Source organism: Quercus robur, chromosome 2, assembly GCF_932294415.1.
Source record: "Quercus robur chromosome 2, dhQueRobu3.1, whole genome shotgun sequence".
Lineage (NCBI taxonomy): Eukaryota > Viridiplantae > Streptophyta > Magnoliopsida > Fagales > Fagaceae > Quercus > Quercus robur.
In genome coordinates this window covers 90747425-90819513 of record NC_065535.1, presented here as the reverse complement: position 1 = coordinate 90819513, position 72089 = coordinate 90747425, and the positions used below count along the sequence as shown (strand labels likewise).

At 35.4% G+C, this 72089-nt stretch overlaps 2 protein-coding genes across 2 annotated transcripts in view; both read left to right on the top strand.

The window, feature by feature from the left end:
• The first annotated feature begins 37010 nt into the window (after positions 1-37010).
• LOC126715758 (probable 1-deoxy-D-xylulose-5-phosphate synthase 2, chloroplastic) lies at positions 37011-43588 on the top strand. Its single transcript, XM_050416534.1, has 10 exons — positions 37011-37207; positions 37378-37566; positions 37855-38019; positions 39803-39953; positions 40212-40483; positions 41137-41410; positions 41668-41975; positions 42111-42392; positions 42548-42832; positions 43335-43588. The coding sequence occupies exons 1-10, from the start codon at positions 37106-37108 to the stop codon at positions 43488-43490; spliced, it is 2184 nt and encodes a 727-aa protein (XP_050272491.1). The 5' UTR covers positions 37011-37105; the 3' UTR covers positions 43491-43588.
• Positions 43589-70661: 27073 nt separating this feature from the next.
• The window catches only part of LOC126715757 (probable 1-deoxy-D-xylulose-5-phosphate synthase 2, chloroplastic), a 7406-nt gene continuing 5978 nt past the window's right edge, over positions 70662-72089 (top strand). Inside the window, exons 1-3 of the mRNA XM_050416533.1 lie at positions 70662-70866; positions 71029-71217; positions 71314-71478. Of these exons, the coding sequence (XP_050272490.1) occupies positions 70765-70866; positions 71029-71217; positions 71314-71478 (456 nt within the window). The 5' untranslated portion in view covers positions 70662-70764. The remainder of the gene's footprint in view (positions 70867-71028; positions 71218-71313; positions 71479-72089) is intronic.

The following is a 72089-nucleotide window of genomic DNA, read 5'->3' as shown; positions in this document are numbered from 1 at the left end:
ATAAAGAATCTATAGAACTGAAAGAAGTTTGTCATCTTTAAAGACAGAAATATCACTAGATGATCAATTGACAGAAAAGGACAAAAAAAAATTTAAACAAGATAAAGAGACAGAGATTTGTTCCCCCATTGCTTTTTTACATAAGTACCGACATATAGTCCAAACACCTTGTGAAAAAGAATTTAGGGGAAAAAACAAAGACAAAAAATGATGGAACTATGCTTATAAGTTCTTTTAGTCAATATGCACGGACTGACAGTATGATAGAAGTACCAAACAAAATTATAATAAATAACATATTTACACCCTTTATATTATCCTTAAATACTCTTATAACAGATGTTTTAATAAAAGAAGCCTTGACAGATTCTCCTTTATTGATCATTAAAGAAAATATTAATTGTGGTAATTTCTTGAACAAAGACAGATTTAATTTCTTCACAGCAAAAGTTAATCATAAGCTTTTGACACATTTTTCCTAGACTATTACAGTAGTTGATGAAAGACTTTATGGTGAAACTTTATTTTACATATTCTCGCGGAATGAGATATATAGTAATATATACATGGATAGAATCATGGCAGATATTGAAATTTTTTTGAATTTCACTCACTTTGACAGATTTCATCATGACTACTCTAATACCATTACTACTCAGCTAGAGCACAAAGGTGTACAAAGAAAAGTTTGTTTTACATATGCTTTAAATTTTCTTATAAAATATTTTAAAAAGATTTTACAAAAGGACATTGACAGAAAAAATTTTAAAATAAATTTTACAGAAGCTTTGCAAGAAAATATTTATTTTCAAGATCATATCTCAAGACATAATCATTTTCCCAAAACCCATTTGCAGACTACTATGAGTAAAAGAACCTCCTTGGCAGACATGAAAGGAAAGGGCAAAGCACCAGCGGTGCAACACAAACAAATCTGAAAGACGAGACTTGCCATTAGAACCTTACCCCTTGAAATCCAACATAATATACTAACTCATAAAGCCATAACAAGTTCTTATGATAGATGGATATATCTTTTCAAAGTATTAGTCTCTACAGCATTTATCAGAACAAACGACATGACAGATGACACATGGTTATCTCATAAAGCTACATGGTATGAAAGTTTTGGAGAAGCAGACAGAGTTTATGAAGGAATAGAAGATAGATACAATCCCTATCCAGGATAACTTATCAATACGGAGATAAAAGATCTAGTAATTCATGATCTTTTATGATTATCTGAAATGCTAAAAGCAGGGTTTATCAGCAAATTAATCATAAATTCTGGAATTCAGATTAGTTTATTTCCCAAAATCATCCAAGAACTAGCCGCACATATTGGAGGACTTAATTATATGAGGATTACTATATGAAGTACTCTTCTAGCTTGGGACAATAGTTATCATATTGAAGTTCGGCTAGCACACATTCTGGTCCTTATCCATGATTGGGGTTGTATCCCTGAATACAACTGGTATACAGGAGATACTTATCTATCACTTGATGATCCGGATGCTTTGACTCAAGAATGGTCTAATTTCATGAGTAGCAAGATTTATGAAATATAGAAAAAAATTAGTCAAAGGCTTCCACTTATATAGCTACACTAACAGAATAGCTGTATATGGTCTAAGACCTTTAGCAAGGAGGCTTTTTGGAAGAAGAGGGATTGTTAAGGATCCTAGACTAATGACAGCAAAGGATCACATCCCTATTTATCTTCTTATTTCATACTGCGTTCTATGTAGTAATTATGGAGTAGTTCATGAGCATGAGCAGTATGAGGATAATTTTGATCTGTTAGATTATGATAACTATGTAGATACAGATTAGATGTTCCAAGAAAGATCGAATGCTCTCCCGGACAGACAGCTACGATTGATTACTATTCATCAGCTACAGATCACTATTCATTACAACACTGTCACTATTCACCAGCATGCGTAAATTGCTTCCAGACAGATCCAAAATAGTCCAGACAAATACAGGCAGATTTTTCACCACTGTTTACTAGCATGCGGACAGATTCTCAGATAGACAGAACACTATTCACCTACACGCATCTAACAGACTCCTAGACAGATTTAACAGAAGTTACTTTATAATATTCTACAAGTTTCTACCAACAGTTTAACTTGAGTTAACTTTACTAACTTAGGTTACTTTTGAAGACTTACTATGGTTCACTGCATCTATAAAAGAGATGGACTACGCAGACAGAAGACAGACCTAAAAATAAGCTTCTAAAGTTCCAAGTTTTAGAAAGCCTTTGTAATAGCCTTCCCTCTCCCTCAGAAAGACTTCTCCTCTTGTAATCTTGTAACCTTTCTCTTCAGACAATTTTATTTTGTAATCTTGTGACTCTTTAGATGATTTTATTTTCAAAACTTGTATCAAAGACAGAAGTTTGTTTTCAAGTTTTATCAAAGACAGAAGTTTTTATTCAAGTAAGATTTTACTTGTTTTAGTTTTCATATTCCATATTCTGTTTTTACCTTATTTTGAATATACCTATTTTGCTATTTTCTTCTTCATCATCTATTTTATCATTGTTCATGCTTCCATATTGGCTTCGATACCATTGACTACCCAGGAGAGAGCACAACAGTAATATGGAAGCATAAACAATGATAAAATAGATGATAAAGAAGAAATTAGCAAAATCGATATATTCAAAATAAGGTTAAAACGAAATATGGAATATGAAAACTGAAACAAGTAAAATCTTGAATAAAAACTTCTGTCTTTGATAAAACTTGAAAAAAAAACTTCTGTCTTTGATACAAGCTTTGAAAATAAAACTGTCTAAAGAGTTACAAGATTACAAAATAAAATTGTCTGAAGAGAAAGGTTACAAGATTACAAGAGGAGAAGTCTTTCTGAGGGAGAGGGAAGGCTATTACAAAGGCTTTCTAAAACTTGGAACTTTAGAAGCTTATTTTTAGGCCTGTCTTATGTCTGCGTAGTCCGTCTCTTTTATAGATGTAGTAAACCATGGTAAATGAACCTGAGTAGGTAAAGTTAACTCAAGTTAAACTATCGGTGGAAACTTATTGAATATTACTATTAATGAGTAATAGTTTGTCTGGGAATCTATCAGTCTCTTGTCATGCATAGTAGTGAACAGTAGACACATGTTAGTAAGAACAGTAATGGCCTATGAACCTCTGTCTGTATCTGTTTGGACTGTCTTGGATTTTTCTAGAGGCTAATCATGCATGTTGAACCTTTGTCTGTATCTCGTCTGGACTATCATGGATTTGTCTGGAAGCTAATTACGCATGTTGATAAATAGTAATCTGTCGTTAGTGAATAGTGATCTGATCTGTCTTGTTTAGCATATCTGACTGTCTATTTTGTTGCTCATGGATTCTTCATAGAGTTTATGGAAGCTATTCACACATGTTGGTGAATAGTGATCTGTCATGCTGATGAATAGTAATCTGTCTAAATGTAAATAGTAATCTGTCTAGATTTTCTGGACATTCTGCAAATCACTACTTGAAGGGATATTGTCTCTATTGAGACCTCTTCATGTCCTGTTTGAAATCTTCATTAAGGTTTTCTGTTTTGGCAAAATGTGGTCTATTATTAGCCTTATGATGGCTATTTTGCTTGCCAAGCAATTGACCATTATTTTTAAAATTAACAAATACTACAAGTACGCCTTAGTTGAAGGCCTTCATGCATCTGTCAAAAAAATTCCTTCATGCTTTTGTAGGACAAATTTAGGTAGTGTAGTTTCAAATGCTATAAAGGGAGTTTAATCAAGGGGCTTTTCAAAAGTTTTTTTATTTCTGAGAGGGACAAAAGATTGTAAAAAATCTTTTTGAAAGCAAACTTTAAATAAACTTTTTTGAAAAGAGATAATTGTTTTTGAAAATAATGTGTATATGCATATACTTAAGTGCTACTGGGTAGAGTAGTATCATCTGCCTTTGGATTAGTAGTAATCTCATTTGTAGTAATCCCATCATTGTCTGCTATTGGATTATTAGTATTTATGTCCTTAAATATTGAGATTTCTTTCAGCAAATGTATATCCTTAGGGATTGGAGGTAGGATGAACTCAAAATTTACTTCCGTTTCCAAAATTTTAGTACATATTCCATTCTCTATCATGGAAAAAGGATAAAGTAAAGCCAAAAAAGGATTCCCTAGAATAACTTTAGAGGACAACTTGTCTGTTAAAAAGAAAGGTGTTCTAAAATTGATTCCATTATTATGTATATATGCCCTAGTTAATTTATTACTTATTTTAAGTCTATCACCATTGGCTTGGGTTAATCTGTCTATTGTTGATTCATAATATTTGGAAGGTATTAATCCTTCTTGAATGCAATTCATATCAGCACCAGAATCAATAAGTGCAACAACTGTTAACGAGAATTCTTTATGAATAGCCAAAGTTATTTTAGTATACCATTTATGGAATACCATTCTGTCAATTATATTTTAAAAAATCCGTCTTTATATTCATCTTTATGAAAACTTTTATCCGTATAATTATTTCTGTCAAGAAGAGAGGAGTCTGTCAAGGATTCGTTGCCATATCTAATTCTATCCTTTACACTAATTACTTGTGCGGCTATCTGATCAATCATGTCCTTTAAAATGAAATTTTCTGATTTTAATTCTTTTCTTAGATTATTGACATCTATCTGTAAATCTGTGATTGTTACAAGTTTACTGGGTTTGAATCTATCAGTAATTTTTGCAAAATTATAAGTTGACTTATAATCTTTTAACTCTATTTCGGGTTTGTTAGTTTGAGTTAAAGATTCTTTAAATTTAGATAAATAATCTTTTTTGGATTGTAAATCTAGAAGTTTGTCAATTAAATCCATTATTATATCCTCTTGTTTTGTTAAAACACTTATTTTTAGTTTTCTTTTACAATAACAATTATCAGGATTATTACAATTGCATAATTTAACTTTTCCATTATCTGAAGAAATATATGTTGATGATGAGGTGGTATCACAATTATCTATCTGGTGAAGGAGATGATATCTAATATATTCTTTCAGGCACTTGGCCAAAAAAATATGTCAATAAGATCTAAATATCTAATAATTCAAATTATAGAGCAATATTTATAGATGAAAAAAATTCAAGATTATAATAAAATCATAAATAATTTCATAGTATTTTTATCTACAATACAAAATTTTAAGATAACTTTATTATACAATAAAAAGAAGTCAATAACAAACTAAAACTTTATAACTCTTACTATTCTATAATTATATTAAATATTATCTTTAAATCCATATAAACAACTTTGAGTGAAAATTAAAGCTTCCACGTTCTTAGGCAAAAGATAAGAATTTTACCTCTAGTGCAAAAAGTTGATTTCTTGGTTTATATCTTGTTTAAGTCTTCTTATTTCTTGGCAATGATTTTATTTTATTTTTTCTTTATTCTGTTTATTTTTATACTGTATGAATTTTACCTTATGTATATCTCTTGTTCATATATTTTACAACATAAGTAATTGGATATTATCTGTTTTATGTGTCAAATACTCAAATTTCATTAAGACCTTGGGAAGAAAATTGTCAAAAATTCTGGTAGTCTAATATCACTATCGGGTTCTTTGACTCTCACTTGTTGTAAGCAAAAAAGAAAATTAAAAGGAAGCATTTACTATTTAAAAAATGTTTTTAGCTTCAAAATATGTAAGGAAATGGAAGAAAGTAAAAAGAAAAGAAAAGAAAAAAAGAAAGCATTACTTTTAATCAAATAAAAAAAAAATATATACAAATGAAATTAGCCTTACATTTATATTTTACTATAAAAATGATATAAATATCGAATACATGAAATAACTATTATCAAAGGTAATATGCAGTTAACATCCTGAAATCTGGGTTAATGTCAACTATATTTAAAATTGATCAACTCGGCCTCTAACTACCATGAGAGAGAAGAAAAAAATTAGTAACGATGTAGTGTCCAATTTGAATTTATTATTTATAAACCAAATTGATCAGTTTTAAAAAATCTTGGATTTAACTAGTATTAGCCTAAATATCTTATCTTTATCATAAAACTATGACCATGGACGAATTATGATTTATGTGGCTTCCTGAGATATGAACCTTTTCTTTTGATAAGATATATGAACCTGATATGTCAATTTCCTTCAAATTTTGCGTGTACGTAAAAGGTTGGACAAAGTTTAGGAGGATGGGATACCTCTTTTTTTTGTTGCATGTGGATTATGGACCTCCAAACTAGGGCCAGTTGATCAATCACTACTGATGTAGGAACGCAAAGATTTGACATGAGGTCAATTTCTTAGTACTACGTTAAAGGTCAAAATATTATTTTAGTGACTATATTTTGAGGTGATTGTTAGTTTAGTTCATATATTTTAGTAGAAGTACTTTGGTCCTCATTATTTTAATTTATAATTAATTTTTATTAGTAAGTTAATGGTAGAAATCAAATTAATTATAAGTTGAAAATAATAACTTAATAAGGACTAAATTAACTACTACCAAAATGTAAGAATCAAATTGACAATAAGTCATTTCTAAAAAAAAAAAAAATTGACAATAAGTCAATAACCTTGAAATGTAGGGATCGAAATAATAATTTCATATACACTAAAACACTAGATATATTTTAGGCCAAGTTAAGATATATATATTTTGACCATAGCACGTGTGGGGTAATTTCCCGCACAAGCTGTTTGTCCGCTTTGGGGAGCCAAACCCGCACGGTTAGTAGTGGTACACTCATGCTTGCGCCAAGCGCTTATAAGGCATGAGTGGGGTGCTTCTCTTGCCGATGTGGGACTACACCCAGAGTCTTCCAATACTCGTCCTTGAGAACAAAACCGTGCGAGCTTGGCTCCCCAAAGCAGACAAAAAGAGTGGTAGAGGCGTGCCCTACACAGGAGTAACAAAACCGTGTGGGTGTCGGGTTCGGGACATGGCCAAGCCAATCCCACCCCACCCCAAAGCGGACAATACTCTTGATTGGCATTGCTCTCAAAAGCGCCTTTTTATGGGATAATTTCCCGCACAAGTTGTTTGTCCTCTTTGGGGAGGCAAGCCTGCATGGTTTTGTTCTCAAGGACGAGTATGGGAAGACTCTGGGTGCAGTCCCACATCGGTAAGAGAAGAGCCCCACTCATGCCTTATAAGCGCTTGGTGCCACTACTACACTTGCGCCATGAGTGTACCACTACTACACGTGTAGTAGTAGTAGACTCATGCTTGCACCAAGCACTTATAAGGCATGAGTGGGGCGCTTCTCTTGCCGATGTGGGATTGCACCCAGAGTCTTCCCATACTCGTCCTTGAGAACAAAACCGTGTGGGTTTGGCTCCCCAAAGCGGACAAATAGCTTGCGCGGGAAATTATCCTACAACATGTTTTTACGATAAAATCAAACAAAATTTTTATCATGAAGATTGAAATAAGAGACGTTGGTTTTTATTTAATAGTATGTTTACTTTTCGGAAGGAAAACTAAAGAATATGAGAAAAACACACCACCCAAAAAGAATAACAAATTCTTCAGCTCCTTTTATATGTCATAAAGGAAATTTTATATAAACTAAAGAACAAGATTTAGGTACAGTATTTAGGTATTGTTTTTAAGTTCCCCTTTTAAGATTCTACCATGTGGATTTTTTCTCATGAGATAAAAGTATAGTTTTTAGTTAAGTAACCACATGGTTGAATTTTAAGAGGGGAATCTAAGGAACAGCATCTGAAGTACTGTACTTAAATTTTGTCCTAAACTAAATACCACTTTTGACCAAAGTTTAGATCATTAAATACAGAGAGTTACCCACCAAAAAAAATCCCTTGAAATTTTTCTCATAAAAAAAATCATTAATTTGTAAAATATGTAAAATTTCCCTTATGAAATATATAAACAAACAAAAAAAAAAATCCCTTAAAATTTGTAAGAATATAAAATTAAATACCACGAACTATCACTTGCCCATTGCACTGGTCATCCAATATTACCGCCACTACCACTTTCCTCCTCCTCCGTAACCATCACAATTATGGAGAGTTTTCAATACAATTGAACACTAAAGTAATATTTTTGAATCGCAACAAAAAAAAAAAAATAATAATAATAATACCATTTTCTCATAAATCATTATCTTAGAATACACGGAACAAAATTCAATCTTGATGGGTGTTGTCAATTTATAAGTCTAATTACACATCATTTTGTATTTTTTTTTACAATTATTAAGATAATATATTGTGATTGATGTATAATAAAAATAATGTTAATTATAATTTATATTAAAAAAATTTATAGAAAATGGTGAAATTTATTTTGTAAATGGTTATTTTACTATTCGTCGAGACATTGGCAGCTCTGCTTGGTAGTTATAGTGGTACCATAATTATTATGGGTCACTATCTATATTATATTTTGTAAATACTTATTTTCCTTCTGCTTTCTCAATCGCTATTGTTTGCTGTCTCTTTGGTCACTATCTATATTATATTATTATTAGCTGTCTATTGGTCACTGTCTATCTCTTTCCTTTGGAACATTTTTTTTGGGAGTGTTTTTTACTTTTTTGTAATTATAAACGTGATTTGTATGCCTTAGAAAACAAATATCAAAAAGGCGAAATTCTTTTGGGTATTGAAAATTTGGTAGCAATTAATTTAGTTAATGTTATTTTTAATTTGCAATTAATTTTTGTTAGTGAATTGATGATAGAAACCAAATTACTACAAGTTGAAAATAATATAGACCAAATTAAACACTACCAAAGTATCAAATTGTAGGAGCCAAATTAGTAGTGACCCTAAAATGTAGAGACAAATGGTATTTTTGCTGTCATAAACTCTAGGATCTGAATTCTAAGGTGACATTTTTAATGAATTTTTTTTTTCACCTTATATTTTATTAAGAAATATATAAAATATTTTATATTATGAATTTATCCATTTAAAATGCATTCTTCTCTCTTCATAAGATGCAAATTATTAATAAGTATAATTTTAATATATTCTTCTTACATTTTTGTATTCATTTTTTTAAACATATTCATTTTTTTTTTTTTTGAGATAGAGATATTCTTTTTAATTGATAACATGATTAATTCACCTGATTTTTTTATTGCACGAGAAATTAGGTAGAATTTTACCAATTTTAATTGAAAGTATATTTTAGTAGAAACAATTATAGTATGTGTTGTTAATAAAAAAATTCTATATGCAATACACGTATTTGGAATGCAATCAATTTTTTTTAATAATTTAGTTTGTCAATTATATTATTTTCTTAAATTTATAAAAAATATATATATAAATTTTTGGTTTTAAAAAAATCTAAATCATTAATATGTTTAGTTAACATTTTTGTTATATTTCTTTTATTGCTTGTAACAAAATTTTAAAGAGATTCTATTTGTTTTTTCTAGGATTCAATTAAATTTTCTGTTCCGTTTTTCAAATTTCACATCCATATTAACATTTTCTAGTAGCGTTTATAGTTAAAAATATTTACAAAAAAAAGAAGCACCATTTGCAATTTAAATAGTAATTTGATAGAGTAAAATAAATTCCAATGCTTCGTGTAGGGACACGTTCCGCGACGAACCGCAGTAGAGTTGGATTCGCACGTGAATAGGCCCAAACAATATCATTTGTAGAGAGTGGATTCGAAAGGCTAGGCCTTAGTTACCCAGTGGTGGTTCTGGCGGTGTTCATAGGTGATTTCGGCGTTTTCACCCTTGGGGGCCTCCTCCCTTCTAAACTGGATCTCTCTTTTATATTACTTATTTTTTCTATTATACTAGTCTGCACTCATTTTCCTTCGTCCACGTGTAGGGTTGACATTTCCAAGACTGATACTTGTCTTGTCAATCCCAACCCAAAGTTGTTGGGAGTGGTTCATAAAGTTAATGGATAAGGCTCTGTTAGGCGCAGAGATATGCATGGGGAAGATGGTAAAGACAGCCTTTCCTAGATATTTTAGATTTCCCTTCAAGCATGTCCTTTTACCTTTTTGCCCCTGTTCTTGGTGGATCTTTGGATCAGCCAAGGACTGCACTGTCCTCGGCTGCTTCTCCGGGCCAATTGAGCCTTACTACTCTTGAGTTCGGGCCATGACCTTTTTCGGCTTAGGCCTTTGAACTCTCCATCAGCAAGTGGGCCTGGCCCATCAGTTATTGGACCCCACAATAGCCCCTCAAAACCCTGCTGTCCGACATCATGGTTGGAGAGGGGGGTTTTGGTAATGCCGAGCCTTTATTATGGCTTATTTAATTCATCCCTTGACTGGTGCTGGCGACTCTTCACCTGCCCAGGGAATGTACCGGCCTTCAAGACGTTTCCCTTGATTTGCGCACGACGCGTTTATGCCGTTTGGTTATCTGAAGCATGCCTTTAATGTCTTCCCTTTACGAGGCCTCCCAGATTCAACGGTTTTTTATGGCGTGGGGGAACTAAACGGACGCATTCGTGTTTGCAGATTTCCTTGGAGATCTGAACGTATTATGCTCTCTTTTCCTCGTCCCCTATATAAAGGGAGAAGACAAAAGCTTACTTTCTCATACCTGAGTCCCTCAGATTCCTCCCAGAGTCCACCTCTTCTCTCTGGTTATACCTTATTCGATAGAAAGTTCACCACAGTAGTCAGCCATGAATAAACCACTTCACTCCCAAAAACACCATGTCCCAATAAAGCTCGAGATGGCTCGGTCAGGGCAAGGATGGCGGAGACTCAAGATTCGTCTCCTCTTCCTTTTAGCCAAAATCCGAAGCAGAGACTCATCACATCTCACTTTCGGTGTGACTGAGTCAAAGACATCCATTATCACCACCCTCCACTCTGTCATGAGCATATCTAACATGGCTCCAGTGTGTTAGGAGTTAATATTGGGGTAGGGACTAAGTGCCCCTGCTTCTTCTTCTCTTCGTTCACTGGCGCCTCCTTCTGCCTCTCTTTCTTCTTCTTTCCACCACCAGATCCATCCTGGTGCTTTTCCTTCTCCCTCTTTTGCTCCTTTTTCTTTCTTTTCATTTCTTCCCTCTTCTTCTCCTCCTTCTTTTACTCATGTCCTCCATCTTCCTCATTCATCTCCTCCATCTTCTGCTCATCTCCTCCATCTTCTTCTTCCTTTGCGCTCCTTGATGACAAGAGCTTGCTGAAGTGCTTCCATGTGTTCCAATTCTTCTTCCTTCTCCTTCATCTTTTTCTAAAGAAGGTTCTTCTCCTGATATGAGCAGTACTGAGGCAGAGATTGGAGAGACTTTGAAGGCGAGTTTAAAAGACACCTGACTGTTTACTTATCTGTATTATGGATGCTATTGTTGCTTTGGCAGTTCATCTTTTGTATAGGCTTGTTTAAGCCCTTCTTTGTACGTTGTAATAATTTTTCACATTAATAAAAGTTGCTGTTACCTTATTTCGCATGTTATATTTTTATGTTTTTACAAGTTTACAAACGCTGCTCGGCACCGTAATATAGCATTTGAATCAATGATAACTAAGGCTAAAATGTTTGCTAATAAAAAGGTGTCACCATAACTTTAAATAAATTATTTAACATAGCAAAGCCGACCAGTGAGGAACGAAACTCACCTTAAAATTAGCCAAGATGAGGACTAAGTGCTCGATACGGTGTAAGAAGTAACTATCCGAGGACATGTCACTCGCCAAATGGACAGTTTCCTTAAGTTAATAAAAGTTGGGTCGTTTCGCCATCTTCTTAACACACTGGCTTTAACCTTTTACAGTATTTGAGCCGAGAACTTTCCCGTCCGAATACTTGGTTTCCTCATAGGTTTGAGTCCGAGGACTTCGCACAGCCTGGGTTTTGTTTAGGACTTATGCTTTTTTCTTCTTTTATGTTCCTGGTTTCCCCCATAGGCTTGGGTCCGAGGACCATGCAAGTCCTAGGTTCTGTCCAAGACTTATGTTTTTTCTCAGTACTTGGTTTCCCCATAGGCTTGAGTCCGAGGACCATGCAAGTCCTAGGTTCTGTCCAAGACTCTTTGAGTTCAAATTCTCCCTTTCATCGGGCATTTCCCGAGGTGCCGAGCAGGAAGTTGTCCTCGGCAACGGTTATTCCTCGGTGTGGGCCATTGCCCCAGGGCCCCCATGCAGAACAGGCCTGGGCTGCGAATTCACTTGGCCCACAACTTAAAGGGTATTTATGTAGTTTTTGGTTACGTAGTACTTTTTGGCGTCCCAATGTTCGAGGTGCACCTTCCAGAGACTCCTTTAATCCCCTGGTTGCAGGTGGCGTTGGAGATTGAGCCTACGCCATCTTGTCTGTAGCGTTCCTTGGGACGCTGCGTGAATTAAATGCCACCACCTTATCTCTTTAAATAAATAGGAGAGAAAGTTACTTCATCATCGCATTAATTCTTTAATTTTCTCCCAAATCACAGCTCCTATACTCAGTGCTGTCCTCCCTTAGCACAATATGTCTGAGGCGAGGGTTGGGAAGAAGGAAATCTCTCCGCCACGGAAGCGCCGTGCCCTTATGAAACTAAAAATGGTGAGGTATGGGCACAGGAAGCATAAGTTCAAGAGAGTATTCCATTTCAATCGAGGGGAAAGGATGTCTCTCCCTCTTTTAGTCAAAATCCGAAGCAGGTTCTGTTCATGCCAGAACTTTGGTGTGTCAGAAGAAAGATTCTCCGCCATCAGCGCCTCTGCCTTGTGGCGGGCGAATATTTAGAGAAAGCCCCTCAACTTCCAACTCCTTGCACCTTTCCTTCAGCGGTGTCAGGCTCAAGTTGGGTCTCTTTTGCTGTTTGAGTTGTGGGCAAGTGAAAGCATTGAGGAAGAACAAGGTCTTGGAGCTGTAGCCAACCTCTCCTCTGATCTACTTCCTCGGCTTTACTTTATTCTCTTGTATCTTCCTTTCTTTTTGGTTATGTAGTGAGCTTTGACACAAACTGATTCTAGTTTTTCATTGTACGCTGTACTATTTCTTTGCTTTAGTAAAAAATGGAGATTTCTTTACTCGTTTTGAATGCTGTTCCTTTGACAACACTACTTTGTGAGTGGGTGTGCTCCATGTGTGTGTTTCTCCTCGGCAGTATTTAAAGCAAGAACTCTTGAAACACAATCCAACTAATTCTAATCTACCGACACTATCAGGCATAATAATAATAACTCATAGTAAGTTAAACTTAGGAAACTAACCGAGATAACGGTTGAACGTTCTGTAATAAGCGCGAGAATATTGTCTGAGGACGACAAATTCTAAATAATTCATCCGAGGGAGTGACCGAGCATTGCATGACTTCGATTATGCTTTTGGAAACACGTTACTCCATTCCATACTGGTCCCTTTAGTGTTGAGGATCCGAGGGCAAACTAGAGAATCCATGTAACACACTTTTTCCTTTTAAGTAGTTGGTTCCCCCAGAGGCTTGGGTCCGAGGACCATACAAGGCCTCGGTTCTGTCCAAAACTTGTATCGTCTTTTTGTAAGTAGTTGGTTTCCCCAGAGGCTTGGGTCCGAGGACCATACAAGGCCTTGGTTCTGTCCAAAACTTGTATCATCTTTTTAAGTAGTTGGTTTCCCCAGAGACTTGGGTCCGAGGACCATACAAGGCCTTGGTTCTGTCCAAAACTTTTATTCTCTTTGTAAGTAGTTGGTTTCCCCAGAGGCTTGGGTCCGAGGACCATACAAGGCCTTGGTTCTGTCCAAAACTTTTATTCTCTTTGTAAGTAGTTGGTTTCCCCAGAGGCTTGGGTCCGAGGACCATACAAGGCCTTGGTTCTGTCCAAAACTTGTATCGTCTTTTTAAGTAGTTGGTTTCCCCAGAGGCTTGGGTCCGAGGACCATACAAGGTCTTGGTTCTGTCCAAAAGAGGCTTGGGTCCGAGGACCATACAAGGCCTTGGTTCTGTCCAAAACTTTTATTCTCTTTGTAAGTAGTTGGTTTCCCCAGAGGCTTGGGTCCGAGGACCATACAAGGCCTTGGTTCTGTCCAAAACTTGTATCGTCTTTTTAAGTAGTTGGTTTCCCCAGAGGCTTGGGTCCGAGGACCATACAAGGCCTTGGTTCTGTCCAAAACTTTTATTCTCTTTGTAAGTAGTTGGTTTCCCCAGAGGCTTGGGTCCGAGGACCATACAAGGCCTTGGTTCTGTCCAAAACTTTTATTCTCTTTGTAAGTAGTTGGTTTCCCTAGAGGCTTGGGTCCGAGGACCATACAAGGTCTTGGTTCTGTCCAAAACTTTTATTCTCTTTGTAAGTAGTTGGTTTCCCCAGAGGCTTGGGTCCGAGGACCATACAAGGCCTTGGTTCTGTCCAAAACTTGTATTCTTCTTTATTTATTTATCTTCCGAAGGTTTAGCTCCTCGAACAAGGTGGGGGGAAGCTAGCCTGATGTTTGAAGCCCCTAGACTTGCCCATGTCATTGACACCGTGGAACGTAGCCCCTAGTGGGAACTTATGTTGGAATAGCAACAATGTGTCGTCGGTGATAAAGGCATCCTCGTAGTCCCTTGTTCGACAGAAGCTCAACTTCACCACCGCTCGAGCTAACGTGCAAGCCTTCCCCACAGACGGCGCCAATTGTAGGGACACGTTCCGTGACGAACCGCAGTAGAGTTGGGTTCGCACGTGAATAGGCCCAAACAATATCATTTGTAGAGAGTGGATTCGAAAGGCTAGGCCTTAGTTACCCAGTGGTGGTTCTGGCGGTGTTCATAGGTGATTTCGGCGTTTTCACCCTTGGGGGCCTTCTCCCTTCTAAACTGGATCTCTCTTTTATATTACTTATTTTTTCTATTATACTAGTTTGCACTCATTTTCCTTCGTCCATGTGTAGGGTCGACATTTCCAAGACTGATACTTGTCTTGTCAATCCCAACCCAAAGTTGTTGGGAGTGGTTCATAAAGTTAATGGATAAGACTCTGTTAGGCGCAGAGATATGCATGGGGAAGATGGTAAAGGCAGCATTTCCTAGATATTTTAGATTTCCCTTCAAGCATGTCCCTTTACATTTTTGCCCCTGTTCTTGGTGGATCTTTGGATCAGCCGAGGACTGCACTGTCCTCGGCTGCTTCTCCAGGCCAATTGGGCCTTACTACTCTTGAGCTCGGGCCATGACCTTTTTCGGCTTAGGCCTTTGAACTCTCCATCAGCAAGTGGGCCTGGCCCATCAGTTATTGGACCCCACACTTCGATTTAACAAGATTTATCAAAGTCACTATTTCCGTTTTACTTAAAATAAAATTACCAATAACCTTAATCTTCAAATGCAACAATAGATTATGTAAGGTCCAGCTTTGAGTTTCTAGCCCAACGAATGTATGGACTTCAGCCCAAAACAATAAATTTGTAGAGAGCGGGTTGGGAAACTGGGCTCGCGTGAACCAGGTAACGGAAAAACAGATTTTAATGCTAAAAAGAGAAAAATAACAGAAGCTTGTTAAGGAATAATGCTCTCAGATTGGTCCGAGGACTTTGATTCTTAAATATATTATGCTTAAAGCTCTATTACAGATTTGTTTACAATCTTTTCCCTCCCTTTTCATGGAGGGTCTTTCACGTTATATAGCCCCCCTAGACCATCTTGATCCTACACTTGTCGTTCATCCGAGCCCTTACTTGAGTACTTGTCCCATCAGACACTCTCTTTGACTTTCTATGAGTTGTGTTTGTCAAGGTAACACTGTTCAGAGGTCTTCTCCATATAAATGGGCTAGAAAAGTAGTTGTAGTGCATTTAATGCGATGGTAGCAGCTTTCCCTTAGATATTTTTGAGTTTCCTTCCTTCTTGCACGTTCATGAGACACGTTCCTATTGCGGGAGCTTCTTGGAGGGTTGTCTAAGTTGCTGGAATATGTGCTTGAGCTGTCTTTATCAAATCCGAGAAGGAGCCTCTCCTCAGATCATATTCTGTTTGTCCTTCATTTGTATGTTTCTCAATGGGAAATCCTGATAATGCCTTTCTTCTCCTTGGACAATTCAGTTGTTTCGGACAAAGGCCCAAGGCCCAACATGTCATTCTGGGCCTTTATCCCTACAGATTAACTAAAATTAGACTAATAATAAAATTTTCATATTTATTGTACATAAAACATAGTATATAAAATAAATAAACTTATTTCTCTAGCAATACTTGAGAATAAGCCAAGGGGTAACACACAGAGAGTGGAAAGACCACTTTCCCAAATAAAAATATCAATGAGTACGAGATATTCTCAAGCACTAAAGACCTGATTAGCGTGTTTCATGAGAAAAGGAAAAATCTGGAACTAATGACCATGGTGATGTGGATGATTTGGCATCGACGCAACCAGCTACGTGTCAGCTCTAATGATTTTCCACGATCACAGGTCATCCAACAAGCTACTTAGGCGTTGTCTACCTTCCAACAAAGCCAACAGTCCCTCAGTTAACCTTCAGCAATGCAGCGACCCCAGACCCGTACACAGTGGTGCCCACCTCCACCGAATTGCTTTAAACTGAATTTTGATGGAGCCTCTTTTCCGGAGTTGGGCAAGGCTAGACTGGGTGTGGTCGTGCATGATAGTCAAGGAAGTATGATTGCCTCGCTATCTAAACAAGCTCCTTTGCCATTCTCATTGGATATCGTGGAAGCAATGGCAGCAGCAAGGAAGTTGGTCTTTGCACAAGAACTGAGGATAACATAATTTGTACTGGAAGGAGATTCAGAAGTAGTGGTTAACTCCCTCCGAAGCAAAGAAACCTCCTTTTCTTCATTTGGCCACTTGTTGGAGTCAGCAAAATCTTTGCTCGGTCCAAGTACTTGCATCAGCTTCTCCCATGTACGTAGATGTGGTAATAGAATAGCCCATAACCTAGCTAAACATGTAAGAAATGTCAGAGGTTTATCGGTGTGGGTGGAGGATGTCCCACCACACTTAGTTGATGTACTTTTTGCCAAACCTGGCTGATTTTTATAATAGCAGTAGTCTTCGTTCTCAAAAAAAAAAAAAAAAAGAAAAGAGTACGAGATATTTATAACATTATTTTTTTAGAAGTTATTTTTAGTTTAGATTTCTATATTTATAGTGTTGAATGATATTAGGGATACATGAGTTTTAGTTAGCTTAACTAGTAAAATATCTTGTTGTTGAATAAGAGATTTAGGAGTTCAAAATTCAAACTCCACCTACACCAAAAATCAATTTTTGTTTTGGCCTAATAATAAAGAGCAACCATTAACTTATTACTATATAGCAGACGTCATAAGTTGAAATTCTATTGTGTCTATTTATAATATAAAAAAAAAAAAAAAAAAAATTCTAGGGAAACTACAAATTTGAATTACTTTATATACAATTAATTTATGATTACAACTACTTTTGCCACAACTTGTTGAAGTGGTCGACTTGTAAGTTGTAAGTGGTAGACAATCACTTTCAAGTGAATTTAGCCATAACTTTTTTTTTTTTACTATTTACAATCGACAATTTTAAAGTTGTAGTACAAAAATTGTGTCTCTTAACTTTTTATTTTTATTTTTATTTTTAATCATAGTTAGTAATGTACGGGATGAAATATGTCTAGTATGAAATACTCACCTGTTTCATTCCGCTCAAGATTAAAAAAAAAATGTTTGTAAATATAAATAAATGTACTTACAAGTATATTACGAATTTAAACAAAAAAAATTGAGACTAAAAATACAGTTATTAGGTATTTCTTTTATTGTATTTTAATTTAGTAACATAATTATGTTTTTTTTAGAGAGTTTTAACTTATGACATCCGCTCCTGATAATAACTCTTTATCATCAGATCAAAACACCAATCGATTTTTGGTGTAGGCAGGGATTAAATCTCAGATCTCTTATTAATATACTTATATTATCTTAATATAATGTTATAAGATGTTATAAAAATTCAACTAATTAAGAATTTAATTATGTTGTATATACTTTTATTCTAATTTTAGTTGTGACAAATTAATGAAGGAGATGATATTTAATATATCCTTTCAGGCACTTACTTAGCCTAAAAAAGAAAAAGAGTTATTATTGTCTCGTTTTATTATAATTTCAAATAATTTATTTTGTTTATTTTAAATCCAATATATAGATTATATATGGCAATAAGATCTAAATATCTAATAATTCAAATTATAGAGCAATATTTATAGATGAAAAAAAATTCAAGATTATAATAAAATCATAAAAATGTTGATGTTTAATATAAATAATAAAACAGGTATGCATGTATGGTTAATAAAACATGTATGTTCAAAGTATTTTTGAATTATAAGGTAAATAGAAGCTACATTTAATATTGATGGTAATATAAGGTATAGTATGCATATTTTACTAACTATGCCTTTTATTTTATGGATGAAAATGTGAAAATTACATTGGATATGTTGAAGGAGTCAAATTTATATCGGAGACTATTTTAGTTTGGCCAATTAAGTGAAATATTTCAATACCAGGTAATAGCTATGAATCATTTCAAGGTTAACAGTATATATATTTTATTTATTTATTTATGTATTTATATAGGTTTATAAACATATAATTTAAAATTCACATATTTTATATGTCTAAATATTAGCCTAAATACATTAGTCTTTACTAGTCCTTAAAACACTAGGAAAATCCCTGTAACAATTTGTATAAGTTAATACAATTTGATATTTAATTCAGTACATTTTAGAAAAGTATCTGTAGGGTCTCAATTCGGGGCCTGGGCCCAACAGTTATGGGGTTCTGGCCCAAAGAGCCTTAGACAATGAATTTGTAGAGAGTAGATTACAGAACTAGTCCCTAACGAAGTGCGTGTTAGTTAACTTTGGGCCATACAACAATCAAAAATAAGAAAATCTCCTTCATGTCCATTAGATATACGGTCCGAGGAGACATATGGGGTGTATCCCTGTCTTTGATCAAAGGCTATGGCTCTTCTCTTCTTCTTCTGTTCTAAGTTCCCCTCTTTTTCCGGTCCTCTTCTTCATGGGGACTCCCTTCTCTTATATAGCCCCTTCGAGGTCATCAGAACCTTACACTTGTTGACCATCTGGACCTTCACTTGAGTGCCTGTCCCATCAGACATCTCCCCCATATTTCTGTGAGTTGTAGTAGCCAAGATAACACTGTTCGCAAGTCCTCTCCACATTAATGCGGCCAGAAAAGTAGCTGCCATGCATTTAATGTGGCAGCTGTAGTCCCTCCATTGACATCCTACATTTTCTTCCCTCTTACGGGCTTGTGGGATTCGTCCCTACTACTAACACTCGTTGGGGTGAATCTTTATTGCTGGCAGGGGGCGTGTTTGAGCCATATTTGGCACGTCCGAGGAGACATTTCTCCTCGGACCGCCTTTTAGACAAGTTTGGGCCCATAAGAATTGGGTCGGGACCCCTTTTGGTACCCACACCTTCTCCTCGGACGTGGTTGAATTCTATATGGGCCCAAGGGCTATTGTATGTTCTGGGGACTTTACCCCTACAATAGCCCCTCAAAATTCTGGTTATTTCCCTCTTATCCGAGGAGAAAAGGCGGGATTTTGACACTTATGGAATCATTTATTGTAAATCCTTGCTTTACGCGTGTGGAGGTACAGTCCCACGTGCCTCATTACTGCTACTAGCGTTTTGTAACCCACGAGGCGCTAATTATTGTGCTAGGCGGCTTTATGTCCTTTGAATCTAACGGTGGGGCGCTTGATCAACGGTTGATATTCTCCCAATTCTCTGGGCGGGAGTAAGCCCGTTCAGTTGCTCCCCGTTATATAAGATTTCCAAGGGAACTTACTTCCATTTTTTGAAAAAGCACTCAAGCGTCCTAGAGCACTCCAGCACTTTCTTTTGCAAAGCATTCAAAACTCCACAGGCACTCCCTTGAAGATTCCCAACGAGTTCTTCATAAGCTCAAAAGGTTTAAGATCTTCGCTCCTGTAAGTGATCATTTCCCTTCTGTTGCCTTTCCCGGCTTTCTTCCTTAAGTAAACCTTCTTCGCGTCGCCTAGGGTTAGTGGGATGGGTAAGCTTGAGAAACTGGTACACTCTCCGGCCAGTATGGAAGGCTTTAAGGCCAAATACCGTATCCCGCCGGGAGTAGGTCTAGAATATTGCTCCTTGGACGAGGTCTTAACCAAGAGAAAGACGGGGCAGGTCGCCATTCCAATGATAGCCTTCATAGAGGGAGGAATGACGATCCCTATGGGGAGAATAATTAGGAATTATTTGCGTGGTCATAGGCTGGCCCCCCACCAGTGCGCTGCGAACATGTTCCGAATCCTGAGGTGCGTAGATGCTCTGAACGAACAGATGAACTTCGGCCTCTCATGGCACGATGTAGTTCACCTATATGAATGTCATTGCCTCAACGAGTCATATTACCTGAAATCTAGGTCCGACGAGGTGAGGCTGATATCCTGCCTTCCCAAGTCCAATAAAGGCTTGAAAGACGACCTTTTGATCGTTTCCGGAGCATAGCACGACGGTCTTCACTGCCCAGTTAGGGCGGGAACACTAGGTGGGGCACTGTAGGGTCAGATCCCTTGGAGGGGATCTTAGTCTCGAGTCTTCTCTTCCTTATTTCAGTTTTTACTTTGATTATTTGCCTCCTCGGACTAACGTAACCCTTCCTTTGGGTTTTTGCAGACAAAGAACAAACAACTCCGCGGCTAAGTTTGGTCAACGTTCAGGCCCTTAACTTCCTCTTAAGGTCCGAAATCTTTGTGAGTGAGGACGGGCAACTGCGTGTCGATCCTCTCATCTTGGATTATGAGCCCCTTTCACGCGCTTTAGTGGACGCCGGTCAAGCCATCAGGGCTGGAAGTCCCCGATTAGCTCGCATCGACGTTTCTATACCAGGCTTTCTTGCTCGGAGAGACCTACCTCCCGTCCAATTACCAGTTCAGCGCACTCTTCTAGAGGTAGTTGTCCCAAGAGAAGGAGCTGATTCTTCGCACTCATCTCTCGAGGCTCAAATTGACCAATTCCGCTTCGCCGAGGAGGGAGAGGTACCAGCTAGGCTTGTAGAGCTCTCAGACTCCGGCTCAAATATAGACCGGTCCTCGGCGGCTCCCACCCTTGGCTTGGTGATTGCTCAGGTTGATAGTAGCCAAGAGGTCGAAGAAGAAGACATGGATTTGAAGCCAGGGTCTGGTCTCTGGGGCCTCTTATCCAACAGAAACAAGGGGTAGTCTTCCAGGCATGCCCCCAAAGAGCAGGCTACGTCCAAACTTCCTCTTCCCCCCACAATTGATCCAGGACTACAACCTCTTCCCAATTTGAGGCGGAAGAGACCAGTGGAAGAGTTAGAAGAGGGTGAGGTCGGCCCTGAAAACGCTAAACAACAGAAGAAGGGCAAAGAGCCCAAGGAAAAAAGAACAAGATCTCTTGATAGCCGAGACGAGGCGGCTCTGATGAGCGAGCAGCGAACCTGGTCCCCACGCCTTGAATTGGATGGCGCCCCTATCTCATGGGACGCGACTCTGTGGGAGTCCCAACGAGGATAGGCATCTTATCTGGTTGAGGCCTTGCAGCAGCCCCTTTTCTTGCCTCATGACATGGAGGGGCTCCGGGCTACTCAGCAACCGAATCTCTTCATGTCGCTGAAGAGAGACATGGCCATGGTAAACGAAGACTCTTCCTTATTCAGTTTCTTTATTCCGTACCTGTCTATTTGTTATTTTCTTCTAATCAACCTTCCATTACTCCCGCGCAGGTCACTCAACAAATTTTGTAGCTGAAGAGTGGACCAAGAAGGCTCGCGAAGATCTGAACACTGAGGTTTAGTCCCGCCTCGCTGCGGAGAAGGCTACTGGCGTCCTCAGGCTAGAAAAGGATCGCTTAAATAAGGAAATAAAGGAGGCGCTGAAGGCCCGCGACAGTGCCGAGGCCAGACTTAAGACCACCACTAAGCAGGCTAAGGACATGTGCCAACAGCTTCATCTGTTCGAAATAAACCTCGTGACCGAGAAGCAAATGGTTTCAGACCTCAAGGTTGAGCTATCAAAGGCAAAAAAGGCGGCTCGCCTGGCCAGGGAGGCAGCTGAGGCTGCGGTGGCAGCCTCCTACGAACGTGGAGTGGCGGTTACCGAGGCCAAACTGACCGAGGAGGTGGCTACAGTATGCAGGGACTACATTACTATGTCCTGAGGGGTGGCCTTGGATCAGGCGGCAGTTCCTGCGGACTCCGACCTCAGGAAGATTGAGAATATCTTCTTTCTTGAAGATATTCGTGAGATTCCGGGTCCGGTTCCTCCTGAGGAGCCCCTCTCTGCTAAGGTCCCTACTTCGGATTCCTTCATACCTGAAGCTAAGGAAGTGCAGCCACTTGCAAAGGACAAGTCACCTGAGGACACCCTCACAATAAGGGATGTTGTCGCGCAAGCTAAGGAGGCCGTTCCCAAGCCCAAGGCAGGAGGTGATCAACCTGAGGCAGAGGTCCCTGCAAAGAGTTCTGCCTAGGATAAAGCCTAGGACATTAGTGTAGGACTTTACTTGTATTTATCTCCTTTTTTTTGTCTTTTATCTCATTATTTTACCAACGTTTGTAAGAGAAAGCATTTTGGAGCCCTATGAATGATATTATTTCTCCTTTGAATCTTGTTTCACTGCTTCTTTTTCTGCCTTTATTATGAATGAGTTTTTGTTATGTTACTAACTGCTGAGAGCCAAACGTTACTCGAAATTTAAGCAACACGGTTAAGCATGAATGAATGTATGAGACAAATGATAGTTAACACTTAGATAAAACTGCATCGAGATTAATTTCCCCCAAGACTGTGGCCCGAGGGGCCACATAGGAGTTTGGGTTCTATTTAACACTTAGAAGAAATTGCATTCTGGTTAATTTCCCCCAAACCTGTGGTCCGAGGAGCCAGGGAGGACTTAGGCTCCGTTTAACACTTAGAAGAAAATGCATTCTGGTTAATTTCCCCCAAACTTGTGGTCCGTGGAGCCAGGCAGGAAAATGCATTCTAGTTAATTTCCCCCAAGCCTGTGGTCCGTGGAGCCAGGCGAGAGATGTGGTTGATGCTACGGTCTAGTAGCGGAATCCGGGAAGCTAGAAAAGAAAAAGGTTCGGCGCAACCTCGTTGGAGCAAGAAGCTTGGAGGGCTTAGGTGCACTGGGTAGATTAGGCTTGGAGGGTCTATTGCTGTCCTTGTATCCCAACTGTATTTTCTAGTGGATTGATTACCGCTTGGAGGGCGGCGGAGAGGTTTTTCGCCGAGGACTTCGGTTTCCTCTTCGATAACACATCGCGTGTTGTCTATGTGTTTGCATCTTCCTTCCTCTCTATCTTTGCCTTTATTTTATCTGCTGTGGTTTTATTTTGTTATGGCTTAGATAGTTGTTTAACCAATTTCATATTATAGCATGTGTTAAGTTTCCGCACACTAGCTGTTTGAAATATTGCTTGATTTGGTTAAGTTGTATTTTGGGGGTCTAAACGTTCAAAGGTGTTTTGTACACGTTTTTGAACTTTCAAGGCAGGACTTAGGTTCTGTTTAACAGTTAGAAGAAAATGCATTCTGGTTAATTTCCCCTAAGCCTGTGGTCCGTGGAGTCAAGCAGGACTTAGGTTTTGTTTAACACTTAGAAGAAATTGCATTCTGGTTAATTTCCCCCAAGCCTGTGATTCGAGGAGCCAGGCAGGACTTAGGTTCTGTTTAACACTTAGAAGAAATGTACACTGGTTAATTTCCCCCAAGCCTGTGGTCTAAGCAGTCAGGCAGGACTTAGGTTCTATTTAACACTTAGAAGAAATTGCATTCTGGTTAATTTCCCCCAAGCTTGTGGTCCGTGGAGCCAGGCAGGACTTAGGTTCTGTTTAACACTTAGAAGAAATGTACACTGGTTAATTTCCCCCAAGCCTGTGATCCGAGGAGCCAGGCAGGACTTAGATTCTGTTTAACACTTAGAAGAAATTGCATTCTGGTTAATTTCCCCCAAGCCTGTGGTACGAGGAGCCAGGCAGGACTTAGGTTCTGTTTAACACTTAGAAGAAAATGCATTCTGGTTAATTTCCCCCAAGCCTGTGGTCCGTGGAGCCAAGCAGGACTTAGGTTTTGTTTAACACTTAGAAGAAATTGCATTCTGGTTAATTTCCCCCAAGCCTGTGATTCGAGGAGCCAGGCAGGACTTAGGTTCTGTTTAACACTTAGAAGAAATGTACACTGGTTAATTTCCCCCAAGCCTGTGGTCTGAGCAGTCAGGCAGGACTTAGGTTCTGTTTAACACTTAGAAGAAATGTACACTGGTTAATTTCCCCCAAGCCTGTGGTCCGAGGAGCCAGGCAGGACTTAGATTCTGTTTAACACTTAGAAGAAATTGCATTCTGGTTAATTTCCCCCAAGCCTGTGGTCCGTAGAGCCAGGCAGGACTTAGGTTCTGTTTAATACTTAGAAGAAAATGCATTCTGGTTAATTTGCCCCAAGCCTGTGGTCCGTGGAGCCAGGCAGGACTTAGATTCTGTTTAACACTTAGAAGAAATGTACACTGGTTAATTTCTCCCAAGCCTGTGGTCCGAGGAGCCAGGTAGGACTTAGGTTCTGTTTAACACTTAGAAGAAATGTACACTGGTTAATTTCCCCCAAACCTGTGGTCCGAGGAGCCAGGCAGGATTTAGGTTCTGTTTAACACTTAGAAGAAATTGCACAATGGTATGGCACCAAGAATTACAACTTTCATTAATAATAATACATTTTCAGGTTATTTACATTCCAAGGGCGTGACACTACATGTTCATCAAAATCTTTTAAAAAGTAGGCCCTTATGCCAGCCACCGAGGTGATACAATATGGGCCTTCCCAATTTGGTCCGAGTTTTCCCCACGCGGGATTTCTTGTGGTGCCCAGGACCTTCCTCAATACCAGATCCCCGGGTGCCAGGGGCCTTAGCTTCACCTTGGTATCGTAACCTCTCTTAAGCTTTTGCTGGTAGTAGGCAAGTTGGACCATTGCACTCTCCCTTCTTTCCTCGATGAGGTCCAAGCTTTTTTCCAGTAGTCCGTTATTAGCGTTGGGGCAGAATGTGCTGGTCTTTTGCGTTGGGAAATTTATCTCTAGAGGAATAACAGCCTCAGCTCTATAAGTCATTGAGAAGAGGGTTTCCCCTGTGGATCTGCGTGGAATGGTGCGGTACGTCCACAAAACATGGGGCAGGTCTTCTACCCACCTTCCTTTCGCATCATCTAATCTTTTTTTCAACCCATTTACTATGGTTTTATTGATGGCTTCAGCCTGCCCATTCCCTTGTGGGTAAGCCGGTGTGGAGTACCTATTGGCAATTCTCAACTCGCTACAATATCTTCTGAAAGCTTTACTATCAAATTGGAGACTGTTGTCCGAGATTAGGGTGTGAGGGATTCCGAACCTGGTGACGATATTTTTCCAAACAAATTTCTTGGCATCAACGTCTCTAATGTTTGCCAGCGGCTCAGTTTCGACCCACTTTGTGAAATAATCCGTGCCGACAAGAAGAAACCTTTTGTTCCCCACTGCTTTAGGAAATGGCCCTAGGATGTCCAGGCCCCATTGCGCGAATGGCTAAAGGCTGGATAACGGGTTAAGGGTTCCGCCTAGTTGATGTATATTCGGGGCGAACCTTTGGCTTTGGTCGCATTTTTTTACGTATTCCTGCGCCTCTCTCTGCATGCTCGGCCACCAATAACCTTGCGTTATGGCTCTATGGGACAGGTACCTACCCCCCGTATGACTCCCACAAATTCCTTCGTGCAATTCCTCCAGGATAAGTTCAGTGGCATCTGGGTGTACCCACAACAAGTACGGTCCTAAGAATGAGCGCCTATACAGTTTGGAGTCCTCGGACAGCCAGAATCGAGAAGCCTTTCTTCTGATCTTCTCAGCCTCGTTTTTATCTTCTGGTAAGGTGTCGTTCTTCAAGAATAGTACTAGAGGATCCATCCAGCTAGGCCCTGCCCTGACGCTGTGGACTCGTACCAAGTCGGTTCTCGCCATTGTTGGGCTGTATCGATCTTCTATGAGTATGACCCAAGGAAGTGGTTGAGCCGAGGAGGTGGCGAGCGTTGCAAGGGAGTCAGCGTGGGTGTTCCCGCTCCTGGACACGTGCACTAGATTGGAGTGATTGAAATGCACCTGACTTGGACTAGGTACTCTTGCATTCTTTCATCCTTCGCCTCCAATTCCCCATTTACTTGTCCCACGACAAGTCTTGAGTCCAAGAACATGTTTATGGATTTCCCACCCAGTTTCTGGATCATTGACATTCTTTTCAATAATGCCTCATACTCTGCTTCGTTATTCGTGGCAGAGAAGCCCAGCCTTAACGATTTTTCAATGGTAATCCCCTCGGGGGAAACCAGGACGAGCCCCACACTTGAGCTCCTTTGGTTGGCCGCGCCGTCAACGTGTGCTTTCCAACAAAGGGGCTCTTGCCGAGAGACTGTGTCGACCAGTTTTTCGTCTGGGTTTAGTGGCCCTCCTCCTCCTTCTGGCGTGGGTTCAGCAAACTCAACTACCAGATCCGGAAGAACCTGACCCTTCACAGCGGTGCGAGGCATGTACCTGATGTCGAATGCGCCTAGAATCGTCCCCCACTTTGCTATTATGCCTGTGTAGTCGACACTCCGGAGTATCGATCTGAGTGGAAGTTAGGTCAGTACAACAACGGTATGTGCCTGGAAATAGTGGGGGAGCTTTCGCATGGCTTGCACGATTGCCTGGACGGCCTTTTCGAGGGGGAGGTAGCGGATCTCTACCTCGTGCAACGATTTGCTTACGTAGTAGACGGGTCGTTGTATGCCGTTGTCTTCCTAGATCAGCACTAAACTCACTGCGTGAGGGACTACCGCAATATAGGCGAATAGCACCTCGTCGGCTTCTGGACTGGACATGATCGGTGGCCGAGCCAAGTATTCCTTAAGCTGCTGGAAGGCTAAGGAGCACTCTTCCGTCCACTCGAAGCCTTTCCACTTGTTTAATAAGAGGAAGAAAGGCCCGCACCTGTCCGCCGAGCGGGAGATGAAACGGTTTAAGGCGGCAATCATGCTAGTGAGTTTTTGGACTTCTTTGGGGTTCCGAGGAGGCTGCAGGCTATGGATAGCTCTAATTTGGTTGGGGCTGACTTCAATGCCTCTATGGGTCACCATGTAACCTAAGAATTTCCCTGACCCCACTCCGAATGAACACTTGGACGCGTTCAGGCGCAGCCTGTACTTTCTCAGGATTCCAAAGACATCGCCGAAGTCTCTGACGTGGTTGGGTACTAACTTGCTCTTCACCACCATGTCGTCTATATAGACTTCGATGCTCTTACCCATCTGTAGTTCAAACATCCTGGTCATCATCCTCTGGTAGGTCGACCCGGCATTCTTCAAGCTAAAGGGCATTACCTTGTAGTGGTAGTTCCAACGGGGGTGACAAAAGCCGTTTTTTCTTGGTCCTCGGCAGCCAGGCATATCTGATGGTAACCTTGGAAGGCGTCCAAGAAACTCATTCGAGGGTGTCCCACGGTCGAATCCACCAATCGGTCTATTCGTGGCATAGGGAAAGGATCCTTCGGGCAGGCCTTATTCAGGTCTATGAAGTCCACGCAGACCCGCCATTTCCCATTCATCTTCTTCATCACAACTGTGTTGGCCAGCCATTCGAGGTAGAATACCTCCTTGATAGCCCCTGCTTTCTTCAATTTTATAACCTTCTCTCTCACCGCATCTGCATGCTCTTTCGACGGTCGCCGAGGAGGTTTCTTCTTAGGTGTTACGGCCGGGCTAACATTAAGGTGGTGGCTAATGAAATCTGGATCGACCCCCGGAGCCTCGTAGGCGTCCCATGCAAACACGTCCACATTCTGTCTAAGAAAGTCAATTAGTGTTTCCTTCTCTTGGGGCGGTAGTTCTGAGTCGACCTGAAAAAATCTTTCCGGGTCGGAGCCCACAAGAACTTTTTCCAAATCCTCACAACTCGCTTCCTCGGTAGGTCCCGCACTACCCGAGGCCAGGGCCGGAGTCGTTAATTGCTATAAGCCGCTCTCGGCTGAGGTGGAGGGCTCAGTATTTGGTCTTCGCGAGATGGCTGACACCATACATTGCCGGGTCATGGCTTGGTTCCCTATTACTTCTTTCACTCGACCTTCCGACAGATACTTCACCTTTTAGTGTTAGGTTGATGACACAGCCCCTAGGGCGTGAAGCCACGGTCTAGCTACGATGGCGATGTAGGGGGAGTATGCGTCTACCACTATGAAGTCCACTTCCACCACGTCCGAGTCTGTTTGTATAGGCAGTCTAATCATGCCTTTCGGAGTGACGGTTTTTCCCTCGAAACTCACTAAAGGGAAGTCGTATGCTGTCAGGTCCTCTAGTTTCAGTTCCAACCCCTTGTACAAGTCGGGATACATTACTTCCATGACGCTGCCCTGATCGACTAGCACCCTTTTCACGTCATATCCCCCAATCCTGAGCGTGACGACTAGGGCATCGTTGTGGGGTTGGAGGGTTCCCAGTTTGTCCTCATCCGAGAATCCGATTAGGGGTATGGCCATCCCTCTAGCCCTCTTGGACTCCCGGTCATTAGCTTCAGCGGGGAGCCGGCCCACTGACATTACTCTGAAAGGATGGGAGCCGGTCCTTCCTGGTGCGGCGAGAATGACATTTATCGTGCTAACGGGTGGTCTTAATGTGCTTTGCCTGGTCTCGATGTTCGACTGCTCCTGCCATCTGACAGGGTGTTGCAGTAGATGTCTCAACTTTCCCTCTCGGACCAGCCGGTCCAAGTGGTTTTTCAGATTCCTGCAATCATCGGTGGTGTGACCCGGCTCTTGGTGATACGCGCAATACAGATTCTGGTTACATTTCGCGGGGTCGCCTGCCATATGGCTTGGCCATTAGAAGAACGGTTCGTTCTTCACTTTCTCTAGGATCTTATGTAATGGTTCTCGGAACACAGCATGGACTGCCTGTGCCCCTGTGGATCCAGACTGCTTCGAGTAATCCCTTCTTGGCCGATTACTGTTGTTAAAGCGATCCGACTTGAAGTCTCTCCTCTCTTGAAGGATAACCTTCGCTTTGCCTTTTCCCGTCTGTTAGTTTTCTTCGACTCTCTTGTACTTGTCGATTCTGTCCATGAGTTAGCACACGCTAATGACTGGTTTCCCAGTCAGGGACTTTCTTAAACCATGCTCTGTCGGTAGGCCCCTCTTGAATGTGCTAATGGCGACGTCATTGTAGTTTCCTTTTATCTCATTATACATTTCCCAATATCTGTCTGAGTAGGCCTTCAGGGTCTCTCCTTGTCGCATGGACAAGGATAGAAGGGAATTTAGGGGCCGAGGGACTCTGTTGCTAGTTATGAAGCGAGAACCAAAAGCCTGTGTCAGCTGCTTAAAAGAGTTTATGGAGTTTGGCTTGAGGCCATCGAACCATCTCATCGCCATGGGTCCCGAGCTGAACGGAAACATTTTGCACATCAACGCCTCGTCCCTGGAATGGATGGCCATCCTCTGGTTAAACTGGCTTACGTGCTCTACTGGGTCTGTCCGACCATTATATATAGCAAAAGCGGGTTGGTGGAACCGCCGAGGAAGCTCAGTTCCCTCTATCCTACTCGTGAAGGGCAACTGGGAGATGTGGTCCAAGGCCTTACTCATGACGTCGTTTGCTAGGCCCTGGTAAGATGGGCTTTTATGGCCGCGTTTGCGAGGTTGCTCTTCCTCGTAGGAAAAGGTTTCACTTGGCGGGGTTCTCGATCTCCGCCTGTACTCATTGTCCTCCTCATCGCTAGTGTCCGAGTCGGGGGAAAGACGCTTTCGCTGCGCTCGGGGTAACTTCTTCTTTAAGTCGTCGATTTCTTGCTGTAGAGCCCTATGATCGTTTCGCTTATGGGATGCGCAACCTTTCCCTCTTGAGCGACTTCTGCTCGTGTGGGAGGTGTTTACACTACCCTCTCGTTGCTTATCTTGATCTCTTTCCCGTTCGAGGTTCAAGAAGTTGTCTTGCCGTTGGGAGTCTGCGTGTCTCGTTTGGCGCGGACCTGATCCTTCTATTTCTAACGGTTTCACTTGTTGAGGCACGAGTTCTCCCCACAGACGGTGCCAATTGTAGGGTCTCAATTCGGGGCATAGGCCCAACAGTTATGGGGTTCTGGCCCAAAGAGCCCTAGACAATGAATTTGTAGAGAGTGAGTTACAGAACTAGTCCCTAATGAAGTGCGTGCTAGTTAACTTTGGACCATACAACAATCAAAAATAAGAAAATCTCCTTCATGTCCATTAGATATATGGTCCGAGGAGACGTATGGGGTGTATCCCTGTCTTTGATCAAAGGCTATGGCTCTTCTCTTTTTCTTCTGTTCTAAGTTCCCCTCTTTTTTCGGTCCTCTTCTTCATCGGGACTCCCCTCTCTTATATAGTCCCTTCGAGGTCATCAGAACCTTACACTTGTTGACCATTTAGACCTTCACTTGAGTGTCTGTCCCATCGGACATCTCCCCCATATTTCTGTGAGTTGTAGTAGCCAAGATAACACTGTTCGCAAGTCCTCTCCACATTAATGCGGCCAGAAAAGTAGCTGTCATGCATTTAATGTGGCAGCTGTAGTCCCTCCATTGACATCCTACACTTTCTTCCCTCTTACGAGCTTGTGGGATTCGTCCCTGCTACTAACACTCGTTGGGGTGAATCTTTATTAACAGTATATATATTTTCTTTATTTATGTATTTATATATTTATGTATTTATATAGGTTTATAAACATATAAATTAAAATTCACATATTTTATATGTCTAAATATTAGCCTAAATACATCAGTCTTTACTAGTCCTTAAAACACTAAAAAATCCCTGTAACAACTGGTATAAGTTAACACAATTCGATATTTAATTCGAAAAGTATCGATTCAGCAAAAAAGAAAAGAAAAGAAAAGTATCGATGCCAATTTAAAAGTTAGTACGGTATATATATATTATCAGTACGACCGATACGGTACTGACTAACTTGAGATATGCACAGGAAAAGATCTACGCACCTGATAAGATATGGACAAGAAAAGATCTGCGCACCTATATAATTTACAATGCATTTGCTCTATTACACAAGTAGATACTCATGTTCAATATTCTCCAACGGTTGGAGGATGAAGACTGACTGCAAAAGTATTCTAAATTAGTACTGTAACTTTTTCTTTACCTAGTGTCCAGTGATTTTTTTAAGAAGTTAAAGTACATCAATCTATTGATTGGAGTACGGAAAGATGTTGAAATAGAAATAAAAGTCTCTCTTTCTCTCCACGTGTTAATTAAGTTTTACGTGTTTTTTTTGGCAATTATTAGATCATCGTGAGACTGTTCATGAAGTCTTTTTTTTTACCTCTTAATTAATAAAATATTATTATTTATGTAAATGTCACATTATTTGATATTTTTTAATTTTTTTATTTCTTGTTTTGATTAAAAAGTTCACACATACATTTACATATATAACATTACTTCATTGGTCAGGGAGGATCACGTTAACAGTCTTTTATGTGTAAATAATAATTTATCGTGTTTTTGATATTTCTTGAACCACTAGATTAGCCTTAGTAACGGATAGTGTTATCGTTCTAGATAAGAAGAGTAATTCTTACATGCTCCAAGAGCATTGCTAGAGCACCTAAGTTTTTTTCCAGACAAGAACCACTCAAATTTAATAAAATTTTTAATGAGTGAAGCTCGTTAGTTCCACTTCCACATCCCAGGGATATTTTCACACCATTTTCAATTACGACCCATTAGCTGTAACTGTAAGAAAACGCCTAGGAGGCTTTGAACCCAATCGTGTATGAGTGCTTGAGAGTTAATTTAACATAAATAAAGAAAAAAGACACATTATCCTCCATGAGTAAAATGTTATAAATAAGAGAAATGCTATATTAAGAGTATTTTTATAACAATTTAATAACGAAAGGAGCATAATATTATTATTATTATTATTTAAAGAAGAAAGTCGTCTAATTATTATTAGCGAGTTGGAAAATCAGCCGCAACAACCAAATCTAAGTCTAGAGGAACAAATTCCATCCAAATAAGTATTGTAAATGGAAGTCTTGCTCTCTGGGTTAAGGCATGCGCATGTGCATTACCTTGTCTTACAGTATGAGAGAAAGAGAAACTCCTTAAAGAGCTAACGGAAGCTAAAACATCTTTGATTAGGTGACCGAAAGAAGACAACAACTTACCTCCCTTTATAATGGAAGATCATTTTTTATAACGGAAGATTATTATTGATGTGTAAAAAAGTTATGTTAGTAGTAGGATTAGATTAAAACCAATAATAGCTAGGTCACCTATTATTTGTTGTGAAACTATTATGGATAGGGGTGAAGGCCCTAGCTTTTCCAAAAATGTCTCTCCCCTCTATTTTATTGTTAAAAATTCAAAAATAAATAAATAAAATTTATATAATAGATCCCCTTCATTAAAAAAAAAAAGGTATAAATTCTCTTTAATTTATTGTTGTTTCATTTATTTTCCTTTTAATATTGGCTCTTTGTAAGGAGCATTTGAAGCATAGGTTTATAAAAATATATAAATAAATCTCTTTAGCTTTTTTTTTTTTCCCCTAAAATAAAGTCATATACATTTATATGGAAAGAATTAAGGATATCGGAATACAATGATATATTTAGCTTGGCTCTTCTTGAGAAAAAATTCTAGTCTACCACTAGCTGTGGACGTAGTGTTACTCTATAAACAATGCCTTAAAAATTCATTCTAATTATCGTTTCACCTAACAGAATGAAAAATTCCTATATCTATGGCATTTGAGAGAGAGAGAGAGAGAGAGAGAGAGAGAGAGAGAGAGAGAGAGAGAGAGAGAGAGAGAGAGAGAGAGAGAGGTTCTTGATACTTAGTCGATACCAAGAATTTCATTGACCCCCATCCATCAATGGAAGAAGTTCTTATATTTTCATTCAAATTAATTATTGGTCTTTACAATTTTTTGGCAAAAATTACACTTTACTCTCTAAATTATACCACATTTTACACTTATGCTCCTAAATTATGGGATGCACACTTTACCCCCCCCCACAACAAAAAAAAAAAAACTATTACATGCGTAACCAGGGACGGAGCTATAGCATGGCTTGGGGGGGCCATGGCCCCTCCAAAATTTTAAAAAATTATTTTATATTATGTATAAGTATTAAAAATTTAAATATTTAGTTACAAAAATAAAAGTTGGCCCCCCCAAATGTTTGAGTTAGTCCAATAATGCTCTTAAAAACCAATAGAATTTGTCAATTGGCCTAATAGTTATAGAGACAAGGTAGTTTTTGTTTTCTCTAATTCGTTTTTTGTAAATGTTTAATATCAAACTAGACAACTTTTGTATACTCATTGGAGTTTAAAAGATGATAAGTTTCCCTAAAAAATTATCTTGCGAATATATATATTTGAAAGTTGTTAATTTTATATATAATATATTTATAAATTATGAGCTACTCTAGTATCAAAATATTAATGTTTATACTAGTGTATGTAAATTTACGCATGTGTAGGATGGTTTATCTTGACTCAAAACTAATATATTAATACCAAAATTCGGTCCCCCCAACAAAAAATCCTAACTCCGCCCCTGCGTAACACTTGCCCTCCTAAACTATTAGAGTGCACACTTACCTCCCTAAACTATTACTCATGTGACACTTATCCCCTCTAAACTATTACTCATATAACACTTCTCACCCCATTCTATGAGTAATAGTTTAGGGAAGTAAATGTGTATTTTCATAGTTTAGGGGGATAAGTGTAAAAGGGGTCATAGTTTAGGAAGGTGAGTGTAAAAGGGGTTATAGTTTAGGAGGGCTAAAGTGTGCATTCTCATAGTTTAGGGGGATAAGTGTAAAAAGGGGTATAGTTTAGGGGGTAAAACATGCATTCGTATAGTTTAGGAGGGTAAGAGTAAAATGAAGTCTTTTGGCTGAATATTGCAGAAAATCGAGTTTATTTGTGATATGGGTACTATTCGAAGTTATTTGGGAAGTTGAGGAAAGAGAGTGAATTTCGACAACAGTATTGCTGAAATTCTAAAAAAAAGTATGAGAGAAAAGTTTGAATGTAATCTCATTACCGAAATTCTTGTTGCCTGAAATTATTGCCCAGCTACCAGGTGAAGTGCCCGAAAGAGGAATGGCTGAAAGGAAACCAATTGTGACAACCAAGTTGCCGAAATTGTAGGGGAGTGAGGAGAGAGAAAATAGGACTTGTGGCAACCAAGTTGCCGAAAATGGGAGAAAAAAAAAAGAAGAAAGAAAAAAGAGAGAATTGTGGCAACCAAGTTGGCGAAAACTTGGAGAGAAATTTAATATGCATATTAGTTTATGCAAACTTGTAAGTATCCAAACCATTTCCCTAGAAACCAACATTCTGTCACTTATGGTTATTGCAATGGACATCAAGCTGCAATTTAATAATCTTGTTACTCTTGTAGCTTGTAAAAAGTTCTGTTCTTGCCTATTTTGAACCAGTTTTTCTTTGCTTTTTGTTAAATTGATTTTCTCAGTAATTTTCATTGATTATTTAAATATTTTCCTCTGAATTTTTTTGTCTTGTTATACTTGATAGTGTGTGTGCCTTGGGGAAGTAATTTTCTAGTAATGTTTTTTGTCTTGTGTCTACGAAGGTTGTCTTGATAATTTTTTGGGGAAGTAACTTTTTGTTTGTTATGTAGAGAAGTATTTGTTTTGGCATTGTATGTTTGTTAATTGTGCTCCATTTGATTTTACTGATGCCACTTTCCATCCTGATGCAAATGTAGTATCACTTGTGTACCAAGTTCTCAGCAACTTGGTTGCCACAATTCCTATTTTCTCTCTCCTCACTCCCCTACAATTTCGGCAACTTGGTTGCCACAATTGGTTTCTTTTCAGCCAATTTCGGGCAACAAGAATTTCGGTAATGAGATTATCGAAATTCAAACTTTTCTCTCTCATACTTTTTGTTAGAATTTCAGCAACGCTATTGCCGAAATTCACTCTCTTTCATCAATTTCCCAAATAACTTTGAACAGTACCATATCACAAATAAACTTGATTTTCTGCAATATTCAACCAAAAGACTTGAGTAAAATGGGTCATAGTTTAGGGGGGTAAAGTGTCATTTTCCCAATTAATAAAAAAATACAATAACTCATCTAGAATATTAATATCTCAATTTTGTTTCCAAATATTCACCTGTTTGCCATGAATAGCTCATTAAATTTAGGTGTATTTAAAACATATTGGAAAAAGCTAGAGACACAAATGTTTTTACAAAAAATTTTACAAACTGCTGATGTGGCGAGTATTTATTACAAAATGAAAAAGTGATGTTAGTGGTAGATCCAAATAAAAACTAGTAAAATGTTGGCCACAATAATAGTTTGTAAAAATGTTGTAAAATATTTTATCCTTATAGCATTACTCAAACATATTTTCATAAAATCATATAAGTATATTAATGCCCTTTTCTTAAAAAAAAAAAAAAAAAAAAAGAAAAAGAAAAGTACAAATAGAACATTAAAGTCTCAACAATTTTTTTTTTTTTTTTAAAGAAACAAGACGACCAGTTTTATTAATAAAAGCCGGCTACATTAGCCTGAATTATAGAAAAAAGCTTTCCATATATAATTTATTTTATTTTAAGAGTATTTAGAGCGTATCATCAGGAAAATATATAACAAAGTAAATCTCTTTACTAATGGTTGTTTTTATCCCAAATACAAACTATTTTTCTTCTTCTTTTTTTATCACCTCTCTTTTTCATTTTGCATTTAAAGTTTGGGATATATGAAATGAAAGCATAATTTTTTTTTTTTTTTTTTTTTTTTTTTTGGTTATAACAAAAGATGCTATAATTTTTATGGTTAAAAATTTAGACATGCTCTACCATTGTCGTTAATTTTTTTTCTTTTTCTTTTTTAAGTTATTCATATAGTTTTTGTTATTATTATATTTATCTTATATTACATGAACATCATATATGTTAAGGTATATTAAAGTGGCATATAGCTTGGTCCCCTTGGAATTATTTCTTACTTTTGGCTTTGCTATTGACACTATCTCTATGGTTTTGTATTGAGGTCAGCATACATTTTTATATATATATATATATATATATATATCATTTTTTTAATAGATAGATATATAGTGAAGAAGGGAGAAGGTGGGTTCGAATCACATACATCGTTAAGGATGGCAACTGAATGGAATGAGGTCGAATTAGGAGTAGCGTCTCAATCTCCGCCTTGCCCCTTGTTTGAGATGATGAAAATCTATATGGAAAAAGTTTTTGGTTTGGAGGAAATTTCCTCCAATTCATTAGATGGCAGTTAAAAAGTTCATCTACATGTACTTTAAGTCATATAACTTGTTTAAATAATATACGCAAATAATTTTATAAATTGTTATGTAGTGGGTTAAAGAAGATCTCCAAAACTGGTTCGGAGAAAATCCTAGTTTAATTCACATGGGGTAGAAGTGGCCAGTTGGGTTTAGGAAGGGTATTTTTAAACTATTTTGCCATTCCAGAATATAATGCACCACAAAGTGTACCACTAACTCGAAATCCAAAACAAAACATTAAAACTTAAAAGTCCATAAAATCTCTTTATATAATTAAAGTTTTTTGTTAATGAATTCTCTAAAGGGTAATAATAAAGATGCATTTAATGTTTTATTAAATTATATTTTTATACAAATTTCAAAGAATAAAGTCAAATTGTGTACAAATATCCAAAAAACTGAACACACCAAAAATAAATTTATCCCCCCCCGGTAAGCTAACAAATTTTTTAGCATACTGTACCATAATTGAGCATTCATGACATTTATCAACCGACGTTTTATATGTCCTTGTCGTAACCCGGGAAAAAAGACTACGCAAGGGACACCAAAGGAATCAATGGGAAATGCAAACCCCAACAAACTAAATTATGTAATCATCAGGAAATTAAATGTGCGTAAATTGGCGAAGATTACAACAGCAAAATTGTCTCTTTTCCAGGCATTTCCACGATCCAACAATGGACTTCTTACACTATAAAAAGCCCCTCAGCTCAACCTTTTGCCTACAACCACAAGTTCACAACAAGATCTCTACTACTACTGCTGCTTCTTATAATCTTATTCAACGCTTTTATACTAGTCTCTCTATTTTTCAAAGTCCTTCTTAAAGAGAAACAATGGCTTCTTCTACTCTTAGAACCAGTTTTCTTCCACTTTTCCATTCTCAAGACCCCCTTTCTTTTCCAAGCTCAGTGAATTTAACCACTCCGGAATTGAAGGTCTCTCTCTCTCTCTCTCTCTCTCTCTCTCTCTCTCTCTCTCTCTCTCTCAGAGTACATAATTTTAACTCCTAAAAAAAGAGCAGTGTTTAAAGAAAGTTAAAGAAATGATATGTTTTCGCATAAGAGGTAGAGCATGTTTTAGAAGTCTAATATGTTTCAATTTTCAGTACAAAAGAGTGATAGCTGCTCAGGAAAACAATGCAAGTGAGGAAGTGAGAACCATGGTGAAAAGAGGCCACAAAACAAAGCAGAATGGAGGGATCACAAAGTACCTCAACTTCTCAGGAGAGAAACCCTCAACTCCAATTCTGGACACCATAAACTACCCTATTCACATGAAAAATCTATCCACTGAGGTAAATCATTTTGAAGTCACGATTCTTTTTGGTTCCTTTTAGAAAAACCAAATTTAAAAAGCAAGGAAAAGATTAATCATTACTGAAACCCAACGAGAAAATATTGTTTCACACTCGTTTAACATATTACTGATCAGTATACACACAATGTTCATATTTTTTAAGAATGTCCACGTTTAACACATGAGACTGGTGATGTGTGCGGATATTGATATTAGCAAGTGTTAGATAATTAATGACCTTTTTCCAGCTTTGATACTGAGGTTTGAGTAATTGTTATCTTATTAGGAACTTGAAGAGTTAGCCAATGAGCTTAGAGAAGAGATTGTTTACACGGTTTCGAGGACAGGAGGGCACCTAAGTTCAAGCCTTGGAGTGGCTGAGTTGACAGTCGCACTTCACCATGTTTTTGACTGTCCCGATGATAAGATTATTTGGGACGTGGGGCATCAGGTAATTCATTTGGTGTAGTACGTGTTTATTACACTCCCTTTTACACAACCGTACACTCTACACACGCAAAATTTGGACTTGGAGTCATTATTTTGAGTTCAAATTTCGTGTATGCATACAGGTAAAAGAGTGTGTAACAGCTTTTTTTTTTTTTTTTCGTCTTCACGCAGGCCCATATGTATATAATACCTCTCATACTTTTTTTTTTTTGCCGTCGTCGTTGTCATCATGCAGGCCCATCTGTATATAATACCTCTTGTACTTACATATTTTTTTTATAGGGTTAGAAGGAGGTGGGACTCAAGATTTTAAGCCAGTGGAGCCGAAGTATATAAAGAAAAAAAAAAAAAAACTGTAAATGGGTATCTATATAATATCAAAAAATTATAAATACACAGTATTATTGTTTAAAAATACATTAAGATACAATCATTTATCAAGAAAGACAAAAACAAAAAACAAAAAAAAATTAATACTAGGGGTCTGTTTGGATGGAACTTATTTTGTTGAAACTGAAAACTGAAAATAATGTAGCAAAATAATTTTTAAATGTGTGAATAGTGCTGTGGGACCCATTTTTAATGAAAAAGTTGATAAAAAATGGAGTTTGTGGGACCCGTGAACAGTGCACAAGTGCACTGTTCACAGCAGACCGGGACAACAGTTGCGGCTAGGGAGAATAAAAAAAAAAAAAAAAAAAAAAAAACACAAAAGAGGAAACGTAGACGGGCAAAACGCCCTATCCAAACTGCACCTAGGTTAGCTAGGATTTTTTTTTTTTTTTTTTGTTGAAATTAGAGCATTCACTGTGGTGTTGCTAAAAATTTTAGCTTTTAGCATATCAAAAAGCTACTTAATTTATTTTACCACCTCACTTTACAATACACGTAATATCAAATGTTCTATTTTTTTTATCACTTCATTTAAAATAATATAAAAAATAATTAAAATAATAAAGGAAGAGAGAAAATTTGAGTTTTTTAATTGAAAGAAGAGATATAATCTTAATAAAATATTTTATTTTATTTTATTTTTAACAATTTACTACAGTCAATTGGTATTTATAACAGTTTACTGTAGTTGCAAAAAATTTAGTTTTGGTTTCTCTAATAACATATGATTTTTTGATTCTTTGGTGGTAAAATATATATTTTTTTCTAAAATACAATCATTAGTGTGAATGTTTTTATTATTTTTGTTAAGTTTTTGGGTTAGATAGTTGTTATTTGGGTAAGACTAACTAGGCTTATTGAGGATAAAGAGGGGATCTATAGTTTTGGAAGGGAGAACCAACTACAAAAATTAAATATATAATAACTTTAAAAAAAAAAAAAAAATTGGACCAGGGCTTGGGCCCCCACCAGGGTTCGTCCTTGGTTAGAAGTAATAACCAATGTTTGAGCCACCTCATACTGCATATAAATCCATGTAGACAAAGTTGAAATTTAAGACCACCTATTCTAATATTATAATAAATAGGTTTTGTTAATATGTACCTTAAGACATTTGTTAATAAATTATTTTAAGAAAATTTTATTAAATTTTTATTGAAAATATTAAAAGTTTTCCTATAAAAAATTTTAGTTTTTTATTTTTTATTTTATTATAAAAAATTTCTTAACTCAATGTTTCAAGGCATTCGTTAACTTTTCCTATATAAATTTCCATTGTCCTTAGAACTGAAGCCATTCGAGAATCGTAAATTTAATAATTATTTTGACAGTTATTTATGGTCTAAGCACTGGATAGTATGTTAATTATCGCCTATTGTGGGGATTTGCAGGCCTACCCTCATAAAATTCTAACCGGCAGGAGATCAAGAATGCATACAATTCGACAGACTTGTGGACTCGCAGGTTTCCCAAAGAGGGAAGAGAGTGTATATGATGCCTTTGGTGCAGGCCATAGTTCTACTAGCATTTCAGCTGGCTTAGGTACAGCAAATTTTATGGTGTTTCCATTTTCTGAGTGTAGCATCAAGTTATAAAAAATCCTGTCCATAAAAAAGTGAAGCCTGTGTACTAAATTCTATAAATGGCATGGGTTAACACATCAATTAGCGGGATGGTCACTGTCAAATTTAATACTGCTTAATCTTAGTTTCAACTTGCAAGAAGACATATAGGTGGTGTTTAGCATAGCTACTTATAATAATTCGATTATTAACTTGTCAATGTAACAATGCTTTTCAGGAATGGCAGTTGGTAGAGACTTGCTAGGGAAAAAGAACCATGTAGTTTCAGTCATAGGCGATGGGGCCATGACAGCTGGACAGGCATATGAGGCAATGAACAATGCAGGTTATCTTGACACAAATCTTATCATAATTTTGAACGACAACGAGCAAGTCTCCTTGCCTACCGCCACTGTGGATGGTCCTGCTCCCCCTGTTGGAGCTCTAAGTAAAGCCTTAACAAGGCTGCAATCAAGTAGAAAGTTTCACCAGCTACGTGAAGTTGCAAAGGTAAAAACTTTTGGGCTTCATAGTGTCATAATTATCTCAAGCCTCATAAAATATAGGCTAGTATGTCTGAATCTCAAATAGTATGAAATTCGCAAACTATAAAATGGAGAATACATGTATCAAATGCGTAAGATAACTATTGCCTCTTACGAGCAGAAAAAATTTCTCATGAAAAAAAAAAAAAATCTTTGGGCCCTTGGAGTTCAAATGCCTGATATCCATTAACACAACTATGGTAAATATGATTATCCAAATTATGGGTATGGGATATGAAACCCATTTTGGAAGTGAAGTTGGCCCAAGCCCAACCATTTTGGCTGTTTGTAATTTAATTCTAGAGAAAAAATTTAGGTACAATTTCCTAGGTATTATAACTTAAGTTTCTTAATTAAATTCAATCATATAGTTGCATTAAACAATAAATTATATGATTGGATTTAATTCCTAGAAAGATAATATTGTTTATGTTGCGTTGGTCAATCTAAGCATATAGCTGAATTCAATTGAGAAATATAATGTAATACACATAACATAAGTATTGTCCTAAATGCTTAATTAAGTTCTCCAATGGAAGATGCACGCAATTCATTCCTCCTTTATCTTGAGCATTATTACAACAAGCTAATAACTTTTTTATCCAATTAATTAAAAAGGACATCACAAAGACGTTTGGAGAACAAGCACACGAAATTGCTGCTAAAGTTGATTCCTGCATAAGAGGGATGGTGGGTGGTGCTCGAGCAAGTTTGTTCGAAGAACTTGGACTATTCTATATTGGTCCAGTAGATGGCCACAAAGTGGAAGACCTTGTCTATATTTTGAAAAAAGTCAAGGACCTACCATCTCTAGGACCTGTGCTCATCCATGTTATCACTGAGAAAGGAAAAGGCTATGCTCCAGCTGAAGTTGCACCTGATAAAATGCATGGTACATATCATTCCTAAATCATACATTCAAAGTAATTTCCTTTTAAGATTTAAGGTAACTTGTAGATTTCAGGTAGTTCAACTATTAAAATTCCATTTTTCGAATTCCGTCCACACAAGAAAAATATGAAAATTAGTGTCTTAACACAATAATAATGACCATTTATCAAGGAGCTGAGGACATGAATTTCAAGTCCTATAGTATCTATTAAAAAAAATGTTTGCATTTGGTTTAATGGATTTTGATTTTATTTTTAGGTGTGGTAAAATTTGATCCCAAGTCAGGGAAACAGCAAAAATCAAAATCGAGTACTCAATCCTACACCAAGTACTTCGCAGAGTCATTGATTGCTGAAGCACAGAGAGATGATAGAATTGTAGCCATTCATGCTGCAATGGGAGGGGGTACTGGACTTAATTTATTCCAGAAGCAATTCCCAGATAGATGTTTTGATGTTGGGATAGCTGAGCAACATGCTGTTACCTTCGCTGCTGGCCTAGCTGCTGAAGGACTTAAGCCCTTTTGTGCTATCTACTCTTCTTTTCTACAAAGGGGTTATGATCAGGTCAATAAATCTATTTCTCAAATTTTTGCTTTTGGTTTTCTTTGGCCACAAAATTTTTATTCAAGTTCTCGCAAGATATTTTGGAAACATCAATTATTGAAATCTAGTTTGGTGTTGTCGCTGGTGATAATGCAGGTTGCTCATGATGTAGACCTACAAAGGCTTCCAGTGAGATTTGCTATAGACAGGGCTGGCCTTGTTGGTGCAGATGGTCCAACCCATTGTGGCGCCTTTGACACAACTTTCTTGGCTTGTTTACCTAACATGGTGGTCATGGCTCCTTCAAACGAAACCGAACTCATGCACATGGTGGCTACAGCTGCTGCCATTGATGACCGGCCTAGTTGCTTTAGATACCCAAGGGGAAGTGGCATTGGTTCCATTCTTCCACCAAATAACAAGGGGGCTCCTTTGGAGGTACTTAATTTTATCAGTCTCCTCAATGTTTTATCAATAAGTGTAATGACACAATAAATTTCACAATACTTGTTTATAACTACCAAGGTGGTAGATTGTAATTGGTGTACAATTATTTTTGTGTATGTTGTACTAACTCAAACTTTGGAACATAGGTTGGTAAGGGAGTTGTGCTAAGGGAGGGAAGAAGGGTGGCTATTTTGGGTTATGGGGCAATAGTACAAAGCTGTATTGCAGCAGCAGAGCTGCTTCAAGTTCTTGGCATCTCAATAACTGTGGCCAATGCACGATTCTGCAAGCCTCTAGATGGAGATTTGATCCGACGCCTAGCTCAAGAACATGAGTTCCTCATCACTGCTGAAGAGGGATCTGTCGGAGGATTTAGCTCTCATGTTTCCCACTTCTTGGGGCTGACTGGATTACTTGATGGAAATCTCAAGGTAACAATCTTATACTGTTTAATTGATCCATTAATAAATCCTTAGTTACATCACTCTACTTATCCAAAAACAACTGCTTACTGATCCTAATATGATTGGTGCATAATATAAATGATGTTTGTGGTAAACCTAAGGGAAAGCAGTATTGCTCCAATCGATCACAACCAACAAAGCATGTCAATAATAGTGGAAAAGTAATATGCTTTACATCACTCTCATCAATTATGTTAGAAACAATGAAGACAGAATTATTCTTGACAGGGGCATGGAAGACGCATCCAAACCCCTAAAATGGCTAATATTGATAAACCCTGCTATGTCAATAGTAATTTTTATTATTGAAACGATGATCACAAAGGACAAAGTCTCTAATTTTTTCTATGATTAATATTTTTATTTTTTTGGAGAAGTTTTCTTTGATTAACATATATGCTCTAGTTGTTGACTATTGAAAACACTAGTGGTAAAAAAAATTCATTTTTTATTTTTTCTGTGATTGTAGTGGAGGACAATGATGCTGCCTGATAGATATATTGACCACGGAGCTCAAACAAACCAAATGGAAGAAGCAGGGCTTAGTTCAAAGCATATTGCAGCTACTGTTTTATCACTGATAGGACACCAACGGATAGATAGCGTTCACTTTCTCAACATGTAGAGGAATTTCTTCCAGAGATTGCAAACTGCAAGAGTTGTAGCTTGTTTTGTGACTTTTACAGTTCCTTGGAAGTTGGCCTCAAAAGTGATAATTTTTTACTATGCGTACATATTTTACTAAATGTTCCCATTAAGCCCAAATTAATGAATTATATATTGACAAACCAGAGACAAGTGTCGTCATAGCCAGTTCCAAACAAAATAGGCTTCCCCGTTTAATGTACAAAAGAAAAATGGGCAACATGCATTAAGGTATTTAAAGATCATAATGGATCCAGCAAATTCACAAAAGTACGGGGCATTTAGACTTTTTTTTTTTTTTTTTAAACTTGAATGGATAAAGTTAAAATTTGGCGACAATTTTTATAGATTTGCTTTTGGAGACGATATGATGAAATTATTCTATAATCTATATTATATATTAAGGAGGAAGTTCAATCAAGAATCTAAATTAGATTCTAATTGCATTTCAATTGTGTGTCAAGTGTCCGTCTAATTACATTCTAATTTGATGCTAATTGACATCAATTTTAAATGCATTATAATTTTATGATAAGTGTTTTAATTATACTCTAATTTGTGTCAAATGTCTTTACAGGTAAAGTAGCCTCTCTCTCTCTCTCTCTCATCATTTCTACTTAATAAGCAATAAACTATATAAAGTATTACATAGAGGTATAATAAATTTGAATTTAGATCTTTTATATTTAGATACATGAATTGGTGTGTAAATAAATTGACATATAATTAGAATGTAATTGAAATGACATTTGGCATGAAATTGAAATGTACTTTAAATTGGTACAAACTTAGAGTGCAATTAAAATTTGTCAAATTGTGAGTTATGCCACTCCAGATCAAAACCAATTGGTGATAAGGAATACACACTACAATTTTTAATGACATTCAACATCGCACCCCGCAAGCCTATTTTTAGAGCCATTGTAAGGAGTCAAATTATGGTCCTCCAACAATTCCTCCCTCACAATGACACTCCCACGACTTGAACCCATGACCTTGACACTAATATCATTTGTTGGACCATAAGTTGTGTCACTCCACCTCAAAACTAATTGGTGATGAGGAACACACTCAAATTTTTTATAGCATTCAACATTGTGCCATACAAACTTATTTTTAGAGCGGTTGTAGGGAGTCAAATTGCGGTCCCCAACAAAATTTAATTTAATTTTCTTTTTGAATCAATCTAATTTATATTTTTTTATTGAATTTCTCTCAACTTCTACTTTATATACTATATAAGTTTATATATCTCAGATAGAAAAATATAGAAGACTAAATTAGAATTTATTGTAAATGTAATACTATGGATATCTATTTCTTATTAAAAAGAAACATTTCATATATATGTATAGAGTGTCACTTCTATGTAATATGTTGCAACTTGCAATTTATCATACGGCAGGAATAAATTTCATCTCTCTCCTTCTCTTAATTTATTAGTAAATTACCCATGCAATGCACGAAAAACGTTTTAATGTTTTATGTAAAATGGTTTTGGAGAATGATGTATTTGTATTATAGCATAATTGTTATAGAACATTATTAGTGATGAGTTCATCATAAAAATCAACAATTAAAAATTGCAAACACATATCCATTATAATTATTCAATTGAAATGTGAAATAAAATAAATAAAAAACAACTTTGGATGAATATTATAGAATAAAAGTTGATGTAAAATGTGTCATTCTTTTTCTCCTTAATTCTAAAACAAAATACACATCCCAAACATCTACAATAAATCACATCATTTAAAAAACCTACAAATCCACAACGTTCGACTATAACATCAAAATCACAATTGCCGTTGTCACTCAATATAAAATTGTTAGGTTCTAAGACTTTAAGAACTAAATGTCTTAGAATTTTAATTTGTAATGTGTTAGCAAACCATGATCAAAACTTAGAGTCTAGATTTAAGTTGCTCAAAGTGTGTTTATGTGTAAAGTTGGAATCGAGTGATTGCAAAATGTATTGGACTAAATCTACAAGGCTCGATCGATCGAAAATTAGACTCGATCAATCGAACCTCGTGCATATTGTTTTTTCTGCAGAATTTTCAACTCAGCTCAAGCCCATATGACGTGTGGGGTTTTATGTTTTGCTTCAAATATAAAAGGAAAAACCCTAACTACGTTTTAAAGTCTTTTGTTATGCTGTGTGTGTGAATCTTCTGTGAGATTTAGAGGTGTTTACCTTCATACACACTTAAGGTTATCAAGATTAAAATTGATGTCAAAAGCTTGGTGATCTCTTCAGTTGCTGTTTCAAGAGCTTAAAGAAAAAACACAAGTAATCACTTGGTTATTACTTGTGGTTGCTGTGGATCAAGGAAAGAAGTAGTCTGTGGACTCGGAGCTATACGTGGTCGTGATAGTAAGTTTTCTACACGAGGTAGTAATAGGATATTAGTGGTTTAAGTCTTATTGTACAAATTTCAATTCTTTCATAGTGGATATGTTTTATTTTAAGGATAGTTAGGTTAAATCCTTTTTAGATTTTTTACTGATTTGGTTTCTTTGGGTTACCATATCATTGTGTTATTTACTTTTCCGCATTATTTACATGATATGATTTGATTATGTTAACCTAGATCTGAATAATTTATCTAAGTAATCACTTGGTTAAATAACTAGATTAAACAACTTGTATTTTAAAGGGTCTAAAAACGTACAAAAATGCAAGCCTTGCTTCCTTGGTTGTAGCTAACTCATACGGGTTAGCATTAGGTGAAACAGCAATATGTTAAAGCTAAGCAAGTGTTGTTGAAAGATTGAAGGTAAATGAAGTCGTTTTTGGTCTATGTATATTTGACATAAGATGACATGAAGGACTTTGGTGGGTATATATAAAGGGGTAGAACTGCAAGAGGTGAAAATTGTGAATTAAAATGTAAAAAGTTTTATGTGTATGTGTGAAGGATGAAAAGTTTTGAAATATTGAACTAGAGGATAAAAAAAATAATAATAATAATTAATTAATTAGAAAAGTCTTGACATATTGAACCAAATAAAACAAAAAATCAATATTTAATTTGTTCTTATCTCCCACTTGAGAATATTTCAATTCTCTTTGCATAAAATGTGTCACTTGGCAAAATCTCATGTTTTCTCACATGAGGTATCTACTTATATATATATATGTTGGGTACGTTTTAAAATTATTAGGTGAATTTAAAACTTAAGCCCATGAACTTTGGTTGGAAAGCCCAAGCCCAAGCTCTAGAATATTCCTACCTGTGTGTGAGTTGCTGGCAGCAAACAAAATCCAAAATTTTCTTCTCTTTTCTTAGCAATAGGTCAGCCAGCACCCTCCCCATTTTGGCAAAAAGTACACACTAGTTGCGGCATCAATGGGAAACAAAAACCTCCCTTAATTTTGTCTTTCTCTTTTCACCCCTTTTCCCTTGATTCTTCCTTTTTAAGAGCCCTAAGACTATCAAAATCTATATATATGAGATTAGTTGAAAACAATCAAAATAGATATTACTTTGATACTTTTCTCCTCTATCTTTTACTAAAAACTTTCTCTTGAGCATTTGAGATAAGTTCAAACTCTGTTTGTGAGTGCACATTAACAGAGTTGTCGTTTTATCCTAAAGAGCGACCGCCTGAGTCATTTGCACCAATGGATTCATTCCAGTGGGGGCGAAATTGTTTCTTAAAAACAGCGGATTTAGTTCCGTGCACTGGCGATAAATTTTACTTAATCCTTAATTTTATACGCTTTTGCTCTTGTCAATTTTGTTTATAAATTAATCTGAGCATATCTTGTTTTATTGATATATTATTGATCTTAATTTGTAATTTAGTTAATCAATTTGAGCAATTTTCCACACTATATTTTTCCAACAATATATATATATATATATATATATATATATATACATACATACATATATTGATTAATTGATTTGATTAAAAAAAAGTACAAAAGGTATATCAAATAGGCAAACGACTACTTTTAAAAAAAATTATTCAGAAAAAAAAAAAATTTAAGTTCTAAATTGGATATATCAATTTATTTTTGATCAAAGTGGTTAGTTCAATTTATTCGTGGGTTCAAATTATATTGGCTGAAAAGTAAAGAACAAACGTAGAAGATTAGAATTGTTGAGCTTAATTTAGGTCTATATCTAATTAAACGAGACAAAAAGTTGGTCAGTATATGAAGCAACCAAACATAAACAGAACAGGTTCTCATGGCTCGGCCAAAATGAGAAGGATTCTTCCAAAAAACCTTACATTCGATGTAGTTATCCGAGGCTTCCGAGCCACAAATTAAAATATTGGCCTAAAAAGTTCTCCTCTGTGTTTTGTACGGCTTGACTTTAAACGAGGATGCTTGATTGACCAATGGTTTAAACAACCCCAGTCTTGTTTTGGAATGACGTTTGTGTTTACTATCCACCAAAACTGGAGTTGTAATTGTGTAGTTCAGAAACATCGCCCACTCCTCTCACATGGGTTTAATCTGTGGAGCCTACTCCCCCAAGAACCCAATCATTTTTTCTAAAATCTACGTGTCTTTGATGTACTCACCAACGAGACAAATACCTCGTACCCATCTCAACAGTAGAAATAAATCCTTCTTATGAAAGGAATAGTTATAGAAAAAATTTTATCCGAAATTAGAAAAAAGTTGTCAAAAAAGTTTGACAACTTACTCTTTTTTTTTTTTTTTTTTTTTTAATTCTCGATAATTTTTTTAAAAATAAATTGTTAATGTATGTGTAAGAACCAAGTACAAGAACTCTGGGCCTTAGATCCCTTGGGCTCACAATTTATTTGTAGTGGGTTTAAGGATTTCCTACAATGGGTCGTTCTCGGCAGAGAGACTCAAAGCAACAATCAGCTGAAAAGCTCTCTCTTTCACTCCTTTTCTCTCAATTTTTCTGAACCCCTTCTTCTCCCAACTTTCCTCTATTTATAGCCAAGGTTAGTGGGGAGACCATGATTATGTTCATCGTTAGTGCTATTGAAGGTCCAGTATTATCTGGTTAAAGTGGCTGTTTTAGGTGAGAGGGCGGTGCAGCATTTATGATCTTGGAACTTGGCTCCATTTTCACCGATTATGTTCGGCGACTCACGTTCCCGTGCATATCATGACCTTCCCGGGTATTGACTCATGCGCTCTACCGAGAAATGTTAACCGGTCAACCCCGGGAGCTTAATAACCAAAACTTGTTTTTGGCCCTAAGGCAGTTTTAAGAAGGGCATAAGGTAACGGGAACTATCTGTTGGGCCTGCGCCCAAGGCTGGTATGGGCTTGGGCCCGGGGCCTAGATGGGTCTGGGCCCAAGGTCTGTATGGGCTTTGGGAGCTCGGTGCCGTACAGTATGCACTAATTGGTTTTTTTTTTTTTAAATGTTAATGAGTGCTCTTAGAGCATTAATTAACAATCCATTTTAAGAAATTTTTTACATCACTTTAATGGAAAATGAAAAAAACTATTACAACATTAATTACTTTTTTTTTTCTTTTCCCATAAAAATTTTCTTTAATTAGATTGTTAACTAATACCTTAAGAACACTCGTTAGCATGACTTATTTTTTGACTGAATATGGGAGAAGGGTCGAGTAAATAATTTATCACCTACTCTATCATTTCCAAAACCAGTGAGTAACTCTAGGATCACACCATTTGTTACACCATCTTTTACAACTATCTTATATGAAAGTTTATGGTTCGCTGTTTGTCAATTACATATGGTCTAATCATTTTTTCTTTACTACTTACAATTTGTCACATTAAAATTATGAAAAAGTCTTGGTACAAATGAGTGTGGTTCTAAATTTTTTCCAAAACTAAGAGATATGAACCTCTCAATTTCCTCTTGCTTTTGCACATATTTAAACGCTGGACAAAGTTTAGGAGAATGGGACAATTTAGTACCTCGTTCTGATGAAGTGTGGACTATGGTCCCCCAAACTAGGGCGTGTGGATGTAAAGGTGCATGTTAATTGCTTCCTGAGATTACACATGAAGTCCATTTCCTAGGACAACATTAAAACATTGGATATATTTTAGGCCAAGTTAATATATAGATTTCGATTGGGTGTCTATATTTTCAGGTGATATTTATGTTAATTTGAGAAATCTAATTGCTAATTAAGATTTATAATTTATTCATGCTTGTTGAGATGATAGATTGTTATTGATGTGTAATAAAAATGTTTTTTTTTAATATATATAAATAAAATACTATTTTGGTCTCTAAATTTTGTCAAAAGTTTTTTTTTATTCCAAAACTTTAAAAAGGTTCTTTTTTCATCTCTAAAATTTGTAAATAATTTTTTTAATATTTTAAAAACAAAAATAGGGATAAAAAATAACTTTTTTTTTCAATAATTTAATGATAAAAAATAAACTTTTGGTAAAGTTTAAGGACATAAATAAAATATTTTTAATTGTTTAGAGACAAAAGATGAACTTTTTTTTAATAGTTTAAGAACGAAATATAAACTTTTTAAAATTTAAGAATGAAAACTAAATGTTTAGTAAAGTTTAAGGAGTAAAATAGTATTTTATCCTTTTTTTTTAGGAACAATAAATAAAAGTGATTTTAAATTGTTAATAATAACTCAGGCAAAAGTTACTACTTTACACTAACAACTATTCATAATATCATTTTCTTACTTACTAATAACTACTTATCATATATATAGTTGGTAAAACATTTAGTAGCTAATAACTACTAACTACTTATTAACTAATAACTACTTATTACACATATACATACATATATATATATATATATATATATATATATATATAGTTACTAATAACAACATTTTCAATGCAACAAACATAGCAAATCCGATGCTCGGTAGGTGGTACGATAGTAGGTGAACCAAATTCATTGTCCTTTCGCTTTCGCTTTCGCCATTCAATTAAAAAAATTCCTGCTCATCACACCAGTCACCATCTCTTTCGATTGAGACATTTTTGTTTTTGTTTTTGTTTTTATTATTATTATTATTATTTTTGTAAGCGAGGCTTGCCTAACCATATAAAATATATGCGCTTATTATAGTTTTACTCTAGGATTTAAGATGACAATTCTAATGAAGTTACTTAATTCTTACATTTAAATATATATATATATATATACTAATTATATTCAATATTTAATATTATGAATTTATCTATTTAAAATTCATTCTTCTGATGCTTTGATTTGAGATGCAAAGTCATTAACTAAAATTTTGTATTTAAGTTTTTTAATATATTATTTTCAATTGATAATATGAATATTAATCCCCTTAATATTTTTTGTTGCATGGGATCTTAGGTAGAATTTTATTAATTTTGATTTTAAAAATATTCTTTCTATAGAAGCAGCTATAATATGTATTGTTGATAAAATTTTGTACGCACATGCATCTTGAAAATAATCTATTTGTTTTGTATTATTTAGTTTGTAAGATTTTCCTTGTATTTGTAAAAAGAAAATTATAAAACTTTTTGTTTTGAAATTTAAACAATTAAACTAAATCTTCAATATGTTCACCTAAATATTTTGTTATATTTTGTTTATTGCTATTTGCTAATAACAAAATTTTCAAAAGATCTTGTTTTAAGATTCAATTAAATTTCTTTATTCCTTTTTTCAATTTGTCATATTCATATTAATATTTTATAGTAGCTACTTATAATTAAAAAATATTTACAATTAAAACAAACATCATCTACAATATAAAATAATAAAATGATAGGATAAAATAAATATTGATGCGTGGATATAACATGATTTATCAAAGTTACTCTAAGGACACGATTCGTAACGACCCGTAACAACATTGGGTTCGCCCGTAAAAAGGCCCAAACAATATCATTTGTAGAGCGTGGGTTTGAAAGGTTAGGCCTTAATCACCAGGCGGTGAGTCTTTCATGGTGTTCATACATGGTTAAGTCATTTTCGCCCTAGGAGTCTTTCTCCAGGAGGCGAGCTGGGAGGCTCTGGTTTTTGGCCATTTTTCCTAGCCTCTTCTATAAACTGCTTACTTTTCCTTTTATACTAGCCTGTATTTTTTACCCTTCGTCCACGTGTAGGATCGACATTCCAAGACTGATACTTGTCCCATCAGCCCATACTCAGAGTGGTTGGGAGTAGTTGTAAAAGTTGGAGAGTATGGCTCTGTTAGGTGCAGAGTATTGAATGGCAGTAAGGGCAGCTTTCCCTGGTCATTACACTTTCCAGCATATCCCTTTTTATTGGCACCGATATTTTAGATTTTTTCCAAAGCTGTTTCTATACCATTTTTGCCCTTTCTTCTCGTGAGACCTTAGTTATGCCGAGGAGTGAATCGTCCTCGGCTGTATCCCAAGGCTACTTCGTATTTGCATTGCTGAGCCTGGGCCATCACCTTCCTCGGCTTGGGCCTTTGGACCCCAACAAGTAAATGGGCCTGGCCCACGGATCATTGGGCCCCACAATAGCCCCTCAAAACCCGGCTGTCCAACCTCTTGGTTGGAGAGGAGGGTTTTGGTAATACCAAGCCTTTATTATAGCTCATTCAACTCAGCTTTTTATTAATATTGGCGTTTCTTTATCTGCCCAAGAAACGTACCGGTTTACGAGACATTCCTCTGAATTCATTAACAACGCGTTCCTGTCGTTTGGTTATCCAAAAACGCGCCTTTTAATGACTTACATTTACGAGACCATTTAATTTCGCTGGTTTATTGACGATGTGGGGAAGTGGAACGGGTACATTCTCGTTTACAGATCTTCTTGGAAATCTGGTCGGATTAAATACCGTCTGCTCCACCCTCCGTATAGGAAGGAGGGCAAGAGGATATTTCTTCTGTACAGAGACCCTTTCAATCCTTCTGAAGTCTGAAACCTTTAGCTTCCTCCAAAGCTTACTTTATTCACTAGTTGTATCCTAGCTCGTGATACACTCGAGATAAGAGTAAATAATGAAAGAACCATACCCCTCCCAGAAACTCCACATTCTTACAAAGCTTAAAATGGCTCGGTCAGGGTAAGGATGGCGGAGACTCAAAATCCTTTTTACCCTCCTCTCAGCCAAAATCCGAAGCAGGGGCTCGTCACGTCAAACATTCGGCGTGACTGAGCTGGGGTCACCCATTATCAGTACCAGCCGCTCTCTCATGAGCATAGCTAACATGGCACCAGCGTGTTAGGAGTCAGGACTGAGGCAGGGACTAAGTGCCCCTGCTTCTTCCTCTCTTCGTTCACTAGTGTCTCCTTTTGCCTCTCTTTCTTCTTCTTTCCACCACCAAATCCATCCTGGTGTTTTTCCTTCTCCCTCTTTTGCTCCTCTTTCTTTCTTTTCTTCTCCTCCCTCTTCTTCTCCTCCTTCTTTCTATTCATCTCCTTCTTTCTATTCATCTCCTCCATCTTCTTCTGAAGAAGGTCCTTCTCTTAATATGGGCGCTACTGGGGTAGAGTTTGGAAGGACTTTGGATTTTTTTTTATTGTTTTGGCAATCCACCTTTTGTATAGGCTTGTTTAAGCCCCTCTTTGTACGTTGTAATACATCTTTATATTAATAAAAATTGTTATTACTTTACTTCACATTTTCTATCTCTATATTTCCGAAATGATAACGCGGTGAATAGACGTACAATCCTGTAAATTCTTTTTATTTTCAAACTTTGACCGACGTCCAGGACCAAAATCTTAGTTAATAAAAAGATCTTGCTCTGTGTTTATAGAAACTATCCGACTTAATAATACTGAATCGAACAAGTAATACTTAGGGCTGAAACCCCTATGAGGTAGAAAAAGAAAGGACATTATGTTGAGCTTACTGAGTCGGCCTGGCACAATACCGCCGACCTTTAGAGCACAATACTTAGGGCCGTAGTCCCTTATCAAAGAAAAAGGCGCTATTATGAACTTACGAGTGCTATTCGGCACAATAATATAGCATTGAATTAATGACACCTAGAGTCAAAATATTTGTTGAGGAAAAGATATTATCATAACTTTAATAAAGTTGTTTGGCACAACAATGCCGACCTGTGAAAACAACACTTACCCCGAAACAGCCAAAATGGCAACTGAATGCTCGGTACGGTGTAGGAAGTAACCATCTGAAGACATACATCTCGCAAAATGAACAGCCCCTCCAGGTTGCTGCATAGTAGGGCGTTCCACCATCTTCTTAACACTTTTAATAACTTTAAATTTTTATGGTATTTGAGCCGAGGACTGAGTAACTTAGAACTTTTATCAAGTAGCCGACCTTATGAAACTCAGTTTTTCTTCCTAAACTCGGTTTTCCCCATAGGTTTGAGTCCGAGGACCATACAATACCTTGGTTCTGTCCAAAACTCAGTTTTCTCATCCAAGTAGTTGGTTTCCCCATAGGTTTGAGTCCAAGGACCATACAATACCTTGGTTCTGTCCAAAACTCAATTTTCTCATCCAAGTAGTTGGTTTCCCCATAGGTTTGAGTCCGAGGACCATACAATACCTTGGTTCTGTCCAAAACTCAATTTTCTCATCCAAGTAGTTGGTTTCCCCATAGGTTTGAGTCCGAGGACCATACAATACCTTGGTTCTGTCCAAAACTCAGTTTTCTCATCCAAGTAGTTGGTTTCCCCATAGGTTTGAGTCCGAGGACCATACAATACCTTGGTTCTGTCCCAAAACTCAGTTTTCTCATCCAAGTAGTTGGTTTCCCCATAGGTTTGAGTCCGAGGACCATACAATACCTTGGTTCTGTCCCAAACTCAGTTTTCTTATCCAAGTAGTTGGTTTCTCCATAGGTTTGAGTCCGAGGACCATACAATACCTTGGTTCTGTCCAAAACTCAGTTTTCTCGCGTGGGACCTTAGCTTTAGGGGAGTCAGCTCCTCGGCCAAGCCCCTAGAACCACCCATGCGAGTGACGCTACCAAGCGTAGCCCCTAATCAAGAATCATAGCCCCTAGCAGAACTTTACACTAGAACTCTATAACCAGTTGCTAGAAATGACAAAGGAACTCTCTCGACCTACCGCCTATGCCAACACACAAGCCTTTCCCACAGACGGCGCCAATTGTAAGGACACGATTCGTAACGACCCGTAACAACGTTGGGTTCGCCCGTAAAAAGGCTCAAACAATATCATTTGTAGAGCGTGGGTTTGAAAGGCTAGACCTTAGTCACCAGGCGGTGAGTCTTTCGTGGTGTTCATACATGGTTAAGTCATTTTCACCCTAGGAGTCTTTCTCCAGGAGGCGGGCTGGGAGGCTCTGGTTTTTGGCCATTTTTCCCAGCCTCTTCTATGAACTGCTTACTTTTCCTTTTATACTAGCCTGTATTTTTTACCCTTCGTCCATGTGTAGGATCGACATTCCAAGACTGATACTTGTCCCATCAGCCCATACTCAGAGTGGTTGGGGGTGGTTGTAAAAGTTGGAGAGTATGGCTCTGTCAGGTGCAGAGTATTGAATGGCAGTAAGGGCAGCTTTCCCTGGTCATTACACTTTCCAACATATCCCTTTTTATTGGCACCGATATTTTAGATTTTTTCCAAAGCTGTTTCTATACCATTTTTGCCCTTTCTTCTCGTGAGACCTTAGTTATGCCGAGAAGTGAATCGTCCTCGGCTGTGTCCCAAGGCTACTTCGTATTTGCATTGCCGAGCCTGGGCCATCACCTTCCTCGGCTTGGGCCTTTGGACCCCAACAAGTAAATGGGCCTGGCCCACGGATCATTGGGCCCCACAGTTACTATTGCAGGTTCAGTTACAAATTAAATTACCAATAGCTAGTGGCGGCTCCATGAATGTTTTTTGGGTGATTACTAAGAAATTTAAATTATAAAATTTTTTATAAAGAGATAACTTGAATTAATCAACATCACAAAAAAATACGAAAATACATGAAGTATTAAAAAAAAAAATCTACTCACAAAGAGAAAAAGAAAAAATTGACTAATAAGAGATAAAATGGAAACTGAGAATGCTGAGATGGAAGTAATAAAATAAAAGAACTGAAATGATAATAGAAAATAGAAATAAAAGCGGATGATATTGCTGCAACTGCGAGCTGAGTTGCTAAGGAGAGTAAAATTATTACGACTGCAAAGCCAAAAAAAGCACAACTACTAGCACTGCCAAGGAAAACTCATGACTACAATATTTTTCTTAAGTCTTTTTTTCAAGGAAAAATGAAATTATGGATTATTTTTATGTAATAAGTTGAAAGAGTTACAAATTTGAATGATTATTTTTATTTTTCTTTTTGAATAGGCTTTTTGTTGAATAATTTGTTCACTCATTGTTGTTTGGTCTAGTCTTGTTTTTGTTTGGGTTATTTTTGTTGTCATTTGGGCTTTTTGGTTTTTGTTATTTAAGAGGGTTTTTTTTGGGTTTAGGGTTTAAAGATTATGTTTGAGGGGACATAATTATTTTTGGAGTAAAAGTGATGTCAATATTGGACCAAAATTAGAATTACTAACCATTTTTCTCTTTCCACTTATTATATAAGATTTATTGTGAAATTATTGTAAATATAGCATTACTCTTATTTTTATTGAACCGAAATTCTTGTAATTCTCAAGTCAGGGTTGTCAAAATAGGTTAATTTAGTGTCTTTATATATATATATATATATATATATATATATATATATATGCAAGTATAGATATACATTTGTTGGCAAGTCAAGGTGGTCCTGTGACCACCCTAAGTTACACATAACGCTGCCCTGGCCAATAGTCTTAATCTTCACACTCAAAGATAGATTAAATTGAAATCAAATTAATAATAAAAATTTTCACATGACATATCCCAAATAAGGCAATCTACTATGAAAGGAGTTTACAATTTAGAACAAAACTTTTATTAACTAAACTTTAAAATCCCAGTAGATAAACTCATTTTCATTTTTGATCCACTACATTTTTAGAATGTATGAACTTCTTCTGCATGAATACTCTCATGAAAGACATGTTTGTGTTAATTTATGACAAGAGCCTCTGGCAAACCCTAATGCACCTCCTCAAAGATTTGATACCACATTGAATTTTATTTGGTCGTGGTTTCAAGCTCTTTGATCACACTGTATGATACAACTCAAAGGATATAACTTTATCTTTGAAAGAAGCGAGGAAGGAAATCAGATGCACTTGTCATTCTGAGCTCATAGCTAGGCATCACCGAATGGGAGCTACAATAACCTCGATCTATATTTAGTGCTATATTTGTTTCTGCCTCTCCAACTTATATGGAAGTCGTGCTTTATAAGTTATTTTATAAATATAGCAAGTAGGGTTAAGCACTGACTTCAATTAAAACACATGAGCAAATTGAGTCTGCGATTTTTTATCTGTCAAAATCCTTCTTTTGATCTTTCTCAATCTCGATCAATCGAGAGTTGATCAAATGACAGTCAAAATCTTAACAAAATATTTTTTTGAGTTGCTTCAATACACTCTGATCTTGAATACTCCTCTAATAGTTACAAACTCAAACAATTATTACATTGTCACAGAATTCGTCAATCTAAAACCTAAAACAAAGATGATTTCTATGTAACTTTTTGATTTTGTACATTGGAAAAGCAATTGCTATGAAATTTAGTACATAATTAGTCATAGATCATTTTAGTATTTAAAAATATATTGAATTCTATTTTAATAAATCATAAATGAATGAGTGAAAATGTATTGAAAAAAATTATTTATTTTTATTTATATTTTTTATTAGTAATACTAAATATATATATATATATATATATATATATATGAGTTTTATTTTTCATATATTAATTTTTTTTTTAATTTTAACATATTTCTTATTCTTGAATGGTTGAAATTCTTTACTTCATAATCCCCCTCTCAAAAGATAACATCTTGAGTAGTTCTACGAGTACTACAAGTTTTACTACATTGAGCTTACAAACTGATGTATCACCAATCATAAAAAGACAATTCAAATATTCATTTATGATGAGCTGATTGAATCTCACTAATTATATTCATTATCACATCAATTTGTAAGTTTTATATAATAAAACATGTACTACCTTTAGTATTTTTCCTAAAAATCTTGGTTTCGTCCATAGGAGTAAGTAACTATTTCTCAGGAATAAGTGTAATTGAAATACTGAATATTTATTTAACAAGAATAGCTATTCCATTTAAATAATCTTATTTTATGTACCAAACAACTCCATGATAATTTCTCTTTCCAGGTCAAAACTCGAATTGTTTTTTGGTGTTGGCGGGGTTCAAACCCTTGATAATACTATTTATAATACTATTTTGATAATAATATTTTTTTTATTTGATAATAAAAATATTTATTTTATTATTAAAATTTAAATTGAATAGTGTCAAGTATTTCTTGGCGAGCTCTAATATGATCATATTTATAAGTAAGCATCTCATTAATTAAAAAAAATTAAAATATATAAAACTAAAAAAAAAATTCTTAATATTTTGTAATCTTAATTATTCGACATCTTTTTCAACTTCTTCAATTATATATATTATATATACACACACACGCGCCAATGGTGGTTCAAAGATTTCTTTTTAGGAAGTTCATTAAGAAACTTAAGTTAAACAAAATTTAATAAAAAAAAGAACTTAAATATATCAAATTATTGACAAATAAAAAAAATGAAGTTTTACAATTTCCTTTTACAAGTTTTTATATTTTGAAATCCTTACATAATAATTCACTATGAGTTGTCATTATCTATCGTCAATGTAGATAGGCGTAATCATTTTATTTTGTTAAGTTTGTATAACATTTTTATTTTTATGTAATTTTCATTGTTTTTATAAAAAATATTTTAAACTGAATGACAAAACTCAACCTGCAGGCATTGAATTAATTATTAACCCAAAGAGCTACACCCATCCATACATATATAAATAATACACTATATGTTTACTTAACCAATCAAATGCTTGAACAATCACTAAGTTTTATTATCTTTCATTTTTAAATCACTAACTTTATAACAAAATGTAATTATAGCTTGATAACAATATATACACATATGTAAAAAAAACCCTTTATATTTAATAATTATTAAATTATATAAATTTATATTATACAAGCACACATTCACATAAATAATATTATAAAAATAAATACATAAATAAATAATGCATACAATCAGTATCAGATACACACTCACACAAATAATATATAAATTTATAATAAAAAAGAGAACTTACGAACACTCACTTTTTACTCTTAGAGTTAGAGATATTGATAGTCAAATAGGAGGGAAAGAGAGACAGGGAGAGATTTGTGATCTAAGTATTGGTTGGTTTTGGGATGGGCTAATTTGTATTGTTGTTTGGTTTTGGGCTAGACTGATCTGTGTTAGAGTGTACAAGATTTAAGTCAGGATATGCAAAACTATTTTAAAGGTAAATTAAACTAAAAAAAAAAATGTTTTATATATAATTTTTTTATCAAGTCAAGGGAACCCTTGAAGAACACTTGAACCCCCTTGAGAACAAGTAACGCCGCTAGCATGCATGGTGTATGTATGGGTGAAGCTACGTACATGGGTGGGGGGGCCGCAGCCCCCCAAAATTTTGAAAAATATGTTAGGGTCATATTTTATTGTAATTGGCTAATCCTTTGACAAAATGCACTTTATTTGTAATTAGGTAAATCTAAGATGGGTTTAGTACTTCAAGAAACATGTTGTTCAACTCAAGTATTAAAGACATGAAAATTGGTCCAAGAAACAAGTGAAGAAATGCTATTCATTAAGTCTCGACAGAAGCGTACTATCAAGACTTAATGTGAAGCTCGATAGATAGTTCGACAACAGCTTGATCTATCGAGATTTACGATTTTTAGTTTTCCAGATCAGAATTTCGGCCCAAGCTTTTGTATTTGTTTAGGATTTCTTTTCTCACAACCTTAGACATATATAAGACTTATTTTAAGAGCCGTCATACACAGATACAAAGACCAAGACACTTATTTTCTCCATGTGAATCTATTGCGTTTGTACACCATAGGGTTTTGTAACCAAGTACTTCCTGATCTTCATTGTTGATAAAGTGAAGAATTTTGCAATCAACAACATCTGTTCAAGTTGCTGAAATTAGTCACGTACTGGAATCTATGCAAAGTGCTAGTCACAAATTGGAGGTTTGTGCATTAAAAGGAAAGAAGGGTACTACAAGATCAAGTTCAATTGGGTATTGAAGCAAAAGTTCAACTGTATGTTGGTATTTCAGGATAAGCCAGGATAGTTGGTAAGATTCCTTATACTTATAACCGCTTGATTGTTGATTAGTGGATTTTTGGGAGTGGTGATCTTAAAATTACCCGGTGGAGTTTTTGCCTTGCAAGGTTTTTCCCATTTGTCAACAAATCACCGTGTCTAATTTATTTTCCATTGCGCTTAGTATTTTTGGTGATTTGTTGATGCCTTTACGATTTGCATGCAATTGAACCTAATTAATTAACTTGGGTAATTGAATTAATTAACCGGAGTCAAGTTATCTTAACCCAACAAAATTCATATTATATATAAAATTATTTTAATATTTTGAAAATTTAGCTTACAAAAATAGGAGTTGGCTCCCCAAATATTTGAGTTTGTCTAATGATGCTCTTAAAAAAAGTAATTGGTCTAATTGTTATAGAGACAATACTTTATTTTTCTCAATTTAATTTTTTTTTAATTGTAAAATGTACTATTGTATCTGTTAAATTTTTTATAGAATTTAACATCAAATATATTTGAATCTATCTTTTTCAACTCATTAGTGGTGGCTCCAAGAATTTTTGCTTGTGTGGTCATTAAGAAACTTAAATTATACAAAATCTAATAAAAAGAGAAATTCATATATTGATTCAAAAAAAAAAAAATCAAATACATAAAATCTGACAATTTCCTTCTAAGATTTTTTTTTTTTTTTTTTTTGAAATTGTTGCATAATAGTTTATTATTATCAATGCTGCAAACTACATTTCTTTCAAAAAATTTCTTGAGCTTTTTCTTTTTTTCTGATCTAATATATTGTTAGGGGAGCAAAAGTTTAAGGACAAATTTTGGTTACAAACTTAATTAGTTGTAACATAAGGCTACAACTCTCACTAAAAAAATTAACATGGTAACATATTTTGAAAATCTAACCATTGAATTGCATATTTTTTATGTTCTTAAAACACATGTAAATTTTATATTAATCGGATGTTATTTACTATTCGATATATAAACTTATTTTTTATGTATAATTTGAAATTACAAAAACTCGAAATTTAAACATTTGATTTATAACATAATTATTGATCTTTGATTTTCTTAAAATTTTGCAAGTATAGAGGATATAAGAATAAAAATGTAATCTAATAGTGAATTTGTTAAAATTCACATCCAATAAAAAATATTTAGTGAAGTTGTAACCTTAGTCTACAAGACTATAATCAAGTTTGTTGCCAAATTTTGTCCAAAGTTTAATTATGTTGGGCCTAAAAAAAATTTTGACCAAAATCATAAAATTTTTAAAATTTATATATGATAATTATTGATAAAAAAATTAAGATATATAAAACTAAAATAGAATTTATAATCTTTTCTAACCTTAATTATTCAATTCTTTTTCAATATATATATATATAAACAAAAGTGGTTGTGCCTTTATATATGTTCTTAATAAATACTAATTAAACAAGAGGTAAGGTTCCTAATAGAAGATAAATACTTTACTCATTATCTTCTACTAGTCGCAAACCCGTGCGATGCACGGGATAGTTTTAAATCAAATGTTAACACGTTCAAATTTAAATATCTCTCTAATTTCAATTATTGAAAGCTAAATTGACTCTGATATAAGATGAAACATATAATATTATGAAGTAATATTAAAAATGAGATAAATACGGATATTATGAAATAATATATTACAATAATCATAATATACTTTTACATTTGGTTTAATAAGTATTATAAAAGAACATCGCACGAGAATGCTACTAATTTTTTAAATTAAAAATAAATAAAAATTATATCCATAATAGAAGGACATAAAATATCATTATTGTCCCAAAAGATGACAGCTTCTCCCAACAGTTTTTAATTTGTACATAAGTCCCAATACCATGTATTTTTGCTATGGCTTTTTTTTTTTTTTTTTCAATTTCATTTATTTCCTGACTTCCACTAAATATTCATTGTATTCATAATATTTAAAAAATGTTGAAGTAGAGCTGTATCCTTAAATAACTAAATAAAAGAGTTTAATTCCTCTCTGTTTCAATTTAAAACCAAATTGTGCATAAAAGCAAAAAAATTTCCTTTGTTCCACTGTCTTTAGTACCAAAATCACAAATCCATTAAAACCAAATTGTGCATATAAAATCTTAGAGATTGAAAGACAACTTTAAAGTGTTTTTTGTAACAAAAGCAAATCGGATCCTAAGTCATAATTCTGACATCAAATTGATTGAAAGCAAGCATAAATGCAGAACAACCATAGACTACCACTAAACAAATTCAAACCCATAGCTCAGTTTCCACACAAAAAAAAATCAAATTGATTATCGTCAAAACACAGTACTAAACTCAGTTATAGAGTTCCAAACCCAAACTCAATCAATTACAGATACAAAGAGAAATGCAACTAAAACTACAATTTAATCAACCCTAGAATACAAAAAAGAAATCAATGAAGCTGGGGTAAAAAATCTCAGAAAGGCTAAGAAAAAAAAACTAAACTAAAAGCTAAGAAATCCAAACTAAACAAATACCATACCTTTAACCCTACTGCAAAAACTAAAATTAACAACAATTTATAGCATAATAACATATTACCACTAAATTTTATTTATTTCAATCAACCTAAACAAATAAAGACCAATAAAATTATGGTATATAACACCAATAACCTAGAGGCCAGAGGCCAGAGGTCAGTTCATGTTTTGTGTTTTTCAGGGAAAAGATGGAAGGTTGAGAAAGAGTTGAAGAAGAAGCAGATATCTTCGATTTTGCACGGATTCAACATTAATCAAAACCAATTATCCAAATACCTAAATTAAAGAAAATCAAACCAAATCCAAATACCTAAATCTAAGATAACAAAAATTAAAATACCTGCACTGGTAGCGGCTTTGGCGGTATATGACGGCGAAGGGAGGCTGGCACTTTTTGCCAAAATACAAATTTGATATATAATAAATGGCAGAAGGATAAGGAAAATGAAAAATAAAAATGTTTTTATGTTAAAAGTAGAAAAACAATTTTAAAATAGCCCTAAATCCTAATCACAAAACTTTAACTCCAAAAACTCCCAAAAGATCAAAGAAGATTTCTCAAAACTCCAGGACATTATCACTTGCAAAATTAATTTTATAAACTCTATAGCAAATGAGACTCTAATGCTGAAACAGGGTGCAATTGCTTCTATTTCTAATATTCCTTGTTTTCTCCATTAGAGAACAGGGTTACTATAAGTCTATAAATAAAATCTGGTAAGTGATGTAATGAAGGATCATACTTTAGAGATAGATGATGGCCATGAGTCTCTCTTAAAATGGGTGGGCAGATTTTAATAACTTTGTCATGAATCATGATACCCATTGAGAAAGTATCAAACAGGGGCCAAAAACATCCTTTCACAGACCTTTTCTTTTAAAGGGATAGGTAATAGGTCATACATACAAAACCAATGGATTTGTGGCAAACTATGATGAAATAAAGCTTCAAGACCCCAAGATTTATAAAATACTAAGTTCAAAAAGTAAATTCCCACAGCCATGAACTATATATTATTCTAAAGATTTGCAATGGCACCTTATCCCTATTTAATGGCGCTAACCTTGGCTTTGCATGCTAACCCACCATTCAACTAACCCATAAAAACAACTACGATAAAAAACTCACAACCTAAATTTAATACCAAGACTTAAAAAAAAAAATTTAAGACCTTCTCAAAAAAAAAAAAAAAAAAAAAACTGATGAATTTTGAATGTTCCCTAAATCCTAAATTAGACCTTTTTTTTTTGTGCAGTTATGCCAACAATCCAAGTCTTGCAGCAACTGAGTTAATGAACGAACCTCATGCACCAGGAGTCACTCTAGACAACCTTAAAAACTATTATAAATCCAGGTATGATGCCGTGAGAAAGTACACACCAAGTGCTTATGTGATCCTCTCAAACCAGTTGGGGAATGCTGATCCAAAGGAGCAACTCTCATTTGCTAAAGACTTCAACCATGTAGTCATTGACATGCATTACTACAATCTCTATTCAGATGAGTTTAGCAACATGAATGCACAATTCATTCTCAATGATAAATTTCAAATTTGCAGAGAATATCCCAAACTCTAATCTCAATGCACAAACCCACCATGAACTAAATCAATAAAAAATCAAACCTTCTTCCCAATATCCCTTAAACGTTCAAATAAAGACCATTGTGATTCAATTCATCTCCTTTCTACTACATAAACCTATCCCATTTGCAAAACCTGAAATTGCCTTCAAAAGTTAAATACCAAAACGTTAAGACCAAGTCCAAGTTCAATATCAATCCCACCACCAATAGTCTACCAAATCAGTAAAAATATTTAACATATGACCTCATATTCACAGATCCACCTCTAAATCAAACCCAAACCCACAATTCAAAAGAAACCAATACCAAACTCTAATCTCAAAGCACAAACCCACCACAAAATGAATCATAAAAAATTCAAACCCAAAGATCAGATTTCCCTAAAAGTTCAAATACACAATCTCAAAGTCTGTTGTGGTTCCATCTTGGTTCAAATTAAAATTTAAAATTCCTTGTGAATTTCAAATTTATATCTAGAAGAGAAACTATACCCTAAAACCAAGTTTCTAAGTGGTAGCCACATGAACCCAGATAAGAATTCACAAAATTAAATCCAAGAAAAAAAAAAACCTAACAGAAGTAGCATTAACAATACCCAAGAACAATATTAGCAAAAACCTAACAAAAGCAGCACTGACAATACCCAACGACAGTATCAGCAAAAGAAACTGAATAGAAAATATTACTAACACAACAACAGTAATTCAATATAGGAATCAACAAAAAGAAGCAAAGCCAACGAAAATTAATAAAACAAATATTTAGAAAGATAAAGAGGGAGGAATAAATTGGATACGCATGATCTTAAGACTGCTACCGATTCCTTACCGAGAGAGATTTATCCGTAAGGGAAGAAGAACAGTTTGCAGAGAGGCCACACCGCCGTTTCAATCTCTTCTACCCAAAAAAAATCCTAAACAAAATCAAATCTAACGCAAATAGCAAAAACAAAATCAATTCTAACCCAAAGACCTCAGTTCAAACAAAATCTAACCCAAATTCAGTTTTTATTACCTGATTTCTTCATGGTTTAGGGGTTTTGAGAATTGAGAGAGGCAGGCTAGAGAGAACAGCAAAAGAGAGAAAACCGTATAAAACCTAAAATAAAAAAGAAAAATAAAATAGTGGTAGAATTGGGTTCCGGTTTATAAAACCTAAAATATAAAAGGAAAAAAAAATAGTGGTAGAATTGGTTTCGGTTTTAAAAAGGTTTTATTATTATTATTATTTTTTTTAATATTGTGCTGATGTGGAAAATTGGTTTTATTATTATTATTATTTTTTTTTTAATATTGTGCTGATGTGGAAAATTGTGGAAGCTTCAAAAGCTTCGGTTATATATATATATATAGAATATATAGATTATTATTATTTTTTTAATATTGTGCTGATGTGGAAAATTGTGGAAGCTTCAAAAGCTTCGGTTTTATATATATATATAGATTAGGAACCTTACCTCTTGTTTAATTAGTATTTATTAAGAACATATATAAAGGTACAACCACTTTTGTTTATATATATACATATATATATATATATATATATATATATATATATACACACAAAAAAATTAAATGACATAAGAACCTTGATCACGCATATTGATGGAAAGGTGAAAGTTACCTAAAATATTTTAATAATAATAAACAAAAGCTACATTGGATGTGCACAAGAAAAAGACATGTGCAACTCGTTCAATCTTTGATCGATATATATATTTTTTTTTGAGAGTAATCTTTGATCGATATGATCAAGAATCCCGAAAGCAGAAAGATGAAGATTTTGATTGCGAAAAGAATAGTAATAAATTTTTTTTTTTTTTTGAGAGAGTTTTAACCTATGGCGTCCGCTCCTGATAATAGCTCTTTATTATCAGACCAAGACACCAATCAGTTTTTGGTGTAGGCGGAGATTGAACCCCAGATCTCTTATACAACCATCAGAGACTTTACCAGTTGAGCTAACTGGAAAGAATAGTAATAAATTAGTAAAACTTTTTCTTTAGCTACTGATTTTATAAATTATAAGTACAACAGATAATTGAATTGATTGGACTACAAAATAATGTTGAAATAAATGGCCAAGATTCTCTCTCTCTCTCTCTCTCTCTCTCTCAACACGTGATAATTAAGTTTTATGTGTCCTTCGTGGGGAATATATTGGCCTCATTTTCGGCATGTAATGCATGTTCAGGATAATGACCGCTCAAATATTAAATTTCTTTTATGCGTCGATGGAGGTAGCTATTAGTATATATATATATATATATATATATATATATATATATATATATATATATATTTTTGGTAATCTATTAGTATATTTTTTTCTCACGATTTCCATTTACAGCACATTGTCGGTAAGTACGCGGCTTTGAATTTGCTTGTGTTTGAGACTTCGAAAGTTAATTCAACATTAAAAAAAAATAATACTAATAGTAACATTAGGCTTCATCAAATGATTTAAAAGTGGCATTAATTATGCAATCTGAAGCAGTTTATGTAACATGATGGCTCTATGAATTTTTTTTTTGGGATTGTTATGAAACTTAAATTAAACAAAATTTAATAGATAGAGAACTAAAATATATCAAGTAATTAACCAAAAAAAAAAAAAACACACACACACACACATACATATACATAAAGTTTTACAATTTCCTTCTATAAGATTTTTTATTTTAAAATTATTTTATAATAATTCATTATCAATTGTCAATATGACTAGGTGTAATCATTTTATTTTGTTAAATTTGTATAATATTTTTATTTTTATATACAACTGTCATTATTTATTTGTCATTATTTTTTATAAAAATATTTTAAACTAAATGACAAAACTTAGACCAACACCAAGTGTTTACTTAACCCATTAAATGCTTGTAAAATCACTAATTTTACTTTTTTTTTTCTTAAATTACTAACTTTATAACAAAAAGCTATTATAACATTAAAATAATACACATACGTAACAAATCTACTAGTAGCAGCTCCAAGATTTTTTTAGGGAGTTAGTAAAAAAATGAATCTTGAATAGGAGATGAATCTTGTGGTTAATGTGGCTTTCTTATTACAATTTTGTACATAGTAATTGTAAGGACACGATTCTCAAACGGCCCAACGATTACGTTGGGCTCGCACGTGAAGGATCCCTCACAATAAAATTTGTAGAGAGTGGGCTTGAAAGGCTAGCGTTTGGTCACGGGGCGTTGGTCCAAACTGGTTTTTAAGGAGCTTAGATAAGGAAAGACTTCAGCCTGGATTTCCAAGCCCCACAACTTTACAACTTGATGGATCGGACTCCTCGGATAAGGTCCGAGGAGCACTTAATGCTTTTCTCCGGTTATCCGGCGATGGGTTTTTCATGGTGGTGTACATATATTGTCCGGGCATTCTTCTCCCTGGAGTTTTTTCCAGGAAGTCAGATGGGATCCTTGTCTTTGTTACCTTACGTTTTCTTTTATACTAGCCTACGTTCGTTATCCTTCGTCCACGTGTAGGGTCGACTTTTCCAGGATAGATATTTGTCCCGTCAGTCTAATCCCGAAATGGTTGGAGATGGTCAATAAAGCCTAAGAATCCGGTTCTGTCAGGTGCAATGTCATATCAATGAAGGGTATTAAGGACTATTTCCCCGAGATATTTTCTGATCTTTTAAGTTTGCATGTATGCTACTTTCATCAATGAGACTTTGGGTCTGCCGAGGACTAAGCTGTCCTCGACTGTATCTTCGGGCCACTTTGGGCTTACTATTTTTGAGCTTGAGCCCTGGCTTCCTTCAGTTTGGGGTCTGTGGACTCCCCATAAGCGAGCGGGCCGAGCCCACAAACTATTGTGCCCCACAGTAATAATAAGAGAACAAAAAATAAACTATAAGTTCATTTAACATATTCTATATATATAATAATAAGTAAAGCAGAGAGAAAATTCAATTAAATTTCAAATTGAAATTCAATTAGAGTCTAATTTTACGCCATGTGTCTCATCTAATTTAAATATTAAAATTTTATGCCCAGTGAATTAATTTAGTGTAAAAATTGAATTTCAATTAGAGTTTAATTTTGCACTACGTGTCTTATCTAATCTAAAATTCTAAATTTTTGTACCAAATTAGTTAATTTAGTGTAGAAAATGAGGAGTCCAATATAATAAACCATAAAAAACATAATCATATAACTATAAAAAAAAAAAAAAAAAAATCAAATTTATAAGTCATCTATATATATATATATATATATATGAATAGGTAAAACTTAGAGAAAGTTGAATTAGAATTTGAAATTATAATCCAATTTTGCACTTGTCTATATTTATGTGGAGACTACACTGTAATTATCTACTTAAGCATGTGCCATGTGTCTACTTAAATTTTTTAATCTTTGTGTCAAGTGAGTTAATGAGTACAAAATACTAAGAATCTAATATTAATGAACTATAAATGTTTTTTAAAAAATTACATATACTCAATAAAAATCACCACATGTATCTCAAAAAATAAATAAAATAAAATTACCACATGTTCTATCTTATTAAAAATTAGAAAAAAAATTGATCATAAGTAGTACTAAATTTAGGTAAGAATTTTAATGTGACTAATTATATTTATTTTTAAAAAATAATTTGATGAATTATCTATATTTTATGATAAAAATTTTGTTTAATTTTAAATGTATCTACACATATGCATAAATGCATGTGTTACATGTTTTTTTTTTTAAATAATAATTTGACTAATTATTTATAATAAAAATTTTGTTTAATTTTAAATGCATCCATTTGTTTGCATGGAGTTACATGCTAATGTTTCTTAATACAACGAACATATTAATTATTGTTACAAATATTACGTTTTGAAAATCATCTATTGTTTCTAAATACAATAAACATATTAATCATTTTTATTAAATGAATTCCTTTATATGGCAACATTACACTGTATTAATTCTTCCCTTAGCACTCTAAGATCTCAAGTTGGTTGATTTTAAGTTTTGATTTTCTCTGTTTTTAACATAGAAAGTCCTCTTACAACCTCTACATAAGTCGAATTTAATAAAGCCCCTACATTCCAGATCCATTACTCACTCAACCATTCTTATCACCACATATATTGCAAAACGCAATCCTTTACAAATCTATTGCTCATTGAAGTAGCAGCTTTGAGTAAGACTAAGAAGTTTAGCTGGTTTGTTTTGACCCAATTGCCAATTGGAGGCATATTGGAGAGTTGAGTGGTGGGTTTTTTTCTTTTTCCATCTGATATAATCGGATCAAGTGACTAGGGCCGGCTCAATTAGGTGATGCAATTGATGCAATCGCTTAAGGCCTCCAAATAAAAGAAGGCCTCCACTTGTAAATATATATATATATATATATATATATATATATATATATATTTATCTATATATTTTAATTAAAAAAATTTAAGTACTTTTATTGATCAATAAAATGCATTAAAAAGGCCTTATTATATCCTCAAATGTAGAAGATTAAAAAAGGAAAAAACAAAAACAGTCAAACTTCAGCTAACAAAATTAAATTTTAGGAGACAAACTTATTAACTCATTCTTAAAATATGCTAAAATCAAAATTAATACCAGAAAAATTCATTAATAATACAACGTAATTGTCTTGAAATATGCTAAAATAGAGATTATAAATTTCAAAAACAAAAGAAAAATCTCTCATCTCTCTATCTCTCTACCCCTCCATCTATATTCTTACCTTTCTTTTCTTCATCTTGATTCTTGATCTTTTTCTATAAATTCAGTCTAGCTTGAAATCTTTCTTTGTTGATTCCCTTCAATTCATAGTAAATTGAAAATTGAAAAGGAGAAGCGTACCAGAGGTAATCTTCTCCCCCTCTCTATCTTTTCGAAAATGAAGATGAAGAGTCTGCTAATACTGCTATTTATTCAACTTAAATTATATATATATATTAGTCTGTTTCTACATGATTGATTGATAGGACACGTTTTTAGTCATAGGACAAGCTAGGAAAATATTGATACAAAATTCTGCTATGATAGGACACGTTTTTTGCACATAGCCATAAGACAGGTTGGACATTTGCACTGCACAGCAGTATAGGTTGCACAGTTGCGCACTGCACAATTGCTTGCACACTACACAGTTGATTAATATTTAAATATAAAAAGGCCCCACTTAAAATTTTCACCTGAGGCCCCCAAAGTTGTTAAGCCGGCCCTGTAAGTGACGGGTTGACCCTAATCTAATCCCAACTAACCCATGATCATCCTACAAAAATAATGAAGGGAAAAGTTAACGGTTGGCCAATTAATTACATTGATTTATAGTATATTTTTAGAAACTTTTTATGGTTTATAAGAAAAGAAAAAAATATATATGATTTTTTTTATTTATATTTCTCATAAAAGTAGTATCAATTTTTTTTATATAATTTATTAACAATTGCGCTAATAAATATTAACACCTATTAATATGACCTAAAAATGAATAGGAAATCACGTAATCGATTAATTTAGCAATTGCAACTTGCATGGTAAAACTAGGTAAATTTTACAACAAACATTTATCTGATCATATTTATGTCATTGTTGTAACTCGTAACCAGTTCAAGAAGGGGGGAAGCATCAATAGTCAATAGTCATCGCCTCGTCGGTCGATCATCACGCGACAACGCAAGGGGCCACAAAGGAATTATTGGGAGTGTATACTGTAGAGGCAAACCCGACAAACTAAATTACAATAATTAATGGTTATTAAAAAAAAATTTACAATAATTAATAGGCCAATTGCTCAACTTGGCCAATTAAATTACGTAAGGTTAGCAATTTTTACAGTATTCCAGTTTTCCTATAAAAAAAAACCCCTCAGCTCAACCTTTGCCAACAACTACAACCTCACCAGGCCTCTGCTACTGCTACTTATTCAACTTTTTTAAAACTAGTCTCTGCTTTTCAAAATCCTTCTTAAAGAGAGACAATGGCTTCTTCTATTCTTAGAACCAGTTTTCTTCCTCTTTTCCATTCTCAAGAACCCCATTCTTTTCCAAGCTCAACGAATTTAGCCACTCTGGAATTGAAGGTCTCTCTCTCTCTCTCTCTCTCTCTCACAAAGTACATAAATTTCAACTCTTAAAAAAAGAGCAGTGTTAAAAGAAAGTTAAAGAAATGTTATGTTTTTACATAAGAGGTAGAGCTATCATGTTTAAGAAGTCTTAATATATTAATATGTTTAATTTTCCAGTACAAAAAAGTGATAGCTGCTGAGGAAAAAAATGCAAGTGAGGAAGTGAGAACCATGGTGAAAAGAGACCACAAAACAAAGCAGAATGGAGGGATCAAGAAGTACCTCAACTTCTCGGGAGAGAAGCCCTCAACTCCAATTCTGGACACCATAAACTACCCTATTCACATGAAAAACCTATCCACTGAGGTAAAACACACTTTGCTTCTTTTTGGTTGATTATAAAACCAAATTTTCATCCTCTGGAAACTGAGGTTTTGAGTAAATTAATTGTTATCTTATTAGGAACTTGAAGTGTTAGCCAATGAACTGAGAGAAGAGATTGTTTACACGGTTTCAAGGACTGGGGGTCACCTAAGTTCAAGCCTCGGAGTGGCTGAGTTAACAGTCGCACTTCACCATGTATTTGACTGTCCCGACGATAAGATTATTTGGGACGTGGGGCATCAGGTAAATTCATTATCATTGGTGCCTTTCTGTTTTGTTTTTCATGCAGCAGGCCCTATATAATGCTTCTCATCGTGCTTTTTTCTTTTGGTTCTTATTATCTATTTAACTATATAAAAAGCTGCTATACCGCTACAGTATTTTATACTGTACATTTTGGTTTCGTGAGTCCTATTTTTTTATCAGTTTGGGAAGCTACAGTGCCACTTGGCACTGTAGCTAATATAGCTGCAGTTTTTTTTTTTTTTAATTATTATAGTAATCGGTTTGTGTTTTTTCTTTTTTCTTTTTTTTATAAATATTTATGTAAACTGGTATATATATTATTATACTGACACAACAAATCTCACAATATTTTCACAATTATTGACATGTCAATTTCTTACAAGTCGAAATAAAATAATAAAATATGAAACTGTGACCAACCACAACTAAAAATAAATGTTTTGAGAAAATGTTACAATACTTATTATGTAGTGTTTTTGGTTTATTCAACTGGTACGGTAGCTACAGTGCCTAAATTTTTTTTTTTTTTAGTAATCGGTTTTGTGTTTTTTTTTTCTTTTAAATATTTATGTAAGCTGGTATATATATTGTTATACTGACACAACAAA

What these genes read in the sequence shown, in the direction of transcription:
- LOC126715758 (XM_050416534.1), top strand. Translation starts at nt 37,106, where the DNA reads ATGGCTTCTTCTACTCTTAGAACCAGTTTTCTTCCACTTTTCCATTCT. An exon ending in TTTGGGACGTGGGGCATCAG is followed by an intron (nt 38,020 to 39,802) that starts GTAATTCATTTG and finishes GGGGATTTGCAG; the next exon opens with GCCTACCCTCATAAAATTCT. An exon ending in TAGCATTTCAGCTGGCTTAG is followed by an intron (nt 39,954 to 40,211) that starts GTACAGCAAATT and finishes AATGCTTTTCAG; the next exon opens with GAATGGCAGTTGGTAGAGAC.